The sequence below is a fragment of the Squalius cephalus genome (genome assembly GCF_949319135.1).
Source record: "Squalius cephalus genome assembly, chromosome: 1".
Lineage (NCBI taxonomy): Eukaryota > Metazoa > Chordata > Actinopteri > Cypriniformes > Leuciscidae > Squalius > Squalius cephalus.
In genome coordinates, this window is record NC_137122.1 from 14,950,651 (window position 1) to 15,014,506 (window position 63,856).

Below are 63,856 nucleotides of genomic sequence, written 5' to 3' on the forward strand. Positions count from 1 at the left end.
ATTTGGTGCCTTCGTGACCGAGGAAAGACAAAAAATAACTTCAGGACGCATTTGTATGAAAGACAACAACTCCCACAATGCACCACATTGCACAGCTCCGCAAGCCACTCCCACTAATCCAGAAAGCGCATATCTGCCTATAAGAGAAATCACTCTTCCGTCTACAAGGCTAGCTACCACCAGAGCTTGAAATTCATTTCACACAAAATGTCTAGTTAGTTGGCGAACTCATTAGTGCCTTACTCCTCGTTTGTATTTCTTTCGAAAAGGTGAATTATTGCATGGTACCTGGATGTTCAGTCAGAACATATGCGGTGCGAAACTAGGATAGTTCACAACACAAACGTCCGTGTCCTCGTCTGATTCAGAGATTTCGTCCAGGAGAAATTGTCATCGTTGAAATTCTTTGCCGCAGACGGACTCTATCTCTGTGTTCGTAACGGTTCGTAGTTGCATAGTGAGATCACCGGCGCCACCAGTCCGCCCTAACTCGAGCCAGTCCGGGCTCCTCGTCCGCGGCAGGCAGGTCTTCTGCCTCGGCTGCTCTTCGCTATAATGTGGCTTGTAAAGGTAGCCACAAACACCTGATTCAAGCATCAGACTTCCGAAATCCTCTTCTTCTATATCATATTGAGCACTCTCCTCCGCTATTGTCATTACTTTACATCTGTCTCCACAGCGCCTGTTAGCTTAGCTTCAAACAAGATGGAGGATATTGCTTTCAGTTTCAGAGAGTAAAGTCCCACCCACTGATCTGTATTAGGTCTGTAGCGTGAGCAGGTCCCGCCCCCTGGGAAAGATGAGGAACTAGTGTCTGTAGTCTCAACAGAACCCCCCCCCCTTACACTTCCTCCTACAATGACGCAAAATGACGATTTTTGCGTCATTGTAGGAGGAAGTGTAAGAGGTAAATAACGGATTTCTTCCTTCTCAGGGGAAAATGAGAGAGTGTTGCACGACCAGTGCCGTCGCTGGTGGGGTGCGAGGCCCTGTGCGAACCTGAAATGCGAGGCCCTGCTCTTTGATGTGTACATTGCGCATGAATTACAGTCACACGGACGTAGCTGTTCTAATTCTTTTGCACGCATAATCTTGCTGCAATACGTTTTTTATCAAGTAGAATAATACAGCATAATCATGCACATAGTCTCAGCTATGACTTTTTGCTATTTATTTCAGAGGGGAAAAAACAACAACTGTGCCACCACGAATGGCTTTACATCAAGTCAGCCCGAGAATCCGCCTACGTAAACAACATGTATTTTAATGGTCCAGTGGTAGAACTTTCTAGTAAAAACGTTAGTTTTTTTCTCATCAAAACCGATTATGTTAATCAGTGGTTGTATATCAAGCAGGGACACATTTGTGTGCATTATGTTAGAGTATCCACAACGGATTGAAGCGCGCGGCCGTCCAAATGAAGACAGTGCGGCGTGTGCGCCAGCCACACGAGAAAACACTGTATCCGCGCCACTGATCGCAGCGGCAACGAGCACTTTGATCACTTGATTTACAAAACACATTTCAGCGCTAGATCTTCTCTTATTTAAAAAAATGAACGAAATGAATGATCTGCCAGTTAACTGGATATGTTTTATTTATTTGTAGAATTGTTACATTCGTGCCGCGAGATGTTTTAAAAAGTGGTGAAAAAAAACAACAACAAAAAAAACAGCAGGATTGCGAGGCCCCCTATTGGCGCGAGGCCCTGTGCGGTTGCACAGTTCGCACAGTCTATGCGACGGCTCTGTGCACGACCATTCAATAGTATGACTGGGTTTCTAACAATGCAAAGCTTAATGCAAATGGGTGGAGTGTCCCTTTAACACTGGAGTTTTTGCTGTGTACAAAGAGCCGTAGTTAACTGACAAGCTGAGCTATATCGCATTAATTATCGCTGGCGATACGTCTACGATATTAATGCGATATGGCTCAGCTTGTCAGTTAACTACGGCTCTTTGTAGTAAATGCCGCTCCATCTGAAAGCAGGTGATGGCGATTTACTACTAATCAAGGAACCGGCTTTACTGACGAGATGCGCATAACAATATGATGCAATATATATCGCCCAGCCCTAATATATATATATATATATATATATATATATATATATATATATATATATATATATATATATATATATTTCATCATCATAAAGAAAAATGATTGACAAATGTCATGTATGGTATGTATGTATGTCCTAATCATATTTGTTTATTGTTTCCTTTGCAACAAATGTGTTTTGGCAAACACTGTTACAAAGACAACAACTAACTAAAATATAAAGAGGCAAACAAACCTACTAAAGGAAACACTGATCACCATAATGGTAACCAAATATTTTCAATAAAACATCAACATCTGAATCTCTGTTCATTCTCAAAAATAACTTCTGTAGATGAATGACAGAAATAAGGTCAAACTGGTTTGTAATAAGAGAGATTTCATGACTTTTCAGTTGATTTCACATAAATGTGATGTACATGCATGTAAATGTACATGCATACATCTGAAATATGTATCAAAATGTTCTGTATCACTGTGTTGTGTTGTGTTTGTTTCCTTTTTCTGTTTAGAAGATAACTGAGTCTTTAAATATCATTTAGAAATGCTTTACAAGGCATAAATAGTCCTCACTTTAGATGAGCTCACAAAAAATAGTTAACTGACCAATACTAAATGCTTCATAACTACCTGAATTAATCATGAATTACAGAAGAAATACGTTAATAAACCATTTTTGAATTTAACACACGTGTCATTTCTTAACACATCATTGTGTTTATATAATGACTACACATTTTGTGTTTCCTGCAACTCAACTAATGTGCTATTCCTCTTTACACAGAAGTGTGTTGAAATCTTTTACACACTAATGTGAGTTTTTTGAGTATATGGACGAGTTCACGCGCATAGGTTTAGTACGTACGATCATGCGCCCGAACTCGACAATCGACTACTGTGGACTTCAGCCGAAAACAGGATGTAAATACAGGTATGAGCGCTGGCTGAAATAACATCACTTTTATTAATATCTTTCACATCTACTGCAGTCAGATTGACCCGCGTTCACTCTAAAGGAATCACTCACATTGGCTGGTGCACTTGTAATGACACATCAAAGATGTTAAGAGGCTAAAAGCAGGTTTAAAACTTGCCCCATTGAAGTCAACAGGGTGCAAATTTTAAAAAGAGGATAACACGGTGTAGGCAACACCGATTTTTGTCGGTGTTCTCTGTACTGACAGCACTCCAAATTTACAAAAAAATGAGCTCAATGTTAAAATTGACCGGAGTTCTCCTTTAATTCTCAATAAGAGCTTGTCTATGTAGATTCATGATGTCTAAACCATCCGAATGTTCAAACAAACTCTTTATTAAACGTCACTGGACTACATAAACACAAGTTAACAATACGTTTCAGTTTTCATCCAAACACTCAGTTGTAAAAACACAGGAAGTAACTCTGGCAAATACACACCGACTACAGTCACATGTGACACATATCTGACACAAGTTGTGTAACTATAACACATTAGTGTGTAAAAGGTTTCAACACACTTCTGTGTAAGAGGAATAACACATTAGTTGTGTTAAAGGAGAACTCCGGTCAATTTTAACATTGAGCTCATTATTTTGTACATTTGGAGTGCTGTCAATACAGAGAACAACGACAAAAATCGGTGTTGCCTACACCGAGTTATTCTATTTTTAAAATTTGCACCCTGTTGACTTCAATGGGGCAAGTACTAAACCTGCTTTTAGCCTCTTAACATCCTTGATGTGTCATTACAAGTGCACAGAAAATGTGAGTGATTCCTTCTGAGTGAACACGAGTGAGTCTGACTGCAGTAGATGTGAAAGATATGTATAAAAATGATGTTATTTAAGCCAGCGCAAATACCTTTGTTTACATCCTGTTTTTCGGTTGAAGTCCAAAGTAGTCGATTGCCGAGTTCACGCGCGTGATCATAGGTATTAAACCTATGCGTGTGAACTCTGCAATCGACTACTTTGGACTTCAACCGAAAAACAGGATGTAAACAAAGGTATTTGCGCTGGCTTAAATAACATCATTTTTATACATATCTTTCACATCTACTGCAGTCAGACTCACTCGTGTTCACTCAGAAGGAATCACTCACATTTTCTGTGCACTTGTAATGACACATCAAGGATGTTAAGAGGCTAAAAGCAGGTTTAGAATAACTCGGTGTAGGCAACACCGATTTTTGTCGTTGTTCTCTGTATTGACAGCACTCCAAATGTACAAAAAAATGAGCTCAATGTTAAAATTGACCGGAGTTCTCCTTTAAAGGTAATACAAAATGTGTAGTCCTTATAAACACAGAGATGTGTTAAGAATCGACACAGGTTGTGTGTTAAATTTGACACAACATGTGTTGTCCCTGAGCACACACACTACATGTGTTAAAATCTACACAACGTGTTAAAATCTACACAACATGTGTTGTCCCTTAGCACACACACTACATGTGTTAAAATCTACACAACATGTGTTGTCCCTGAGCACACTCACTATATGTGTTAAAACTGACACAACATGTGTAATTTTTAACATCTCTTTTTAGAGGTTGTGTTGTTTTCAACTCATCATTTTATAAGAGCGCACCGACACTCACCATCACTGTGAATGGTATGCAGTGTTTGCTATGTCCTCAAACAAACAGGCCAGTGTAAATACAAGTTATTAATATACAATATTTTGTCAGTTGTTACATTTTAATTAAATTCAAAGTGTAAACTCTGTTAACTGTTATCTCTTCATGAACTTTTGTCAAAAGCAGCATTATCAGTTAGGGGTTGAAGCGTGAATAACTGAATAATGTCCAGTACAGTGAGTCTGTCCAGTCATTGAGCTTGAAACATTGTGTTGTACTTTGTGTGCACATGCATTCTGTACTCGACTATTGATTAAACGGTTAATATTTTTGCATCTGGCCCTTTCGCTTTATTTTTTAAAATGACACAATTTGTGTGTTAAAATGACTTACACATTTATTGTGTTAAATTTGACACAACATGTGTAGTCCCTGAACACACTCACCACATGTGTTAAAATTCTACACATGATGTGTCATTTTTAACACATCTCTTTTTGCAGTGTATTGACAGTCACCAAATAGACATTCCAGATCTAACTATAGAGTGTGTTGGGGTTACAATTAAACTATCGCCCCAAATGTCATTTATTGTACTTTGTGTATATAGACCACCAAATGCAACAAGCGATTTTTATACTGGTTTAACAAAAATTCTTAAAACATATGAACGAAAGGAAATATTGCTCATGGGCGACCTCAACCTAAATTGGCTTGATAAAGGCAAGAGGAAACACCTAAAAGACATTGCAAACTCAATACAAATGACACAACTGGTCAAAAAGCCTACTAGAATAACAAAAACGTCTCAAACTTTGATAGATTTAATATTCACAAATAAACCAGACAGGGTAATTCAAACATACAATCTAATAACTGGACTGTCTGATCATAATCTTGTTTTAATAGCCAGGAAACTAAATAAATCAAGATACATAAATAAAGAAAAATCAAACAAACAATGCAAAATTGCTCATATTCCTAAAAGAAATCAAGAGCTCCTTAAAAATGATTTAAATGAAATTGACTGGGCCTCCAAAATTGATAGAGACAGCTGTGTACATATATGCAACAATATTATAACTGCTATAAAGAATAAAATTGATCAATATACACAGCTCAAACATAGAAAATCAAATAAAAAGAGGCTCCCGTGGTTTAATGAATCCCTTTGGGACACAATGAAACAGAGAGATAAAGCTCTCAAGGTTTCTCTTAAAACTAAATTAACCACTGATCATTACATTTATAAATCTCTGAGAAATAAAGTTACCATGCTGCTTCGAAAAGCAAAAGCAATTTTTTTTTTGAACTTAATTAAAGAGGCAAAAGGTAATTGTAAAAATCTGTGGAGGAGCATGGATAAATTATTGGGAAGGGAAAAAATATATCAGGAGCATTTACAGCTCAAAATTAATGGAATAGTTCAAAATGAGGGCTCTATTCTGGCTAAACATTACAATGATTATTTCTTGGATTCTGTGTTAGATCTGGCGGAGACTTTCTCCTAGTGAACTGCTGCCGAGATGATCATGGGGATGGGAATGCGTCTTATTGTAGGTTGCAGAGTATAGATGAAGATAATTTTTTTTAAATAATAGCAAATTTAAAAAATAGTAAAGCAAAGGATATATTTGGACTTGATACATCCTTTTTAAAAGAACACACACTGTAAACCCGGATAAGTTCTACTAACTCAAAAAAATTGAGGCAACTGATTGCCGCTATTTTTGTAAGTTTGCAAACTTAAATATCACCAGTAAGCATATAGCTACTTACTTTGAGTACCTGTAAATTATAAATAAACATTAATTTAAATCACAATATATATTTAGTGTATTGCTCATCTTTACTTTAATGCAACTCAAAGTTTTGAGTACTGACAACTTTAATTATTTCACACTGTAAACCCAAATAAGTTACCGATTGTCTCAAATTTTTTAAGTTGATTAACTTAAAAGTCACAATTTTCCCAGAACGTAAAAGGTTGGATTACTGCTACTTGTACCTTTTGATGACGGTTAAATTAAAGTGCTCATTTAGCTCAACTCAAACCATTTGAGGAAACCGATTGCCTTAAATCATTTAAGTTTATTAACTCAAACAATTTAAGCATAAAAAAAAAAAATATTTGATTTGTGTCCAAGTAACTCAATAACTTATTGTTAAGATAACTTGGTAAATAAAGTTAATAGTACTAAGTCCATTCAATTAATATAACTCAAATCTATGAAGTACACTGTAAACCCAAATAAGTTGGCAGAACTCAAAACATTTAAGACAATCAATTGCCTCAAATTTTTTAAGTTCTGAAATTCAAAGTACATTAATTCATACAATTAACTTAAAACTTTCATGTAATCTCAATGTGAACACTTTTATTAGTATAAACTTAGCTTTTAAAAGCTAATCTGCTAACATTCTAATTTGCTAACATATTAGCAAAAGTATGTTATACAAAAGCACTTGCTGTATGAGCGCATTAATATAAAGGGATTATTTGCTCTCAAATCAAGCTGCATGCACCACTTGTCACCATGATGGTAACTATCCTACACCGTAAAAAAATCCTAATTTTACAGAAAATAACTGTGATTTTTTGACGATCATTTTCTTTCATTTTAAATTGTTCTCAAAACACTGTAAAATTACAAATAATATCTGTAAAATAAAAATTCAGCTGTTATTTTAGGTATTGTGACATTAATGACAAATTCCAGTAATTCACATTTTTTATACAGAAAATTGATTGTATTTTTCATATAGTATTTTTTTTCTGTTTTCTTAAATTACATAAAAATGTATGTAAAATTACAAATATAATCTGTAATTAAACAGTAACAGAACAGTTAAATGATAAAATGGTCAACTGACTGTCAGCTCCCCAAAAAAACTGTAAAACATCCTAAATTAAATAAACTGCACTGTTATTTTACAGATATTTCCTGAATAATCACGATCATATACCTTCATTGTAAAAAAATATCTTTAAAAAATGGTCAAATGACTGGCAGCTACGGCTGCCAAACAAAAACCATAAAATTAATGTAAAATATGCTAATTTAAATAAAGTGTAAAAAACTTTAAAAGAAATTTGATGTCACCATGATTGAGATCAGTGTCTGCTTTAGTTGGGCTCATGACCCTTGAGTTTTTAACTTTAGTTTTCTCTGGCTGCTTTAACTGTGTATATGATACACATTTGTTATAGCAATAAATGCAGGAGAAAATATCAGATTTTGGTCAGTTAATGGTGATGTTATAGTCATCATATGATGGTTAAATCTCCTAATATATTAGCTTAGATTACATAGTATGTAGATGGATTTTAGCCTTATACAAAGTCTATAATTAATGCCATAATTTTTCACATGACCCTTGAAATATTATGGTATCATTATTATTAACAATCTGAAAAAAAAAAAAAAAAAATTATTCAGAAAAGGTTTTGAGCTGAATAATTTTTATTGTAGTATAGAGACATCAAGAATCAACATATGAATCTCAACAATGGTGACAACCAACAAAGCTTTTTTGTGACTTTATAGTAGGGCTGGGCGATTTAATTCGCGAAATTGTTATGCGCATCTCGTCAGTAAAGCCGGTTCCTTGATTAGTAGTAAATCGCCTTCACCTGCTTTCAGATGAAGCGGCATTTACTACAAAGAACCGTAGTTAACTGACAAGCTGAGCTATATCGCATTAATATCGCGGACGTATCGCCAGCGATAATTAATGCGATATGGCTCAGCTTGTCAGTTAAATACGGCTCTTTGTACACAGCAAAAACTCCAGTGTTAAATTAACACTCCTGCGAGTGTATGAGTCCACACTCAAGAGTGTTGAAGTTAATGAGATAATTAAGTGATTAATTTAGTGATGATTGAACATTATTGAAGACACCTGATGTTAACAAGCAGAATCACTGAAGGAGAAAATCACAAATTGTAAGTTACCGTTATGACGATCAATGGTTGCTTTAGTTGGACTCTTGACCCATATATTATTAACTTTAGATTTTGTTTGTCTGTTGTTTCTGAATTATAATCACCAGTTGAACAAAGAAAAAAGTGATCTGATGGTGTTGGTTATGTTATGACAATCATCATTTGAAGTTGATCACTGAACTCTACGCTAAACGATTAAAATCCTTCTTTCTGACTTCGATTTATGTTGTTGGTTAGTGAATCTGCATAAATGCCCAGAATTTTTGATATAATATAAAGGATTTCTTAAAAGTTGTTAAAAAAAAATCATTCTTTTAGGCACACACAGATGTCAAGATTCAGTCTATGCATCTCAACAATGGTGAGGAGCAGAATATTCAATTAGGAAAAGTAAATTACATAGACAATTCAGATCATAATTTATTCATACCGCAATGCATGATGGGAGCCATTAATGAGTTGTGATTGGTGGCAGCCACTGCAACATGCCTTATTATTGTCACCATTGTTGAGATTCACAGGCTGATTATTGATGTCTGTGTTTGAAATGAATTTATCTGAATGTCTTTTGATCAGAACAATGTTTATTAAATATTTTGAATTATAAGTAAAGTACTGATAATCATAGGCTGAAGAATCACTAAACTGCTGCTAACAAGTTAAACCAAACTATCTCAATAAGTTTCCTTTTTCAGATCACAGCATGATTATGTCAAAATATAACCAACACTATAAGATAACATTTTACTTTGTTCATTTAACTGTTATAAATCAATAACAGCAGACAAACAACAGTAAATATTAAAGTAAACATATAATGGTCTAGAGCCCAACTAAAGCAAACACCCATCACCTTAATGGTAACTTACAATTTGTGATTTTCTCCTTCAGTGATTCTGCTTGTTGACATCAGGTGTCTTCAATAATGCTCAATCATCACTAAATTAATCACTTAATTATCTCCTCAGCCCTAAATGCCGCTTCATCTGAAAGCAGGTGATGGTGATTTACTACTAATCAAGGAACCGGCTTTACTGACGAGATGCGCATAACAATTTCGCGATTTAAATCGCCCAGCCCTACTATAAAGTCACAAAAAAGCTTTGTTGGTTGTCACCATTGTTGAGATTCATATGTTGATTCTTGATGTCTCTAAAAATTATTCAGCTCAAAACCTTTTCTGAATAATTTTTTTTTTTCAGATTGTTATAATAATGATATCATAATAATTCAAGGGTCATGTGAAAAATTATGGCATTAATTATAGACTTTGTATAAAGCTAAAATCCATCTACATACTATGTAATCTAAGCTAATATATTAAGAGATTTAACCATCATATGATGACTATAACATCACCATTAACTGACCAAAATCTGATATTTTCTCCTGCATTTATTGCTATAACAAATGTGTATCATATACACAGTTAAAGCAGCCAGAAAAAACTAAAGTTAAAAACTCAAGGGTCATGAGCCCAACTAAAGCAGACACTGATCTCAATCATGGTGACATCAAATTTCTTTTAAAGTTTTTTACACTTTATTTAAATTAGCATATTTTACATTAATTTTATGGTTTTTGTTTGGCAGCCGTAGCTGCCAGTCATTTGACCATTTTTTAAAGATTTTTTTTTACAGTGAAGGTATATGATCGTGATTATTCAGGAAATATCTGTAAAATAACAGTGCAGTTTATTTAATTTAGGATGTTTTACAGTTTTTTGGGGAGCTGACAGTCAGTTGACCATTTTATCATTTAACTGTTCTGTTACTGTTTAATTACAGATTATATTTGTAATTTTACATACATTTTTATGTAATTTAAGAAAACAGAAAAAAATACTATATGAAAAATACAATCAATTTTCTGTATAAAAAATGTGAATTACTGGAATTTGTCATTAATGTCACAATACCTAAAATAACAGCTGAATTTTTATTTTACAGATATTATTTGTAATTTTACAGTGTTTTGAGAACAATTTAAAATGAAAGAAAATGATCGTCAAAAAATCACAGTTATTTTCTGTAAAATTAGGATTTTTTTACGGTGTAGGATAGTTACCATCATGGTGACAAGTGGTGCATGCAGCTTGATTTGAGAGCAAATAATCCCTTTATATTGATGCGCTCATACAGCAAGTGCTTCTGTATAACATACTTTTGCTAATATGTTAGCAAATTAGAATGTTAGCAGATTAGCTTTTAAAAGCTAAGTTTATACTAATAAAAGTGTTCACATTGAGATTACATGAAAGTTTTAAGTTAATTGTATGAATTAATGTACTTTGAATTTCAGAACTTAAAAAATTTGAGGCAATTGATTGTCTTGAATGTTTTGAGTTCTGCCAACTTATTCGGGTTTACAGTGTACTTCATAGATTTGAGTTATATTAATTGAATGGACTTAGTACTATTAACTTTATTTACCAAGTTATCTTAACAATAAGTTATTGAGTTACTTGGACACAAATCAAATATTTTTTTTTATGCTTAAATTGTTTGAGTTAATAAACTTAAATGATTTAAGGCAATCGGTTTCCTCAAATGGTTTGAGTTGAGCTAAATGAGCACTTTAATTTAACCGTCATCAAAAGGTACAAGTAGCAGTAATCCAGCCTTTTAAGTTCTGGGAAAATTGTGACTTTTAAGTTAATCAACTTAAAAAAAATTGAGGCAATCGATTGCCTCAATTTTTTTGAGTTTTGGTAACTTATTTGGGTTTACAGTGTGAAATAATTAAAGTTGTCAGTACTCAAAACTTTGAGTTGCATTAAAGTAAAGATGAGCAATACACTAAATATATATTTTGATTTAAATTAATGTTTATTTATAATTTACAGGTACTCAAAGTAAGTAGCTATATGCTTACTGGTGATATTTAAGTTTGCAAACTTACAAAAATAGCGGCAATCAGTTGCCTCAATTTTTTTGAGTTAGTAGAACTTATCCGGGTTTACAGTGTGGTCATTATTGGCCAGATCAGAAACTATGTTTTACTTGACTTGGCTTGCACTGCCTTATACCACTACTGCGGCTGTTATCATTTTTATTATTATTAGTGTAATTGCCAAAGTTAATTGCCATTAATATGCAACGTTTTAGAAAAGTATAAATTAGTAGAATATCCAGTGTTATGAAAACAGTAGGTCAACATAACTACAATGCATTCTATAATTCCCGGTCTTATTCTGCCCTCTAGTGGCATATCGAAATGAATACAAACCTTAACATATTTACTAACAGACCAAACACAGTAAATAATCATACTAATAAAGTATATGTACAACAAAATCTGATGAGCTCAGAATATACGCGTTTAATTCCACGTTAAGCAAATTGCCGAATACACTCAAATGAGATCGACTCAGACGTCAATAAATGGACGCGCAAATTATAATCACTAATACAAAATAAAACAAAAATGTCTTTTATACACAAAAATGTCTCTATTTGTACAAATTGCTGCACATTCGTTGAATTCTGAATTTTGCACATTTGAAAGCAATTTGTTTATGGGTAGCCTAAAATAGTCAAGTCAAGTCATCTTCATTTATATAGCGCTTTTAACAATGTAGATTGTTTCAAAGCAGCTTTACAGAGATAAGCGTATAATTTAAGGTAACAGAGATTGTTTCGGCTTTACAGCAGAGTTAAGTTATTTCCATCTAAAGTTAGTTTTGATTTATTTGCTTCCGTCGCAATGATCATTTGTTATTAAATTAGGGGCCGCTAAGACGACACCATTCCCTCTACACAGACTTTAAACGCGAACCTGTGAGAAACACTGATGGCGTTCACATGCGCATTTAGAATGGGTTCTATAGTTATGTGCGTTTGAATATATGCAGGTTTGGAATTCCCTACAAGCCAAGCCTAAACAAAGTACTTGTCTTTCCCCATAAATTTTGATAAAGAATTTTATTTTATTTTGTTGCTTTGGGGTAGGAACGCGAAACGGATTTTCCCGACAACGCCTTATCTGTAGAGTGGTAGTGGGATCCTCCATAGGGAGAGACTAGTTGGCACTTCAGCACTGCGTTGTCATCGGTCCAGGCGAAGGTCCTTCGTCAGATCTGGATACGGCCTGGATCCGGCAGGCTGCAGGAAAACCTCGGGATAAACACAGACACTAAAATTAGCGTAGATGCCATTCTTCTCATGATGTAACGAGTACATCAGGATTTTTGGGAAGTGTTCCCGGTTCCGGCTGACCTAATCTATGCAGCCTAACATTAAATTATAGAAGTCTATAATGTATTATGTGAAAGCTAGGTCAAAGAGATGTGTCTTTAATCTGGCTTTGAACTGACAGAGTGTGTCTGCTTCCCGGACAATGGTAGGAAGACTGTTCCAGAGTTTTGGTGCTAAATAGGAAAAGGATCTACCGCCAGCAGTCGATTTTGATATTCTAGGTATTATCAACTGGCCGGAATTTTGAGATCGCAATAGACGTGACGGACTATAATGCGTTAAGAGCTCGCTCAAGTACTGCGGAGCTAAACCATTTAGTGCTTTGTAAGTGATCAGCAATATTTTAAAATTGATGCGATGTTTAATAGGGAGCCAATGCAGTTTTGACAGAACCGGGCTAATATGGTCATACTTCCTGGTTCTGGTAAGAACTCGAGCTGCTGCGTTTTGAACCAGCTGTAGTTTGTTTATTAAGCGTGCAGGGCAACCACCCAGTAGAGCATTACAATAATCTAGCCTTGAGGTCATGAACGCATGAACTAATTGTTCCGCATTTGTCAATGAGAGCATATGGCGTAATTTAGATATATTTTTAAGATGGAAAAATGCAGTTTTACAGATACTAGACACGTGACTTTCAAATGAAAGATTGGTATCAAAGAGCACACCCAGGTTCCTAACCGACGACGAAGACTTAACAGAGCAGCCATCAAGTGTTAGACAGTATTCTAGATTATTATGTGAGGAAGTTTTTTGTCCAATAATTAGAAACTCTGTTTTTTCAGAATTTAGAAGTAGGAAATTACAAGTCATCCAATTTTTTATATCCGCTATGCATTCCGTTAATTTTGTGAAATGATAAGTTTCGTTAGGTTTTGAAGAAATATAGAGCTGAGTATCATCGGCATAACAGTGAAAGCTAATGCCATGTTTCCTAATGAAATCTCCTAAGGGTAGCATGTACAGAGTGAACAGCAACGGTCCTAGTACTGAGCCTTGTGGTACGCCATACTGAACTTGTGATCGATGAGACATCTCATCATTTACTGCTACAAACTGATAACGGTCAGATAAGTATGATTTAAACCATGCTAGTGCAATTCCACTAATGCCAACATAATGTTCTAATCTATTTAAAAGAACGTTGTGGTCAATGGTGTCAAATGCAGCACTAAGATCGAGTAACACTAATAGTGTAGTAAATAAAAATATCTGCAACATTTATCAAGTTCAAGGATAATTGTGCGTGCATTTCTTAATCAATATGATACTAAAATCATAATAAAGTATACTACAAAAAAATCAGATAAGTCCAGACTATGAACGCAAAGAAACTCTGTTTTACTTGACTTGGCTTGCACTGCCTTAGCCTAGCACTACTGCGACTATTATTATTATTATTATTAATAATAATACTAATATTAATTTAACTATTATTGTTGTTGTTGCACTGCATTCGTTGAATTCTGAATTTTGCACACATAATTGAAAGCAATTTGTTTGTGGATAGTAGCCTAAAACATATCTGCAACATTTATCAAGTTCACGGATAATTGTGCGTGCATTTATTAATCAATATGATACTAAAATCATAATAAAGTATAGGCTACTACAAAAATCAGATAAGTCCAGAATATGAACGCAAAGCGTTTAATTTGACGTTAAGCATTTTCCTCCCATAGAAACTCATTATAAGAACGCTAAATGTAGCTTAATGCATATTAGAATGTCCCCTTATTATGTCGAAATAACGAGATATTTATGTCGAAATAACGAGATATTTATGTCGAAATAACGAGATATTATGTCGAAATAACGAGATATTATGTCGAAATAACGACTTATTATGTCGTAATAACGAGATATTTATGTCGAAATAACGACTTATTATGTAGAAATAACGACTTAAGTCGAAATAACGAGATATTATGTCGAAATAACGAGATATTATGTCGAAATAACGACTTATTAAGTCGAAATAACGAGATAAGTTTTCTTTATTTTTTTTTCTCACCTTGCGGTTCAGGGCTTCCGTAGATTTGAAATATTAAAGCCACAGATTGAGAATCTTGCGCTGGCCAGTGTTACACTCACTTATACTGACACCTACTGGCGTGCGTCTGTGCAGCATCACGCAAAAATAAAGGTTTACAGTAACGGACGCGACTGTTAATGCGTTATTCGTAGTGACCCATGATAGATTTGTTTCGTGTCTTTCCTAGAATTGGCAGTTTGTGACTTTGCGAGATAACAACATAAAGTAGCTCTGGTATTACAAAACATTCAGTGGCACATGCCAATCAAATACAGACGTGACACAAATAACACGTTTGAAAAAATATGAATGCACTTTAATTCGTTTAATTGATATTTTAAATATCACAAAATTAGGCTATTTATTTAGGATTTTGTGCCACAATTACGTCAGTAGGCTATAGGTGTTCTATTAATCTGTCAGTCACTACTGGAGGTGTCGCAACACAGTGACATGTTCCGCGACTCGATGTCAGTCAGGTGTCATGTCAGTGTGTGTCGCGATGTCAGTGACACATGCCACTATCCACCACTGGCACATGCCAATAATGTCAGTGACACATGCCACTATCCACTGGCACATGCCAATGAAGACCGGATGTGCCACCGGATGTGCCAATGCGCATAGTGACATGTGCCATTGGCTCTTGTGCGTCAGATGCCATGTCACTTAATGTTAAAACTGCTACTGCAATCATGGCGTGTCTGCCTCGTAAACTACTGCGCTCTCTTCTTCTTCCCAGACGTCCTTTCATCTCCCGCGAGCACGCCGGAGAAAGAAAAACCCGTCAAAATAAAAGTCCTCATAGAGAAAAATACCTCCGTTACATATGGTTTGGGCGTAACGTGAAATAAACCAATCAGAGCAACATCTCACATTCCCTTTAAGAGCAGGCGCGCTTGTTCCATGCAGGGGGGCAGGGATTTGTATTATTTTGAAGGTACCCCCGGGCGCCGCCATTGGCTAGCGGAACCCCACCTGCAGTTAGCATCCCATTGACTCCCATTCATTTTGGCGTCACTTTGACAGCGAATAACTTCACATCTGAGGCGTTTAAAGACTCCATTTGTCCATTATTTATTTCTAAAAAACACGAAAATGTATAAAAGGCTCCATTACCTTGTAGCTTACGTTATGGCCCTGTAGAAGCAGTTTTTGTAAAAGTAGGCTAACGATTGCGTCACAGCCACGCGACTCTCTGTCGCACAGTAGGAAATTACCGTATGGACAGGAGGAGAAGCTCGCGGGCAATCGGCAGGACGTCGAGGCAAAATGACAAAGTAATTAATCAGAACACCTACAAAAAGTTTCTCCTGCTCCAAGATCATGGACAGCTCCTACTCACGCTCTCCGTCTCTGCGAGTTTCGGAAGGTAATGATTCAGATTGATCTTGGCACAGCCACTAGAAGACAGACGGTTTGCTCACGTCACATCTACGTCGTCGAGCTCAGTTTGAGTCTGCGCAGTACGCTGGACCCCCAGGAAGTAAGAGTTTCTAATTGGCTTCACTTTGTCTCCGTTGAATCCAATGGGGTCGCTGTGTCCATTTCTTTTACTGTCTATGGTTCCATGGCGGATTGCTATTATAACGGCGGATTTGCCAGGTGCACACCAGGAGCGGTTCACAGCCGAGGAGACCGACGTTCTCGTCAGGGCCGTAAAACACAGAGAAGTGACATTGGGGATGGAGAAACACACCCAAATTAGCTTCGGTTAAACAGGCGTATAATAATTTGGGTAAATGTGTAAGCTAGATTTATGCCTATTTTTTCACATCTTCAGGACACAACAATGATTTCCCTCGTGTTTTAATATTTTTCCTTGTAATAATGTATGATTTGCAAAATTGAAAACTGCTGCTTCTATGTGTAGATGACATAAGCAACATGTATGAGCGTTGTGCAAATAATAATTTTACTTGTTTAATTATTTATTTATTTGTGGGATTTATTCTAGCAATCTCCATGTGTTTTTTTTTTTTGTTTTTTTTTTACTGTTGGCAGCCATTTTACACAGTAAATTTCCCAGTGCTAAATTTAACTGATGCAGTGTTAGAGTTAATGAGATAATTATCAATCATTTAATCACGTAACTATCTCATTAACTACATCAGTGTTATTTTTAACACCCTGCTGGGGGTTCCCATATAAACACTGAGCGGTGTTAATTTAACACCTGGGAATTTTCTGTGTAGGATGCCAAATTTATTTTATTTTAACGTGTTAGTGTGAAAAGAGAGAGAGGGTGATACCCAAATTATAAAATGGTGTTTAACAGGTGTCACTGAGTCATTAACTTATTCACAAAATACAATCAAACAAACACAATTAACCGTCTTTAAAACACATTTATTACCTCCATTGAACATTTCTAAAGGGAAGTAAATGAGTCAAAGTTGCTTGTTTCTTCTACACTGATCTTTCACATCCTGGTTCTCTTCACACACACAAACGGCTTCTTCTTAGAACATGTGTCATCATTCCAGTTGCCATCTGTTGCAAGATAGAATAAAATATTTGTTTTTATCATTTGTGCATTATGAAAAAAAAAAAAAAAAAAAAAAAAAAGTTTATTTAGATAGTTTATGAGCATTAACATCAGTTACTTACTGTCATAATTAATCTCAAGGCAGTGCTCATTTCCATTATAGTTACTGGGATTTCCAGGTGACCATATTTGATAGTTTATTTGGGATCCATCACTCCAGAGCCAATCTCCCTCCTGTGAACAGAGTTGTGTTTATGTCCACAGCTTACAAAGCTTAATTTAATCTTTATTCATCTAAAAGATGATTCCTCATGAACCCTAACCGCATCTACACTTTACAAATGTCAGAAATCTAAACAGAAATGAATAGAAATTGTGTGGAAAAAAACATGTGAAAAATATTTAAGGCAGGGCTAAATTACTCAATTATCATATCAGCCATCTATTTCACATCAAGTTTCACAATACAAACACTTGAGTATGTCACGATCATGGTGAGCGGTGCCCATCTCATGGTTGTCAATGCCCTAAACTACACAGCAAAATCCCCAGTGTTAAATTAACACTCTCAGTGTTTATATGAGTCCACACTCAGAGTGTTATTAGTTACACTGAAGCAGTGTTAACCCTCTGGGGTCTGAGGTGTTTTCTGGGCCCTGGAGGTGTTCTGACATGCTCTGACATTTGTGCTTATTTCTGTTACTTGTGACATTTTCATGGCTAAAGTCTGATGGCTAAAGTCATGGCTAAAGTCTTTCATGGCCTTATTTCAGTGAATTTTTTTTTTTTTTTTTTTTTTTTTTGCATTTTCACAAACCATGCATAAATGTCATTATCTCAAAACTACAAACTTTTACATACATGCTGCTGATATATTATTGTAGCAGAGTTTGTGCTGAATACAGTGTAGTATTGTCAGAAATTCTGCCAAATTCTGACTATATCATACCATTTTCCATTAAAACAGTAATATACCGTAGAAAATAAAACTAGCCTACAGGAATATACTGTAAATTAACAGTGCTTTACTACAGTTTTTACTACAGTTAGTAAATTTACTAACTGTAAATTAAGTCGACACTCAGAGGCTGTTTTCCCAATCACACCCTATATCCTCATTCACTATTCCCTACATTAGTTCACTAATATAGTCCCCTTGACAGAGTGAATGAAAAGAAGTGAGTGAATTGAGACACTGATGAACACATGATAAGCAGAATCACAGAAGGACAGAGAAACAAGAACAGAAACAAGAGAAACACAAGATCTACAATTAACTTCCAGCTACACTTAGTATGAAAACAGTTTACAAACCAGTTTAACATTATTTCTTGCGTACAAAAGTTATTGTTGCGAATTAACAGATATTTAGTTGTTGATGCTTTATTGAAAATAATAAAGTTATTATCACCATGATGGAGATCAGTATTTGTTTTAGTTGGGCTCTAGAACCATTGACTTTATTATATCAGTTTTTTATCTGACTGCTTTACCTATGAGTTTATAAAACACATTTGTTATGGCAAGAAAAAGTCAAGAGAAAGATGATCAGGTGTTTATGATTGTTGTGATTGCAATTGTGATTATCTGATTGCATAGTCATCCTGGACATGTCTGATTCTCTGATCTTAACCAGTGTATAAGCTTTGTATTTATGGGTATTTCATATTAATCATATCTGTTAATCTATAACGTGAAATACAGCAATGCTTCTGTAGCTATTCTGAAGAATATTGAAATAATGTTGTGCTTTAAAACATTTTGAGCTCCTGATTAACTCAGACACACACAGACATCAACAATCAGCATATGAATCTCAACAATGGTGACAATAAAAAGTTTAATGTCGCAATGCATGCTGGGATCCAGGAGAGTATAAAACTCCCAGCATGCACTGCTGCATGAATAAATAAATAAAAATAAATTATTGCCACCATTGATGAGAGACATATGCAGATGTTTGATATCTCTGTGTTTCTACAAGATGTTGTAGCTCTGTTTCTTTTTTAGGCTATGCATTATGTGTTAAAATATATATATATCATTATAACTTATTACTGTAGTTTCACACTGGTGGTAATATAACACTTTTGATACAGAATTAAATACTGAAAGAGATTTAGTGAATGAATAGGCTATACGACGATTTTTTTTATTATAATCAACATAACCACAATCACTCACAAACCATGTGTATGCACAAGTGCAAACACACAGTTCAATCAGCCAGTGAAAAATTAATGTTATAAAGTCAAGGGTCAGCATCCCAACTAAAGCAAACACTGATCTCTAAAATGGTAACTTTAAACCAAACATTTTCAATTAAACATCTCAATAACAACTTCTGTAGATGTATGACAGACATAAAGTCATACTGGTTAATAATAAGTGTAATAATGTGTAATGGCTGGAAGGTAGTTGTAGTTATAGTGTTTCTCTATTTTCTGTTTTTATGTTCCTCTTTTCTTCAGTGAATCTGCTTGTTAACAGCAGGTGTTAATCACTAATGCTCAATCACTTATTTCACTTATTAACTTATTATTCAACATATTCACTTAATTAGCTCACTGCAACACTGCGTCAATGTTACTTTTTACTCTTTGTAGTGTCGATTTTCCTGTGGGGTTGAAAGGGTTAACAGTGTAAGATAAAAGACACGCCCACGAAATGTATTTTAACAGTGATAAACTGTAAGTTATAAAACAGGTATATACTGGCAACACTGTTGCCAGTAGTTTACTGTAAAAAATATTTTTTGGGTCACCATTGTGCAGAAGAGTAGAGCCTGTGCTTCAGTCCAGGAGAAGATCTACAAACACTGATGATATGCTGCATGTTGCTTTATTTAACAGGTGGTGACTGTGTAGTTGCTGGTCCAGTGGAAATCTCTTTATGAACAATAGTTTTTTAGTGGTCTCAAATGAAATAAGTTCACAGTAATTCTTTTCTCACGTTTTTTCTGCATTATAAATTTTAGTTAATACATTTAAATGACAGTTGATCAATTTAAGGCAGTCGGTTTCTGCAAGTGTAATTTGTTAACTTGAGTTTTAATTTAGTGCATTTTTACAGTAACATACTGTAGATTACAGTAAAGAACTGTACAATTAACAGTAAATTACTGGCAACAGTGTTGCCAGTATTTTACTGTAAAAAAACCTGGTAAGGTCTAACAGTGTGGTAAATATATGGTAAGTTATAGTTGGTTATTGGTAATTACCACAGGTAACAAGTATGTAAATGCAGAGAAATTACAAACTAATTACTAGGTATTTACCTGGTAAATATATGGTAAGTTATAGTTGGTTAGTGGTAATTACCACAGGTAACAAGTATGTAAATGCAGAGAAACTACAAACTAATTACTAAGTATTTACCTGGTAAGCATATGGTAAATTATATTATTTTAGTGTGTAATTACTTAAGGTGATTAGTATGCAATTACAGAGAAAATACCAGGGAAAAAACACCACTGTTAAATATCAACTCAACAAAGTACTGTGTACTTGTTACCTGTTTAGGTTGGTAATAACTCAGATTTAATTGTGTACTTCCTCAGAATGTAGGCAGACAATTTTTAGAAACACCTCCAGTATTACCCATCAATTCAAGTTAGGTTTGTAGCAACACCGATTTTTGTCGGTGTTCTCTGTACTGACAGCACTCCAAATTTACAAAAAAATGAGCTCAATGTTAAAATTGACCGGAGTTCTACTTTAATTCTCAATAAGAGCTTGTCTATGTAGACCCAGCCAACACAGCCATGTGGGGCCCAAATGGTTTTGACCTGGGCTATCTAACTGGGACCCAGCCAGTTTTGTCCTCGGTTTCCATGTAGGCCCCACATGGGTTTGCCCAGATAAAATGAACACTGCTTAGTGTGCACAGTACAGGCTGTTTAATGTAACACTGAATCAGTGTTGGAGGTAATGAGATAATTAAGTGATTGAATAATGATTAACCTGCTGTTAACAAGCGGAATCACTGAAGGAAAGAGAAACACAAGAACTAGGCCTACTTCCAGCCACTGCCTTGGATGAAATCAACTGAAGATAAAATACATTACATCTCTCAAGATCTGATTAAACAACTCCACAAACAGCATTACCAGCTTCACGTATTACTAACCAGACTGACTTTATTTCTGCCAGACGTCTACAGAAGTTCTTATTGAGAATTAACAGAGGTTTAGATGTTGATTACTTATTTGAAAGTAATAGTTTGATTTGATGTTACCATTGTGGCGATCAGTGTGTGCTTTAGTCAGGCTCTTGACTTTTTAAACATTAGTTTTTCTCAGGCAGCTGTGTCTGCTTGTTATGGTGAGAGAAAATATAATCAGATGCTGTAAGCTGATTGATGATAAGAATATAGTCATCGTCATGTAGTGGCTTAACTCACTGATATTATGTGTGAGGTTTATACAGGTAGTATGTCATTCATTTTGTTTTATTGTTGTGATTCTACAGCAAGAGATCCAGCACAGTTTAATCAGAACATCAAATGATTTTTAAAACCCCATTTACACATGTTAGACTACTGAAAGTTCTACTTGCACACAGACATCAAGAATCAGCATATGAATCTCAACAATGGTGACATGCTTCATGCTGCAATGCATTCTGAGTAGGGCTGGGCGATTTAAATCGCGATATTGTTATGCACATCTCGTCAGTAAAGCCGGTTCCTTGATTAGTAGTAAATCGCCATCACCTGCTTTCAGATGGAGCGGCATTTACTACAAAGAACCGTAGTTAACTGACAAGCTGAGCCATATCGCATTAATATCGCGGACGTATCGCCAGCGATAATTAATGCGATATGGCTCAGCTTGTCAGTTAACTACGGCTCTTTGTACACAGCAAAAACTCCAGTGTTAAATTAACACTCCTGGGAGTGTATGAGTCCACACTCAAGAGTGTTTAAGTTAATGAGATAATTAAGTAATTAATTTAGTGATGATTGAACATTATTGAAGACACCTGATGTTAACAAGCAGAATCACTGAAGGAGAAAATCACAAATTGTAAGTTACCGTTATGACGATCAATGGTTGCTTTAGTTGGACTCTTGACCCATATATTATTAACTTTAGATTTTGTTTGTCTGTTGTTTCTGAATTATAATCACCAGTTGAACAAAGAAAAAAGTGATCTGATGGTGTTGGTTATGTTATGACAATCATCATTTGAACTTGATCACTGAACTCATTAAAATCCTTCTTTCTGACTTTGATTTATGTTGTTGGTTAGTGAATCTGCATAAATGCCCAGAATTTTTGATATAATATAAAGGATTTCTTAAAAGTTGTTAAAAAAAAAAAATCATTCTTTTAGGCACACACAGATGTCAAGATTCAGTCTATGCATCTCAACAATGGTGAGGAGCAGAATATTCAATTAGGAAAAGTAAATTACATAGACAATTCAGATCATAATTTATTCATACCGCAATGCATGATGGGAGCCATTAATGAGTTGTGATTGGTGGCAGCCACTGCAACATGCTTTATTATTGTCACCATTGTTGAGATTCACAGGCTGATTATTGATGTCTGTGTTTTAAATGAATTTATCTGAATGTCTTTTGATCAGAACAATGTTCATTAAATATTTTGAATTATAAGTAAAGTACTGATAGTCATAGGCTGAAGAATCACTAAACTGCTGCTAACAAGTTAAGCTAAACTATCTCAATAAGTTTCCTTTTTCAGATCACAGCATGATTATGTCAAAACATAACCAACACTATAAGATAACATTTTACTTTGTTTATTTAACTGTTATAAATCAATAACAGCAGACAAGCAACAGTAAATATTAAAGTAAATATATAATGGTCTAGAGCCCAACTAAAGCAAACACCCATCACCTTAATGGTAACTTACAATTTGTGATTTTCTCCTTCAGTGATTCTGCTTGTTAACATCAGGTGTCTTCAATAATGCTCAATCATCACTAAATTAATCACTTAATTATCTCCTCAGCCCTAAATGCCGCTTCATCTGAAAGCAGGTGATGGTGATTTACTACTAATCAAGGAACCGGCTTTACTGACGAGATGCGCATAACAATATCGCGATTTAAATCGCCCAGCCCTAATTCTGAGTGCATCATATGAAACTTAGGGGAGCGCGGGGCACAACCTAACGCGGGGTTAGTTGTAACACGCTTGTTTTAAATACTTCCGCACATGCTTGGATGACGGAACTTTGTGTATTTACTAGTTGCCATATCAACACTACATAGAAAAAAAAATCCGCCAAAATTATTTCTATTTCGGAAGATATTCATAGACATTTATTAAACCATAGCAAAAGTAAATTTCTTACTTAAGTTAATTTTTCATCTCTATTTTTTGTGTTTATTTAAAATAAGACAAATCTGATATTATTTTAATCTCCAAGATGTTATTTAACAGTTGAGATAGTTATTTAATGTTTCGCTAACTAGCAGAAGACACTAGCAGGGTTTAAATCCCAGTTGTGCAGGCGGGGGCATGTTGTAACACTGCGTTACAATGTGCCCCTATTAGAAATATGCTATTATATTCTATACTTTTATTAATTTTATTGAGAAAACGTGAGAAAAATGTGAATAAAGACTGAGAGTCAATGTTCAGAAATTACTAATTATTTATTTGTTTTGAACTATGTTGTATAGCTGTGTTTTCATGTGTTCGTAGTCAAAACTCAAAAATGAGTTTATATTTAATTATTAAAAATTGCCATTATTTTATATGAAAAAGTTTTTTAATTGTATTTTATTTAGAAAATATTTTAGATTGTTTTGTATATTTTTTTTATTAGATCAGATAACATTTTAAGCTGTCATATGGTCATGTTACAATGTGCCCCTGCACATGTTACAATGTACCCCACCTATGGGGCATGTTGTCACATTTCACTTCCATTCTTTCGGGGTATATCAAGAAAAAAGTATACACTGTATTGATAAAACAAAAACACATAATTGTAGTAGACATGTGGGAAATGAATGTGGGAAAAAATAAATACTCTGAACCATAAGTAGATTTACACAAACTGAGAAAGTCAAAAAGCGTTACTTTGTGCCCCGCTCTCCCCTATCCATAGCTCCCAGAATGCATTGCACCATGAAGCATGTCACCATTGTTGAGATTCATATGCTGATTCTTGATATCTGTGTGCGAGTAAATCTTACAGGAGCCCAAAATATGTAAATGGTGTGTTAAAAATCATTTGACGTTCTGATTAAATTATATTATTCTCTTGCTGTAGAACCACAGCAATAAAACAAAATGAATGACATACTACCCGTATAAACCTCACACATAATCAATGAGCTAAGCCACTACATGATGATTATACTCTTATCATCAATCAGCTTACAGCATCTGATTATATTTTCTCTTGCTGTTCTTGCCATAACAAACAGACACAGCTGCCTGAGAAAACTAATGTTAAAAAGTCAAGAGCCTGACTAAAGCACACACTGATCGCCACAATGGTAACATCAAATCAAACTATTACTTTCAAATAAGTAATCAACATCTAAACCTCTGTTAATTCTCAATAAGAACTTCTGTAGACGTCTGACAGAAATAAAGTCAGTCTAGTTACTAATAAGTGAAGCTGGTAATGCTGTTTGTGGAGTTGTTTAATCAGATCTTGAGAGATGTAATGTATTTTATCTTCAGTTGATTTCATCCAAGGCAGTGGCTGGAAGTAGGCCTAGTTCTTGTGTTTCTCTTTCCTTCAGTGATTCTGCTTGTTAACAGCAGGTGTTCATCAATAATGCACTATCATTATTCAATCACTTAATTATCTCATTACCTCCAACACTGATTCAGTGTTACATTAAACAGCCTGTACTGTGCACACTAAGCAGTGTTCATTTCATCTGGGCAAACCCATGTGGGGCCTACATGGAAACCGAGGACAAAACTGGCTGGGTCCCAGTTAGATAGCCCAGGTCAAACCCATTTGGGCCCCACATGGCTGTGCTGGCTGGGGATTCATGATGTCTAAACCATCCGAATGTTCAAACAAACTCTTTATTAAACGTCACTGGACTACATAAACACAAGTTAACAATACGTTTCAGTTTTCATCCAAACACTCAGTTGTAAAAACACAGGAAGTAACTCTGGCAAATACACACCGACTACAGTCACATGTGACACATATCTGACACAAGTTGTGTAACTATAACACAGTGTGTAAAAGGTTTCAACACACTTCTGTGTAAGAGGAATAACACATTAGTTGTGTTAAAGGTAATACAAAATGTGTAGTCCTTATAAACACAGAGATGTGTTAAGAATCGACACAGGTTGTGTGTTAAATTTGACACAACATGTGTTGTCCCTGAGCACACACACTACATGTGTTAAAATCTACACAACATGTGTTAAAATCTACACAACATGTGTTGTCCCTGAGCACACACACTACATGTGTTAAAATCTACACAACATGTGTTAAAATCTACACAACATGTGTTGTCCCTTAGCACACACACTACATGTGTTAAAATCTACACAACATGTGTTGTCCCTGAGCACACTCAATACATGTGTTAAAACTGACACAACATGTGTCATTTTTAACACATCTCTTTTTAGAGGTTGTGTTGTTTTCAACTCATCATTTTATAAGAGCGCACCGACACTCACCATCACTGTGAATGGTATGCAGTGTTTGCTATGTCCTCAAACAAACAGGCCAGTGGAAATACAAGTTATTAATATACAATATTGTGTCAGTTGCTTGATTTTAATTAAATTCAAAGTGCAAACTCGGTTAACCTTTATCTCTTCATGAACTTTTGTCAAAAGCAGCATTATCAATTAGGGGTTGAAGCGTGAATAACTGAATAATGTCCAGTACAGTGAGTCTGTCCAGTCATTGAGCTTGAAATATTGTGTTGTACTTTGTGTTCACATGCATTCTGTACTCGACTATTGATTAAACGGTTACAGTAATATTGTTGCATCTGGCCCTTTCGCTTTATTTTTTAAAATCACACAATTTGTGTGTTAAAATGACTTACACATTTATTGTGTTAAATTTGACACAACGTGTAGTCCCTGAACACACTCACCACGTGTTAAAATTCTACACATGATGTGTCATTTTTAACACATCTCTTTTTGCAGTGCAACATTTACCATTCCAATACAATTCCATATTAGAATAAGGTTTGTGTGTGCTCTTTTACTGTCATATGATGGTCACACACATCTTACTGTAAGTACTGTAAATAAATATGCACAAGCAACATAACTTACCAGTTTTGGAAATGAAATTTTGAATTTATTGCACCAGTGTGTTCGACTATGTTGTAGTGTGTGTAATTGATTTTGAGGGCTTGTGTGTCCTGTCTGAGGGCAAAGTATGGTTTTTCAGCAAGAGTGAATGGTTTTGAGTGTAGAGCTTCATTTTGACCTGAAAATAGGATGTTTGGGAAATTGGGTGAGACGTTATGGAATTGTGTTTACTGTTTTGAGAATACGAGGCATAGTTTCAAGAAATGTGTTTAAGCAATCGAGAAAAACTGTAAAATCGTGGCATTAATGTTTTGACTCTATTGCATTCAAATGTCTTATCAATTACGTTTTCAGTCGCATTTATGCAGTTTACTCAAGAAATAGACTAATAACATTTTGCTTTGTTCGTGCCTTCTGCTGCAAACTCGTTTCGGAGGATTAGCCTACATGCAGTTAAACAAGGTTTTGCAGTTAAACAAGGTACTGGTTTTGACATTTTCGCAATAAATAAATTATTGTGATGATTACACGTATGTTGTTTTTCTTCATAATTGTAGCCTATGTAGTTTTATGAAATTTTTATGGGTAGGTTTAGGGGTAGGAGTAGGATTAGCTGCTAAAAAAAAATCTTTTAATGCTATATTGTTAAAAAAATTGCCATTTCCCTACACTCAGTACGTTTTATCATTTTTATATTCAGTATAAAATGGGTAATGTTATGTTTAGGTTGGGAGTAGGGTTAAGGGATCTTCCATTTATCTATAAAAGGGTAAAAGGTAAATTATACACACTGTTAGACCTTACCGGGTTTTTTAACAGTAAAATACTGGCAACACTGTTGCCAGTAAAATACTGTTAATTGTACAGTTCTTTACTGTAATCTAGTTTGTTTCTGTAAAAATGCACTAAATTCTAATTCAAATTAACTAATTACACTTGCAGAAACCGACTGCCTTAAATTGACCAGCTGTCATTTAAATGTATTAACTAAAATGTATAATGCATTAATAATGTGAGCAAAGTATTACTGTGAACTTCTTTAATTTGAGACCACTAAAAAACTATTGTACATAAAAAGATTTCCACTGGACCAGCAACTACACAGTCACCGCCTGTTAAATAAAGCAACATGCAGCGTATCATCAATGTTTGTAGATCTTCTCCTGGACAGAAGCAAAGGCTCTACTCTTCAGCACAATGGTGACCCAAAAAATAAATTTTACAGTAAACTACTGGCAACAGTAGAATCACTGAAGAAAAGAGAAACACAAGAACAGAAAATAGAGAAACACAATAACTACGACTGACTTCCAGCCATGACACATTATTACACTTATTATTAACCAGTATGACTTTATTTCTGTCATACAGAAGTTGTTATTAAAAATGTTTGTTTGAAGTTACCATTATAGAGATCAGTGCTTGCTTTTGGGATGCTGATGCTAAAACATTAGTTATTCCGTTGCTGCTTGAGCTGTGTTTTTGCAAGTCACACTTATGCACACAGTTTATGAATGATTGCAGTTGTAATGCTTATGATGACAAAATCATCATATTGCCTGTTCATTCACTTAGGAATTAATTCTTATTCATTCAGAGTTTTATCCTCGATCAAAAGTGTTACATTAGCACTACTGTGAAACTACAGCAATAAATTACTATGACTCATTTTTTTTAACACATCATGCATAAACCAAAAAAAACAGAGCTACACTATGTTTTTGAAACACAGAGATATCACAATTTAGCACATTAATCTCAACAATGGTGGCAATATTTTTTTTTTTTTATTATTCATGCAGCAGTGCATGCTGGGAGTTTTATTTTATCCTGGAACCCAGCATGCATTGCGACATGAAACTTTTCACCATTGTTGAGATTCATATGCTGATTGTTGATATCTGTGTGTCTGAGCCAAGCAGGAGTGAAATAAAATTGAATGCACTATCTGATTGTTATTTTTCAGATGACCTGATTACAGAAATATTGATTTAATTTCATAGATACACAGATTTATGCTAACATACCCATAATTTCAATGAATATTTACAGTAAAAATCTGAAAATCAGACAGGTCCAAGATGATTGTGACATCATCACAAAAGAATAAAAACACCTGATCAACTACTTCTTGACTTTTCCTTGCCATAACAGATGTGTTTTATAAACTCACTGTTACAGCAGTCAGAGAGAGATGAAAGATAAGAAGTCAAGGGACAAGAGACCAACTAAAGCAAATACTGATCTCCATCATGGTGACAACAAACTTTATTATTAACTAAATCTCTGTTAATTCTCAACAAGAACTTTTGTACATGTATGAAAGAAATAATTAGTTTCACACTCAGTGTGGCTGGAAGTCAGTTTAGTTTTTGTGTTTCTCTTTTTTCTGTTCTTGATTCTCTGTCCTTCAGTGATTCTGCTTATCAGTGTTCATCAGTTTCTCAATTCACTCACTTCTTTTCATTCAAGTGGACTATATTAGTGAACTAATTTAGGGAATAGTGAATGACGGTATAGGGTGTGATTGGGAAAACAGCCTCTGAGTGTCGACTTTGAGCACTGTTAATTCACAGTATATTCCTGTAGGCTACTTTTGTTTTATACGGTATTTTACTGTTTTAATGGAAAATGGTATGATATTGTCAGAATTTGGCCTTTTTTTACAGCAAGGGTTAACAGTGCAGCTATCTTAATGATATGAAAGATTCGTAAATATTTAACGTTTTGAAGCAGTAAAAACGTATGTTACGTTTAATTGTTGCAGATACGTCCATATCATACGTTTCAGCATCTATCCAAACGTACAAAACGTACGTTATCTGTCTTTGAAAATTACGTATTAATACTATGTATTAACAATGAGACCAGGCTGGAATGTTTTAGTTAAGTTGCAGAACACACATGGTAAAAGTTTGTGATTTCAAAAATGTTTAAATGATGTGGTAACCCAGTCAACACTATGATCTCACAGTGATGTCACCATGTGGTCACAACGCCAGCAATCTGAGTTCACAGTGTTCTAAAAGTGTAACCTCACAGCGCTCTCACTGTGTGCTCAAACTATGACCACAATATGAGCTCATCCCAGCTAGAAATGTTATTGTTCTATGAATGTTTTGAGAGCATTATGTTATGTTTTTCTATTTTTAATTTTTAATATTTTCTGTAGCTAATTTTATTTTTGTAACCAGAATGTTCTGCTAAAAGGTAGGATAACACTCTCTATAAACATTTCAAACATGTTTAGTTATGACATTGATAGAACATTATCCCCCCTAACATTCTTAGACAGTTATAGCGGGAAGTTTCGATGTTTAGAAACTATGTTTAAGAGGTTTACATGTTGAAGTTTGTTTGAAGAGTTTGGTTTGGTCACCATTGTAGAGGTCAGTGTTTGCTGTAGTTGGGCTCTTTGGTCTTGACTAGGACTGGGCGATTTAAATCGCGATATTGTTATGCGCATCTCGTCAGTAAAGCCGGTTCCTTGATTAGTAGTAAATCGCCATCACCTGCTTTCAGATGGAGCAGCATTTACTACAAAGAACCGTAGTTAACTGACAAGCTGAGCCATATCGCATTAATATTGCGGATGTATCGCCAGCGATAATTAATGCGATATGGCTCAGCTTGTCAGTTAACTACGGCTCTTTGTACACAGCAAAAACTCCAGTGTTAAATTAACACTCCTGGGAGTGTATGAGTCCACACTCAAGAGTGTTTAAGTTAATGAGATAATTAAGTGATTAATTTAGTGATGATTGAACATTATTGAAGACACCTGATGTTAACAAGCAGAATCACTGAAGGAGAAAATCACAAATTGTAAGTTACCGTTATGACGATCAATGGTTGCTTTAGTTGGGCTCTAGACCCATATATTATTAGCTTTAGATTTTGTTTGTCTGTTGTTTCTGAATTATAATCACCAGTTGAACAAAGAAAAAAGTGATCTGATGGTGTTGGTTATATTATGACAATCATCATTTGAACTTGATCACTGAACTCATTAAAATCCTTCTTTCTGACTTCGATTTATGTTGTTGGTTAGTGAATCTGCATAAATGCCCAGAATTTTTGATATAATATAAAGGATTTCTTAAAAGTTGTTAAAAAAAAAAAATTCATTCTTTTAGGCACACACAAATGTCAAGATTCAGTCTATGCATCTCAACAATGGTGAGGAGCAGAATATTCAATTAGGAAAAGTAAATTGACAATTCAGATCATAATTTATTCATACCGCAATGCATGATGGGAGCCATTAATGAGTTGTGATTGGTGGCAGCCACTGCAACATGCTTTATTATTGTCACCATTGTTGAGATTCACAGGCTGATTATTGATGTCTGTGTTTTAAATTAATTTATCTGAATGTCTTTTGATCAGAACAATGTTTATTAAATATTTTGAATTATAAGTAAAGTAATGATAATCATAGGCTGAAGAATCACTAAACTGCAGCTAACAGTTTAATCCAAACTATCTCAATAAGTTTCCTTTATCAGATCACAGCATGATTGTCAAAACATAACCAACACTATAAGAAAACATTCTACTTTGTTCATTTAACTGTTATAAATCAATAACAGCAGACAAACAACAGTAAATATTAAAGTACACATATAATGGTCTAGAGCCCAACTAAAGCAAACACCCATCACCTTAATGGTAACTTACAATTTGTGATTTTCTCCTTCCGTGATTCTGCTTGTTAACATCAGGTGTCTTCAATAATGCTCAATCATCACTAAATTAATCACTTAATTATCTCCTCAGCCCTAAATGCCGCTTCATCTGAAAGCAGGTGATGGTGATTTACTACTAATTGTGTCCATAATATTAGCACACAGTGAGTGCACAGTGCGGTTACACTTTTAGCTCACTGTGAATTCACATTGTGGTCATATGGAGAGATCACTGTGAGATCAACGTGTTGACTGGGAAGAGTCTGGTAATACAATGGACATAAACAAGGCTTCCTTTTACAGTACAGTTGCACTCTACTTACTGAGTAAATTGTCATGTTTTCCTTGGTAACGTTGCAGGACATACGAGGTAAAAAAAAAAAATGTGACTATGGAAAAGGGAATGATCAGATTATATGGTACAATTCCGGTAATACCATACAAATAAACAAGGCTTCATTTTACAGTACAGTTGCACTTTACTTACTAAGTAAATTGTCATGTTTTCCTTGGTAACATTGCAGGACATACGAGGTAAAAAATTGTGACTATATGGAAAACCCAACCAACACGTTTATCTCACAGTGATCTCTCCATATGACCACAATGTGAGTTCACAGTGAGCTAAAAGTGTAACCGCACTGTGCACTCACTGTGTGCTCATATTATGGACACTAGGGCTGGGCGATTTAAATCGCGATATTGTTATGCGCATCTCGTCAGTAAAGCCGGTTCCTTGATTAGTAGTAAATCACCATCACCTGCTTTCAGATGAAGCGGCATTTAGGGCTGAGGAGATAATTAAGTGATTAATTTAGTGATGATTGAGCATTATTGAAGACACCTGATGTTAACAAGCAGAATCACTGAAGAAGAAAATCACAAATTGTAAGTTACCATTAAGGTGATGGGTGTTTGCTTTAGTTGGGCTCTAGACCATTATATGTTTACTTTAATATTTACTGTTGTTTGTCTGCTGTTATTGATTTATAACAGTTACATGAACAAAGTAAAATGTTATGTTATAGTGGTGGTTATGTTTTGACATAATCATGCTGTGATCTGAAAAAGGAAACTTATTGAGATAGTTTGGTTTAACTTAGCAGCAGTTTAGTGATTCTTCAGCCTATGATTACCAGTACTTTACTTATAATTCAAAATATTTAATAAACATTTTTCTGATCAATAGACATTCAGATAAATTCATTTAAAACACAGACATCAATAATCAGCCTGTGAATCTCAACAATGGTGACAATAATAAAGCATGTTGCAGTGGCTGCCACCAATCACAACTCATTAATGGCTCCCATCATGCATTGCGGTATGAATAAATTATGATCTGAATTGTCTATGTAATTTACTTTTCCTAATTGAATATTCTGCTCCTCACCATTGTTGAGATGCATAGACTGAATCTTGACATCTGTGTGTGCCTAAAAGAATGATTTTTTTTTTTTTTTTTTTTTTTAACAACTTTTAAGAAATCCTTTATATTATATAAAAAAATTCTGGGCATTTATGCAGATTCACTAACTAACAACATAAATCGAAGTCAGAAAGAAGGATTTTAATGAGTTCAGTGATCAAGTTCAAATGATGATTGTCATAACATAATCAACATCATCAGATCACTTTATTCTTTGTTCAACTGGTGATTATAATTCAGAAACAACAGCCAAACAAAATCTAAAGTTAATAATATATGGGCCTAGAGCCCAACTAAAGCAACCATTGATCGTCATAACGGTAACTTACAATTTGAGATTTTCTCCTTCAGTGATTCTGCTTGTTAAAGTCCCCGTGAACCGGAAGTTGCAAACGACTTTTCTCCAGTGCTGTGACGTATTTCCCAGTGAAACGGAATATTGAACAGAGGGCAGGGTTTTACTCTAGCGCTCCTCCTCTCTATCTCTCGCTCATAACAGACTAACGGTTTGAGGGGAGTGGTTAAGCGTTTCCCAACCCAATTCCTCAAACCTACGTCATCAGAGAAGGTCCTCCAATGCAGAGGGGAGGGGCATTTTCAGATTTTGATTAAAGATTACCATGGTAAAAAAAATTTTTTTTAAATATTTTCTTGCACGGATTAATTGTTCACCACAAGACTAGTAATATGCGCTATCAAAGTAAATAGGGTCAATTTTGATTTCATGGGGACTTTAACATCAGGTGACTTCAATAATGTTCAATCATCACAAAATTAATCACTTAATTATCTCATACACTCCCAGGGGTGTTAATTTAACACTGGAGTTTTTGCTGTGTACAAAGAGCCGTAGTTAACTGACAAGCTGAGCCATATCGCATTAATTATCGCTGGCGATACGTCCGTGATATTAATGCGATATGGCTCAGCTTGTCAGTTAACTACGGTTCTTTGTAGTCAATGCCACTCCATCTGAAAGCAGGTGATGGTGATTTACTACTAATCAAGGAACCGGCTTTACTGATGAGATGCGCATGACAATATCGCGATTTAAAGCGCCCAGCCCTAAGACCAAAGAGCCCAACTACAGCAAACACTGACCTCTACAATGGTGACCAAACTCTTCAAACAAACTTCAACATGTAAGCCTCTTAAACATAATTTCTAAACATCGAAACTTCCCGCTATAACTGTCTAAGAATGTTAGGGGGGATAATGTTCTATCAATGTCATCACTAAACATGTTTGAAATGTTTATAGAGAGTGTTATCCTACCTTTTAGGAGAACATTCTGGTTACAAAAATAAAATTAACTACAGAAAATATTACAAGAACATAACATAATGCTCTCAAAACATTCATAGAACAATAACATTTCTAGCTGGGATGAGCTCATATTGTGGTCATAGTTTGAGCACACAGTGAGAGCGCTGTGCGGTTACACTTTTAGAACACTGTGAACTCAGATTGCAGACGTTGTGACCACATGGTGACATCACTGTGAGATCATAGTGTTGACTGGGAAGGGAATGATCAAGTTATATGGTACAATTCCGGTAATACCATGGAAATAAACAGGGCTTCATTTTACAGTACAGTTGCACTTTACTTACTGAGTAAATTGTAAAAACATCTGCAAGAACATACCCAGTATTTAAGATGTGCCATGACATTAGGGAAAACTGTTCCTGCGGGGTAGTTACCAGGTAAGTGTAAGGTAAATTCTTTGATAAACCCTCTATAAATGGGTGTAGCAATGAACAACAACTATGTAAGACAAGGTAATTTATTGGAAACTACCGTCTTAATTTCAAGATAGTAATAAATAAACATGGACTGTTACCAAAATAACCCTAGGATAACTACAAACCTAATTTGAATTGATGGGTAATACTGGAGGTGTTTCTAAAAATTGTCTGCCTACATTCTGAGGAAGTACTCAATCTGAGTTATTACCAACCTAAACAGGTAACAAGTACACAGTACTTTGTTGAGTTGATATTTAACAGTGGTGTTTTTTCCCTGGTATTTTCTCTGTAATTGCATACTAATCACCTTAAGTAATTACACACTAAAATACTATAATTTACCATATGCTTACCAGGTAAATACTTAGTAATTAGTTTGTAGTTTCTCTGCATTTACATACTTGTTACCTGTGGTAATTACCACTAACCAACTATAACTTACCATATATTTACCAGGTAAATACCTAGTAATTAGTTTGTAGTTTCTCTGCATTTACATACTTGTTACCTGTGGTAATTACCAATAACCAACTATAACTTACCATATATTTACCCGGGTAAATACCTAGTAATTAGGGGACTGTAAAAGGAAGGGTTACCACCACCTTTGGAATAAAATAGCAAAAATATTAAAAATGATAGATGTAAACAAAATCTTAAAAGGTCAATATAAACCTTCTCTTTAAATAATTTCATTGTGTTTTATTAGTGACACATTTGGGTAGAGAATATATTCCAAAACTTTCTGAAAATACAGTATGAGAACAATTACCTGCACAATTTGTGAAAAAAACAACAACAACTGTGTTTCCAACTGTGAACCAATTATATATATATACACTCACCTAAAGGATTATTAGGAACACCTGTTCAATTTCTCATTAATGCAATTATCTAATCAACCAATCACATGGCAGTTGCTTCAATGCATTTAGGGGTGTGGTCCTGGTCAAGACAATCTCCTGAACTCCAAACTGAATGTCAGAATGGGAAAGAAAGGTGATTTAAGCAATTTTGAGCGTGGCATGGTTGTTGGTGACGGGCCGGTCTGAGTATTTCACAATCTGCTCAGTTACTGGGATTTTCACGCACAACCATTTCTAGGGTTTACAAAGAATGGTGTGAAAAGGGAAAAACATCCAGTATGCGGCAGTCCTGTTGGCGAAAATGCCTTGTTGATGCTAGAGGTCAGAGGAGAATGGGCCGACTGATTCAAGCTGATAGAAGAGCAACTTTGACTGAAATAACCAATTGTTACAACCGAGGTATGCAGCAAAGCATTTGTGAAGCCACAACACGCATAACCTTGAGGCGGATGGGCTACAACAGCAGGAGACCCCACCGGGTACCACTCATCTCCACTACAAATAGGAAAAAGAGGCTACAATTTGCACGAGCTCAACAAAATTGGACAGTTGAAGACTGGAAAAATGTTGCCTGGTCTGATGAGTCTCGATTTCTGTTGAGACATTGGTAGAGATGGTAGAGTCAGAATTTGGCGTAAACAGAATGAGAACATGGATCCATCATGCCTTGTTACCACTGTGCAGGCTGGTGGTGGTGGTGTAATGGTGTGGGGGATGTTTTCTTGGCACACTTTAGGCCCCTTAGTGCCAATTGGGCATCGTTTAAATGCCACGGCCTACCTGAGCATTGTTTCTGACCATGTCCATCCCTTTATGACCACCATGTACCCATCCTCTGATGGCTACTTCCAGCAGAATAATGCACAATGTCACAAAGCTCGAATCATTTCAAATTGGTTTCTTGAACATGACAACGAGTTCACTGTACTAAAATGGCCCCCACAGTCACCAGATCTCAACCCAATAGAGCATCTTTGGGATGTGGTGGAACAGGGGGCTTCGTGCCCTGGATGTGCATCCCACAAATCTCCATCAACTGCAAGATGCTATCCTATCAATATGGGCCAACATTTCTAAAGAATGCTTTCAGCACCTTGTTGAATCAATGCCACGTAGAATTAAGGCAGTGCTGAAGGCGAAAGGGGGTCAAACACAGTATTAGTATGGTGTTCCTAATAATCCTTTAGGTGAGTGTATATTAACTTTTTAATTAAAATAAATAAACATCATCATCTCAAAACAATGACAATTTTGTCAAATAGGGTGTCAAATTTTGTTCGACCTCCCCTCTCACAGCAAAATCCCCAGTGTTAAATTAACACTGCTCAGAGTTTATATGAGTCCACACTCAGAGTGTTATAATTAACACTGAAGCAGTGTTGAAGTTAATGAGATAATTATGTGGTTAATTGATTAATTGAGTGATGATTGAGCATTATTGAAGACATATGATGTTAATAAGCAGAATCACTGAAGGAGAAAATTAATTTTTAAAATGGTGACCATTATGGTGATGGGTGTTTAGTTTAGTTGGACTCTTTAACCTTACTTTATTAACTTTATTTGGCTGCTGTAATTCGGTTATAACAGTCAGATGAACAAAGAGAAAAGGTGATCTGATGGTGTTGGTTGTGTTTTAACATAATCATTAGCTGGCCTGAATCACAGAACTCATTGAGAGTATAAATTCTGAGTTAAGTTTCCCTAATGGATTATAGCAGCACTGTCCTTGTCGAGCATGCCATTTTTAGCCTTTTCAATGACAACCAAATTATCAAATCAATTACAAAAAAAAAAACAAAAAAAACTTAAAAAGTGTTCTGTTCAGGCACACACAGACATCAAGAATTAGCGTATGAATCTCAACAATGGTGACAAACAGATCACCTCTGAACATAAGCTCATCATTTATTCATGCAGCAATGCAAAATGAATGAGTTTTGATTGGTGGTACCCAGAATGCACTGCAACATGCTTTATTATTGTCACCATTGTTGAGATTCACAGGCTGATTCTTGATGTCTGTCTAAAAAAAAAAAATTTCCATGTGAATAACTTTTAGGAAATTAATTGAATTTCATTGTAAAAGTTAAAAATATTATGCTTTTCAAGGAAAGTGCTGCTATAATTAAAAAAGTATATCTTATTCAGAAATTAGGCTCTATATGAGTTCAGTGATTCAGGTTAAAAGATTGTGAAATAATGATTATATTAAAACACAACCAACACCATCATAACACCTTTTCTCTTTGCTCATCTGGCTGTTACAAACAAATTACAGCAGCCAAACAACTTCTAAAGTTAATAAAGTGAGGGTCAAGAGTCCAACTAAACTAAACACCCATCACCATAATGGTGACCATTTAAAAAAATAATTTTCTCCTTCAGTGATTCTGCTTATTAACATCATATGTCTTCAATAATGCTCAATCGTCACTCAATTAATCAATTAATCACTTAATTATCTCATTAACTTCAACACTGCTTCAGTGTTAATTATAACACTCTGAGTGTGGACTCATATAAACTCTGAGCAGTGTTAATTTAACACTGGGGTTTTTGCTGTGTAGATTGCAGACATGTCATGCTTCATCCCAGACTAAAAAAAAAGTCATGCTTCTATACAAAATCTTCGTGCTAGAGCGCATTGAATCAGTGCGAACAAAAGCGGAGCTAGTGTGCGAGTGTGCCATTTTATCAGAGCAATATTGTCAACGTCAGCGAGTATTTGCATTAGATTATTATTATTATTATTATTATTATTATTATTATTATCTAATGGCATCAATAAAGCTTTCCCGCAATGAAGTGTTGGGTCTTCTATTCGCGGACTCTCATGATAACGGTGATTTTGAAAGTGAAAGTAGACCTACACCAAGCAAAACGGTGAAACTTTTGCCCAATGTCAGTGGTGGGAACAATGTTTCCCGGGGTCGGAGTGTTCATCGCGAAGTTACCAGGCGTGTTAGTATTGTGGGGAACGAGGCGGGAGATTTGTACCGATTTTTACCGCGCTATAGCCAGCTTTGTCTACTGACCATGTGCCTCACCGCGATCGCGGCGACAGTATTGTGGTGGAGACTTTGTCTAATGCTACTGGGTATGTTAGACAAGGTCGAAGTATTCATAGGACAGTTAGGGGGTAACGTGGAGGCAGGGTGGGGAGTCGCAATGACAATGACAGTAGTCCTAGCTGTGCACACTCGGCGCGCGCGCAAGGCAGATCTGGCCGCACCCGCACTGCTCGTGTGTGACACAGGGCGGTGTGACACGGGGCAGAGGGGCTATTATGCATAGTCTATCGCAAGCTAATGGGAATGCCGGCTTTGTGTGTCATATGAATAATATATATGTGCCCCATACATGGAATGAGAGTGCCTACTATATTGTAGCAAATGGAAAATCTCTACAGCAAAAGGCCAACCGTTACATGTCAAGTCAAGTCAAGTTGATTTATATAGCGCTTTTCACAACATAGGTTGTATCAAAGCAGCTTCACAGTAATAAATTAAAACAATACATCAATGTTTGTTTCTAGTGGAACGTCCACGTTTGGTAATGCTGATCAATAGTATCGTTGATTGATTAATTAAATTAAATATCCCCAAATATCCCCAACTGAGCAAGCCAAAGGCAACATGCATTCGGTTTGTTTCTACCATTTATTAGTAATGATTTACACAGTTTGTTTACTACGTACTATTTACCTGAGCATTCAGTATTGTGCAATATAGCATACAGAAGGTGAGGGACATTTTGGGGGGAAATAAGTGCTGCATTTTATCATTTAAACATGTGACTTTTCATGAAAATTCTATAATCCAAGATGGCCGCCACCATATGACGTCATAATATGCAAATTAGATGGGAAAATGTAATCTCTACATAAACTTTGGGTCATCCTTAATATTTCTCTAATTTACAGAAAGTCTCTATCTTTTATCACTTTTAAGATATAGGCTTTTGAAATTAAGATGTCAAAATCGAACGGTTTAGTAAAAAAACTCTGGCGCCTAAAGGGTTAAGGCAGTTCTGAAGGCGAAAGGGGGTCAAACACAGTATTAGTATGGTGTTCCTAATAATCCTTTAGGTGAGTGTATATATATATATATATATATATATATATATATATATATATATATATATATATATATATGGGTGATTCTTAGACTATGGGCACTTTTATGTACTTTGGTCATATTTTTAAAAATACATACAATTTTGGACAAAATCCTCTTTCTTTTTCAAACTAACAATAAAACCTCCTTAAAAACTTTTTACTACCTTTCTATTATGATTTCTTCATACTTTTCAACCTCCTTATAGGTGTCAAAATCACTGTTTTCTCCTTGTCGCACACCCAGACTTTTTAACTTCAACAATGAAAATACAGTTTAAAAGTATGACTTATCTGGTAACTATTAATATACTTAAATTAAGCACTAGTAAAATAATTAAAATACATTATAGTATTTAATGTGAGACCACCATCAATATTACTTTTTATACAAAATATAGCTGTCGCACAGTATTGGTGTCATTTCCACCACAACACTGTAATGTCCCTTTAAAAAGTTTGTGTGAAAGATTGTTTAGGTGGTTTCTATGGAAATGTTCAGAGACATCAGAGCACATGTTGGACATGGAGGCAATTTTAAATTTTCATCAAGAACAAATAAGAAAAATCAAGGTAAATATTGCTTGATCAGTTAATATATTTATTCTACGTCATTTCCAAACATGCTGTACCTTCAAGGGTGTTTTTAAAAAGTTAAAAATTTTAAGTTAAATAAGAGTATTTTACATACATGAAATGCTAAGTATTAATTCAAAGCTAATCAGTGCAGCTATCTTCCATTTTTTCACAAAAAACTACAGAAATGTCATTTCCACCACAGTCATTTCCAGCACACTGCCCTCTGTGTTGGAAATGACAGCATGTGGTGGAAACATGCTGTACCTTCAAGGGTGTTTTTAAAAAGTAAATTTTTTTAAGTTAAATAAGAGTATTTTGCATGCATGAAATGCTGAGTATTAATTCAAAGCTGATCAGTGAAGCTATCTTCCCTTTTTTCACAAAAAACTACAGAAATGTAATTTCCACCACACTGCCCTCTGTGGTGGAAATGACAGCATGTGGTGGAAACATGCTGTACCTTCAAGGGTGTTTTTAAAAAGTAAAAAAAAGTAAGTTAAATAGGAGTATTTTGCATGCATGAAATGCTGAGTATTAATTCAAAGCTATCAGTGAAGCTATCTTCCCTTTTTTCACAAAAAACTACAGAAATGTCATTTCCACCACACTGCCCTCTGTGGTGGAAATGACAGCATGTGGTGGAAATGACATTTATGATTACAAAGTACAATTGATATGGATTGCAAGAGTAGATTGACGTTGTGAATTGAGTTTACTGAGTGTGATGAGTTTAAGAGTTTTCAAAATATATTTTTCAAATAAATATTTCTCTAAATATTACTGTTTCTCTACATTCACGTTAATTCATTGTCATTTCCACCACCACCCTGTCATTTCCATCACCACACACATTTTTTAAAAACATTTAAAAAGTTCTCATCACACATTAAAAATGTATCCACAATTTACGAGATCATGCTCTACTTAATATAAAAATTCAAGTTATTTATTTTCTAATAAGCTCTTGCCCTAACCAAAATTGCCCTAACCAAAATTAAATTTCAGAGTGTGACAGGTGTACAGTTCACCATTTGGTCCTTAGGGCAGTTAATTTATCTCATTGACAAATGTATAATTTTTGTACATTGTGGAAAAACTGATAAAACTAGTTACAAAAATGATCTTAGACAATTCTTGAGTGGCATAAGTTATTCTGTTTTTAAATAACAGCTGTATATAGAGATGTGGTGGAAATGACATTTGTTCATTGCAGGTCGGAAAAAATGTAAAATATTAACAATTTCTCTTGTAATCTAAGTTTGTCCTCTTACAGACCTTAAAACTAGACAAATTATTTAAACTTATGAGACTGTGTTACGTGACTTTTGAACAAGTTTTTTTTATTCAACTTCACAAGCCTAAAAGTGCCCGTAGTTGAAGAAACGCCCATATATATATATATATATATATATATATATATATATATATATATATATATATATATATATATATATATATATATTGTCGTTGCATTCTTTCTTGTGGCTCAGTGACACTGAATGAAAGGCTCATTATGTATGCAGCACCATTATGCAGGGGCATTATCTCCTCACGTGTGAATCACTTAATATTCATGATGGTGTTGGATCGTTAACGTCCCTGCGCATATTGCCTTTCCAAACAAAAAGTGTCTAACAAAATTTAAATCAATGTATTGTTTTATGTGAATGATTAGGCAGGATGATTTTCAGATCATTTTGAAGAAAAAACTCTAGGTGACAAAATGCATTATTCAGAAGTCTTGTGGACACATGTTTAGTATGTGTTTTGTGGCCTTATTTCAGAAACTTTCATTTTTAGTTTTTTCAATAACCATGCATAAACATTATTCTCTCAAAAATACAAACATGTACATACATGTTGCTCACATATTATGGTAGCCCTGTTTGTGCTAAATAGAGTGTAATTACACCTTTTCCATTAATATGTTTATAAGCAACTGAAAAAAGCACAAATGTCAGGGCATGTCAGAACATCTCAAGGACCCCAAAAACACCTCAAATCCCAGAGGGTTAAGTTTACCTTATGGATTATAGCAACACTGTCCTTGTAGACTCAGTCCTGGAGGGCCACTCTCCTGCAGAGGTTAGCTCTAGCCTGCCTCAACACACCTACCTGGAAGTTGCTAGAATCTAGAATACCTAGTAAGACCTTGATTATCTGGTTCAGGTGTGTTTAATTGGGGTTGGAGCTAAACTCTGCAGGACAGTGGCCCTCCAGGAACAGAATTGGACATCCCTGTTGTAGAGGATGCCATTTTTAGCCTTTTCAATGAAATCCAAATTATCAAATCAATTAAAAAAACAAACAAATAAAAAATCTTCAAACGTATTTCAGGTAGGCACACACAGACATCAATAATTTGCGTATGAATCTCAACAATGGTGATCACCTCTGAACATAAGCTCATTATTTATTCATGCAGCAATGCATGATGGGAGCCATGAATGAGTTTTGATTGGTGACACCCAGAATGCACTGCAACATGCTATATAATTGTCACCATTGTTGATATTCACAGGCTGATTCTTGATGTCTGTGTTTTAAAAAAAAAACTATTTGTATGCAAACAACTTTTAAGAAATTCTTTGGATTACATTGTAAAATGTACAAATATTATGCTTTTCAAGGACAGTTATACTTAATAAAGTAAACCCAACTCAGAAATTGGGCTCTATAGGGACATCCCGCATGACGTCACGCCATTTGGAGCAGCCATTTTTGACGGAATAGAAAATGCTAAACCGCCGGTGATACTCATAGACAGTATAAACAGAGACGGGCTCTGGTATAAACTACATTGATCCTGCAGCTCGTCGCAATATTCTATCATGCCCGAGCGATGCTGTGCAGTTGGATGCGATCAGATACGTGATCATACAAAAGGAATAGGCCTATCTTTATACCGTATCCCGAAAGAAACAAAACGGAGAAACAAGTGGTTGGCGGAAATATACAGGCAAAACGCTGATGTGGTGCTTGGCTTCCAACTGTTTGTGATATAAGGTACAAGAAGAAAAATGTAAACAAATAATAAAAGTGCATGTAAAATATACAATAAAGTTGAGATGAAATTATACAAGGTTACTTGACTTTTTACGTCTATTCAGTTTTTGTAACATGTCCATGACAACCGATAGCCTGCTTTTGTATGCTTTTAATGAAGCTCTGGTGTAGCGTGATGGGAAGTGAATAAGGTAACGTCAGCTGTAAATGTCACCGAACTCAATGTCAGGAAGTTTTTCTACACATTAAATGCCTGTAAAAAGAACTTGCGGTGCTTCATATGGATCTATGATTCCTATCTTCCTCTTGTATACTTGATATATATTTTTGTGATGCTAATAAGTGCGATGACATGACGTGAAGAGTTAGCTGAAGCTAATAATAGTGGTGGGGGAAAACTCGATTCTGTTCAGTATCGAGATATTTTGCGCACGCAATTATATCAATACTGTAGCGCAAAGTATTGCAATATTTAGGCTAATTATAAAACAATTATACTAATAATTATATTATTAGTATAATAATATACTCCCTAATATATTACCCACCCCTAATAATAGATCTATTGCCATTAGACACACTGAAAAAAGTGAAACATCAGTGCAATTCATTCAAAATATATATTTGCATTGGTCCAATGGAAAATTGTGATTTTCAGTTTATACCTTCAGTTTTCACTTTGCCTCAAAGTAAGTGTTACACCCTCTAAAATGATACTTTGGATTAACTTAAAAAAATTGATGTAATTTGTTACAGCTATTTTTTTTAGTTTTTCTCAAATTGTATTTATGATTTAGTTAAAACCATAAATTTTGATTAATGTCAAACCTAAATTTTATTTTTTTCCAACTCAACGTTTTACCTTAACTCAAAGTACACAGCAAAAACTCCAGTGTTAAATTAACACTCAAGAGTGATGAAGTTAATGAGATAATTAAGTGATTAATTTAGTGATGATTGAACATTATTGAAGACACCTGATGTTAACAAGCAGAATCACTGAAGGAGAAAATCACAAATTGTAAGTTACCGTTATGGAGATGGGTGTTTGCTTTAGTTGGGCTCTTCACCCTTATACGTTTACTTTAGATTTTGTTTGGCGGTTGTATCTGAGTTATAACTGCCAGATGAACAAAGCAAAAAAAAGTGATCTGATGGTGTTGGTTATATCATGACAATCATCATTTGGACTTGATCACTGAGCTCATTAAGATCGTTATTTCTGACATAGGTTTATGTTGTTGATTACAGCATAACTGTGATTCTGCATAAATATCCAGAATTTTAGATATAATACAAAGGATTTCTTAAAAGTTGTTTTGAAAAAAAAAATCTTTCTTTTAGGCACACACAGACATCAAGATTCAGTCTATGCATCTCAACAATGGTGACGAGCAGAATATTCAATTAGGAAAAGTAAATTACATAGATAGACAATTCAGATCATAATTTATTCATAACGCAATGCATGATGGGAGCCATTAATGAGTTGTGATTGGTGGCAGCCACTGCAACATGCTTTATTATTGTCACCATTGTTGAGATTCACAGGCTGATTATTGATGTCTGTGTTTTTAAATAAATTAATTCGAAAGTCTTTTGATTAGAACAATGTTTATTAAATATTTTGGATTATATGAAAAATTCTGAAAATCATATGCTGTAGAATCATAGAGCTGCTGAAATTAACAAGTTAACAAGTTTTGTTTTTCAGATCACAGAATGATTATGTCAAAACATAACCAACACCATCAGATCACACTTTTTTTTGCTCATCTGACTGTTATAGGCTAAATCAATAACAGCAGACAAACAAAATCTAAAGTAAACATATAAGGGTGAAGAGCCCAACTAAAGCAAACACCCATCACCTTAATGGTAACTTACAATTTGTGATTTTCTCCGTCAGTGATTCTGCTTGTTAACATCAGGTGTCTTCAATAATGCTCAATCATCACTCAATTAATCACTTAGTTATCTCATTAACTTCATCACTCTTGAGTGTTAATTTAACACTGGAGTTTTTGCTGTGTACTTTGGGTAAAGGTAAAACTTAAAATTTTGGTTTGACATTAATCAAAATTTATGGTTTTAACTAAATCATAAATACAATTTGAGAGAATATAAAAAAATTAGCTGTAACAAATTACATCAATTTTTTTAAGTTAATCCAAAGTATCATTTTTTTAGACAGTATAGCCAATGTGAGTAGCTGACGGATGTATACCGTCAAAATGGCTGACACACGGCTAGGGGTCACGTGACTGGGAGATCCCTATAGGAGTTAAATGATTATGTTAAAACACAACCAACACCATCAAATCACCTTTTCTCTTTATTCATCTGGCTGTTATAACTGAATTACAGCAGCCGAACAAAATCGAAAGTTAATGATCTAAGGCAGTGGTTTTCAAACTTTTTCAAGAGCGACCCTTTTTTTTTCTTTTTTAATTGACGCGACCCATAGGCCTATATAGGCCTATTCTTAAGCCTTTTGTTAACAACCGCTTTTGATGATGCACGTGCAGTGGCTTATCCATGATGCGATCGTAACGCAAAGTTGATTCTGCACTCTTTTGATCTAGCTAAAGCTACAGGGATGCTAATTAACCGATTAACCATTAACCATTGCAAGAATTTTAACCAATTAATAGCCTACTATCGTTTGCTGTATGCTTAAAAAAATCACAAAAAATATTCCACAACAAATCCTTTAAATTTAATGATATTCAGAACAGAACAAGAATGAAAAAATATATATATCTATAAACAAGCCAAAGCGAAATAATTTAAAGCGAAAGTGAAAGTAAGCGGCGTTGGGCTCACGTAACTCTCTCATTCGAATATTTTTTTTTCCATATTCGCGATTTATTTGGATGCTAAACTATTATTTATTATAGGCTTCTAAGAAAAAATTAAAATGATCATCCCCCCAAATTTTAAATATTGATTAGGCTTCAAAAAATATAAAAACTTTTAATTTAAGTGAACTTCAAACAAACCTTAGGCCTACATAAACCCATTATAAATGTCATATTTAGCCTACCTGTGCCTTTCCTGTCTAACAGGTATGAAATATACAGAAATTGAATAAGGTTATCAAAACATTCTGCACTGCATAAATTATAAACTAAATATAGATAAATCCTTATTAAAGCTACAAGCATTCTTTAGTCAAGAGCAGTTAGTAATTTTCTCCGAGAATTAGCTGCTGCCACTTTAGGACCAGCCACAGCTGACGATCTCACGCATCCCATTCTCTCACTACTCTTTACTTTCATTTAAGATTTTATTTAACTCATTTAAGACTGTTCTTGTGAGGATACTCGACAAAACGGACATTTTGGCATACATGTGTGTTGTTCGTTCTAGCGCGAAAGAGAACTTGATACTGGCGCGCGTCTATCTGTGGGTCGTGTGTGTGTGTGTGTGTGTGTCAGGAGGACATTCACTGACAGCGCGTTCTCTTTTGTCTTGTCGCGCATGAAAAAGCATTTGCATGAATAAGAGCGGGATCATATAACGATAGCTAGTCACCTGTTGTTGTTTCTGGCGTTTCATCGCCTGTGCCGCAAACGCGATACCACGGAGGAGCAGGACCGAGCCTATGTCAATGCGCGCGCGTCCGGGAACATCCCGTGCACACTATATAAACAAATAGCAAACGGGATTTTGGATTTTGAAAAGTGGGGAGGACATGTCCCCCCTGTCCCCATAGGAAATTACGCTCGTGGGCTTCTTTGTACTTCACTCACGTTCCAATATCGATCCCTCTTCAGAAAATCACCCTCTTCACATGCGCAAAAATGTGCTTGGAAACATCACAGTGGAGCGGTGCTTACGCTGAATGGCACGAATTGTAGGCTATTGACTATTTAAACAGAGCAGTGTAATTTTTATGTGAGGTTGACTATTTTATTTTGATAATGAACCGGCTGCGATGTCAAGATTGCAATGCTGGAATATGTTGTGTGCGTGTGAGGCGCCACCGGCACGATAGAATCATATAAATATACTCCGTTATTTTGTTCAGGACATCATTCGAAACTGCAAAGTATTTATTTATTTGTGTACACTCGCAATAAAACACAACATTGTGCTTTTGTAAAATAAAGAAAACAAACAAACTGCCGTCTCGGTTTCCTTTCCGTCAACTGGTTTGTGAGGCGCCGCGCCTCACAGAAATGAACCAAACTCAGCAGCATGCTGTCAGTTTTTTCTTTCGTTTTATTAATCTATTAATTGTTTAAATAGCCATATTGCGCATGTTTCTTTTATATATGCCTATAGACTATGATTTCATGAAAACAAATTTAGTTTTTTCATTTAATTATATTTTCCTTAAATCATCCTGGCGACCCATTTTTTAAGTCTCGCGACCCACCCGAGGGTCGCGACCCAGGGTTTGAAAACCACTGATCTAAGGGTCAACAGCCCAACTAAAGCAAATACTGATCACCATAATGGTAACATACCAATTACGGTTTTCTCCTTCAGTGATTCTGCTTGTTAACATCAGGTGTCTTCAATAATGCTCAATCATCACTCAATTAATCACTTAATTATCTCATTAACTTTAACACTGCTTCAGTGTTACTTATAACACCCTGAGTGTGGACTCATATAAACACTGAGAGTGTTCATTTAACACTGGGGATTTTGCTGTGTAACTATTCTGAGGACCAAAAAAATGTTTTTATAAAAACACATCTAGCTTCATGCCTTTTGAAAAATGTTTTAATGTAAATGTAACTGTTAATGCCCAATAGCATAAAAAGCATGATCAAAAAAATAATTGCATACCTGAACAGCATCACTCCCTCCGATCCAGGCACGAGTTGAGGTGTAAGTTACGGATCTAACCAGGCTCTGTATAAAAGTGTACTCCTCAAGGCTGTGCACAGAAGCAAGGTGCCCATCATGGCCCAAACAGTTTTTCTGTAGAGGCGGAGACATGAACAAACACCACTATTTATAAAAAATAAATTTAAAAAATTGTTATTTTAAATTAATTTTCCAAAATCTGTGATATGCTTTCAGATGTATTATTTTACCCGTGAATTCTAAATTCTGCCTTTTGAGGCGGACTGCTTTTGTAGAAAAGGTTCTACTTATGCTGTACACAGCAAAATCCCCAGTGTTGAATTAACACTCTCAGAGTTTATATGAGTCCACACTCAGGGTGTTATAAGTAACACTGAAGCAGTGTTAAAGTTAATGAGATAATTAAGTGATTCATTGAGTGATGATTGAGCATTATTGAAGACACCTGATGTTAACAAGCAGAATCATTGAAGGAGAAAACCGTAATTGGTATGTTACCATTATGGTGATCGGTGTTTGCTTTAGTTGGGCTCTTGACCCTTAAATCATCAACTTTAGATTTTGTTTGGCTGCTGTAATTCAATTATAACAGCCATATGAACAAAGAGAAAAAGTTGATGGTTTAGGTTGTAATTTAATAATTATCTGTTGGCCTGAATCACTGAACTCATTGAGAACATAATTTCTGAGTTAAGTCTACCTTATGGATTCTAACAGATTTTTTGCCTTTTCAATGAAATCCAAATGATCAAATCAATAATAAAAAAAAAAAAACTTAATAAAAAGTATTTCAGGTAGGCACACACAGAAATCAAGAATTAGCGTATGAATCTCAACAATGGTGACAAACAGATCACCTCTGAACATAAGCTCATTATTTATTCATGCAGCAATGCATGATGGGAGCCATGAATGAGTTTTGATTGGTGGCACCCAGAATGCATTGCAATATGCTTTTTAATTGTCACCGTTGTTTAGATTCACAGGCTGATTCTTGATGTCTGAGTTTAAACAAAAAAATGTTTTATTTGTTAACTTTTAAGAAATTATTTGGATTACTTTGTAAAATATATTATGCTGTTCAAAGACAGTGCTGCTATAAAGTAAATCTAACTCAGTAATTGGGCTCCATAATAATGAAATAATGATTATATTAAAACACAACCAACACCATCAGATCACCTTTTCTCTTTGTTCATCTGACAGTTATAACTCAGATACAACAGCCAAACAAAACGTAAAGTTAATAACTTAAGGGTCAAGAGCCCAACTAAAGCAAACACTGATCACAAAAATGGTAACAAACCAATTACGTTTTTCTCCTTCAATGATTCTGCTTGTTAACATCAGGTGTCTTCAATAATGCTCAATCATCACTCAATGAATCACTTAATTATCTCATTAACTTTAACACTGCTTCAGTGTTACTTATAACACCCTGAGTGTGGACTCATCTAGTTTTTAAGTGATCCTAACACATGATAACATGAAATGTGTTGTGTCTGTATTTTCCTAGAGCTCCATTGTAATTTATTTATTGTTAACATATTTTTGTTTTTAAACTGAGGAACAATTTGAAATGATTATCCTGGGATAATCGACAGTTGTCACAGATGTTTACAGAGCTTAAGTTGTATTTAACCAAGAATATTTGTTTATGATTGTTATGTCAAATTAGAAGATGAATGTATCATACCTCGGCATCAATCCACGTGTGAGCGTTATTGAAAAACTTGAAGCATCTGCATCCATAGCCAGACCATCCTGACGAACAGCCTGTTAAAGGGACTGTTAAAGGGAATTTTTGTGTTATTATTTTATATTTCTTTTTTACCATTAATGACCTTTCATGTAATTAAATTAAGAATTTTAAGGTACAGTATGTAGCTTTTGTCCCTTTACCGGTTAAAACACACAAAGGCATGCGACATTGTTGTGGTCGTACTTCGGCTTTGCATGACAGTGCAGATGAAGACGACGCTTCACAATAGATGCTTTACAGTGAACTCTGTTAGACAGTCTATCTGTTCAATAAAACACCTTTGAGTAATAAAAACACCATCATCTCCACTTCGCTTTTACAACATTTCAAACCCCTAAGTTCTTCTCCATCTCCTAAAGCTGATGTTGATTCTTGTTTTATTACGAGTTCTGTCGCGTTCTCTTTTCTCCTCTGTTCGGTGTTTGTTTAAAACGGGTTTTTGCTGCTCCATCTCATAATTTATTGCTCATGTGAAAGCTAACCCCTGCCACTATAGTGAATAAGTGAATCATGTTTTGTAAGAAGGATTGATTATGTATTGACACTCACACACCAGACACATGGCAAAGTAGCCGCAGAGGTGGGTAATCCAGGGGCCAAAGAGGAAAAGTCCTGCCATATGTTTATTCCACCCATAAACTCAGTCATCTGATTTCACTAATTAGTTCTCTCTCCTGTCTGAATTAGCAAATCCAGGAGATTGGAACAAAATACTGAGGAGGACTTTTACTTTCTGAACCTGGACTTTACACCTCTGACTAGATGTCAGCCAAGAGGACCTTATCTGAGCCACAAAATCTGTGTATATTAAATATGGAGTCATCTCAGCCTTAAAGGAGAACTCCGGTCAATTTTAACATTGAGCTCATTTTTTTGTACATTTGGAGTGCTGTCAATACAGAGAACAACGACAAAAAACGGTGTTGCCTACACCGAGTTATTCTATTTTTAAAATTTGCACCCTGTTGACTTCAATAGGGCAAGTAGTAAGCCTGCTTTTTAGCCTCTTAACATCCTTTAAGTGTCATTACAAGTGCACAGAAAATGTGAGTGATTCCTTCCGAGTGAACACGGGTGGATCTGACTGCAGTAGATGTTAGAGATATTAATAAAAATGAAGTTAATTCAGCCAGCGCTCATACCTTTGTTTACATCCTGTTTTCGGTGGAACGCCATAGTAATCGATTGTCGAGTTCACGCGCGTGATCATTGGTAACTAAACCTATGCGCGTGAACTCGACAATCGATTACTATGGCCTTCCACCGAAAACAGGATGTAAACAAAGATATGAGCGCTGGCTGAATTAACTTCGTTTCTATTAATATCTCTAACATCTTCTGCAGTCAGATCCACCCGTGTTCACTCGGAAGGAATCACTCACATTTTCTGTGCACTTGTAATGACACTTAAAGGATGTTAAGAGGCTAAAAAGCAGGCGTACTACTTGCCCTATTGAAGTCAACAGGGTGCAAATTTTAAAAATAGAATAACTCGGTGTAGGCAACACCGATTTTTGTCGTTGTTCTCTGTATTGACAGCACTCCAAATTTACAAAAAAATGAGCTCAATGTTAAAATTGACCGGAGTTCTCCTTTAATAAGTTAACAAGCAGAATCACTGAAGGAAAGAAGAGAACAGAAAAAGAGACGAGCAGAAACACAAGAACTACAATTGACTTCAGACACAGCCTCAGATGAAATCAACTGAAGAGAAAAGAAGACATTAAATCTGTGAAGATCTCAGCAGAGGAGGATTAAACAACTCCACAAACAGCATTACCAGCTTCACTTATTACTAACCAGACTGACTTTATTTCTGTCAGACTTCTACAAAAGTTTTATTGAGAATTAACAGAGGTTTAACTCTAATGTGTTTCATTTGAAGTCACCATAACAGTGATTATCGTTTCCATTAGTTGGGTTCTTAACTCTGATTATATCTTTTGTCTTTTTTGGCTGTTGTGACAGTGTGTTTGTTAAACACATTTGCAGCAGCAAAGAAAGCTAAAGTGAAACGAGATCAGGTGATGATGATTACCTGTTGATGGATTTATAATCATCATGAAACAGACTGATTCACTGAGGTTTTTTATAATCTTGAACCTTGAGTTAAGAGCCCAACTAATGGAAACACTAGTCACTGTTATGGTGACTTCACATGAAACACAGAGTTAAACCTCTGTTAATTCTCAATAAAACTTTTGTAGACGTCTGACAGAAATAAAGTCAGTCTGGTTAGTAATAAGTGAAGCTGGTAATGCTGATTGTGGAGTTGTTTAATCCTCCTCTGCTGAGATCTTCACAGATTTAATGTCTTCTTTTCTCTTCAGTTGATTTCACCTGAGGCTGTGGCTGAAATTACTCCATATTTAATATACACAGATTATTTTGGCTACGATAAGGTCCAGTTCTGGTTTATTTCTTTGCTCTTGGCTGACATGTGGCATTGCTATGCAGAGGTGTAAAGTCCAGGTTCAGAAAGTAAAAGTCCTCCTCAGTATTTTGTTCCAATCACCTGGATTTGCTAATTCAGACAGGAGAGAGAACTAATTAGTGAAATCAGCTGACTGAGTTCATGGGTGGAATACACATATGGCAGGACTTCTACTCATTGGGCCCTGGATTTCCCACCTCTGAAAATAACTAATGATGTGAAACGTTGAATAATGCTCTTACCTGAAGCACTCAAAGCTATGAGAAGACAGAGAGACAGGAAGACAGTCCAGACTGCCATTGTTTCTCAAAGAATACTGAAACAGAAATATTCAGAATTAATTATTACAAAGTTTTGTATTTTTGTGACACAAACCAGTTCAGTAGATCAATATCAACGTCTGGATATTGCGTTGTGGAGTGGAACCCTGGTTTATCTTTTTATATACTGGAGGGGAGTGTGAACCCACTGTATATTCAATAAACATGTTTGCAGGACCAACAAATGCTGTTCTCAAATATTTGAAGGGACAGTTGGCCAAATTGAGAAAAGGGGCACCAGATCAATGTGATGTAAATAATCTCCAAAAGAGAGGTAAAAATCAAAGGAGTGGAGGACATTTGAACAGAGGTGGGTAATCCAGGGGCCAACGAGTAAAAGTCCTGCCATATGTTTATTCCACCCATGAACTCAGTCATCTGATTTCACTAATTAGTTATCTCTCCTGCTGAATTAGCAAATCCAGGTGATTGGAACAAAATACTGAGGAGGACTTTTACTTTCTGAACCTGGACTTTACACCTCTGCATAGCAATGCCACATGGAGTGTTAATTTAACACTGGAGTTTTTGCTGTATGTCACCAACCCCAAGACAGATGTTGTGGAGGATGGCACAGGTTGTGATGACCTGAAATGAAAAAACAAAACAAAAAATGATATGGTCTGGAAGAAAGAAGTTAATTATGTTTTTTGCAAATGTATTTTTCAATTAACTTACATGAGGTACAAAGGTGTGGTGCGCCTCCAGCGCTTGCAGGAAGATGGCCCTGAACCTGGTCTTCATCATTCCAAAAGCACACTCTATAATGGAGCGTCTATAATAGATTAATTGTTTTGCTCTATGAGAAAGACAGGTTATAAAAATATTCAGGGTGCCCCCGCCCTAGCGCCGCCCCTGCTCTAACCCTAACTTGCTGCGCAGCATCAACTCTAGAAAATGCCTTCGAATATGCGTTAATCACGGCCGGAGGGAAAACTACTAGTCATGTTTAAAACCTTAGTTATGTATAAGTGTTATGTACTTCAGTTATCAAGAATAAATGTAAAGGTATTCTGCAGAGAAACCCTCCTTGTCAGGGTTTTTATATATGATGGTTTTGCATTAATATTGCCACTGCACTACTGTTTATGTTGCATTTTACTTCTGAATGTGTTCAAGGTTAAACTACTTTATATACTGTTGGGTAGTTTAATGTACAATAATGCATCATATTGTAAAATACCATGAAAGACTGTTCTTGTTGCAACTGTGACAGTTGGTGAAAAAAATAGTTTATTTTACTGTATTTATTTATTTATTTATTATTTAAAATTGTTATGCTTCAACTGCCTAAAAACAAAACAGGGTTGAAAACGTGTTTAAATATGTTCACCATGGTCAAGAGAATAAACTATATAAAAATCGCATCTTGGTAAGGTATAAGCCAACATTTGAACCGCTTTATGTTTATTTTGTATTTTCATGTATCATTATATTATTCAAGTATGTTGAAACCCAATAGTTATCTACATTGTATATTAATGCAATGCTAATTGACATAGCCTTTATCACTGTATAGAATACTATCAAGTAATTTCTGCCTCAGTCTGTGATAAGAGCCACATCAGTTCACAGAAGGAAGTTTTCAATCACAACTGAGGCTATAACACGGTTTTAGGAGTAAAATATGCTGTTATTCTCATCAATTGTATTTTGGCATTGAGCTAAGCTAAAACGGTTAGCATTTTAGCTGAAAAAAAGAAAGCAAAACACAAAATAAAAAACAGTAAAGATGAATTTGTCCGATAGCATATATTCAGATATCAGATATATTTGTCTGATATTGCAATATACCGTTACCGTGAATTCTTTTGGTCACGTTGTTTAAACAATCTGATATCATGACAGCCCTAATGACATCAAACAACAATCTCATGTTTACCAGGCATTACTGGACCTTTCAGTGGGACTGGGTTTGATGGTCAGATGAGACCAAAATAAAGCTTTACACCCGGTGAATAAACCCTTTAAGTAAACTGTAAAAGCTTCCTTTTATTTTCACTTCCCTCTGACAGAGTTTGTTTTGCTGTTAATACTCAGCTCATTTTCTGCTTATCATTAAACTTGTTATCAGTGTCAATATGCAGGGCTGCATTTCCCGAAAGCATCGTGAACCCAGGTTGATCGGGAAGTCCATTGACACCAATGCTTACGGTGCTTTTGGGAAACGCCATGGCATGAGACCAAACCAAGAGAAAGGGCACGAGATCACTGTGATTTGTTAAAAAGAAAAAGAAAAAATATATAAATTCGATTCAATTCAAATGTATTTGTATAGCTCTTTTCACAATACATTGTTTCAAAGCAGCATCTATATTACAATTTAGAGTGAGATGTTATCAGATGTGACTGTGTTATGATTTAGGCCCCGTTTACACGATGGGAAAACGCAGATATTTCTCTGCGTTTTGGCCTGTCATTTACACGAAAACGCCGTTTTTATTCCCGAAAACGATTATTTCTAAAAACTCCGGCCAAAGTGGAGATTTCTGAAAACGCCGGTTATGTGTTGCCGTGTCAACTGGGAGAAACGGGGTTTTAGGTTCTCAAACGTCATATTATGCGGCAGAAAATGCTTACGTCATGTGAGCGCCCTATGTTTAGAGTTTGTTTGGGTAACGTTACTGTTTGATCATGGATGCTGTTAAGGTGGTACTCATTTTTACGTTAGTGCAATCGCTTTTGACCTGTTTGCATTTGCAAACACAACTGCTGTATTATATCGAGGAGCAGAGGTGAAGGAGTACACGAAGGTCAGCATTTTTACAGCAGCTTTCCCTTCCAAGACGCCGGTATATTGCCTGCCAACGACGCCGTCGCCGGTTTTGGATCCGACCTGGGCGAACCGCGGTCTGGTGGGAAAACTTTGAGAAAGAAGTCGTGCTACCGGAGGAATGGCATGAGAACTTCCGAATGTCACGGTCATCTCTACTGACGCTTTCGGAGTTACTACGTCCCTCCATAGAAGGTCAGACTACTGTCATGCGGTCGCCGGTCAGTGTAGAGAAAAAAGTCGCCCTCACCCTATACTATTTAGCTGATGAGGGTAGACTACGTAAGACGGCCAACGCATTCGGCCTGTCTAGATCGGCAGTTTCAATAATAATCCGAAAAGTGTGTAGAGCAATAACTGTCCACTTGGGTCCTAAGTATATAACACTGCCGAAATCCGAAGATGCTGTCCAGCAACTTGTGCAGGGTTTTGAAGAAGCTCATGGCCTCCCTCAGTGCCTAGGTGCTGTGGATGGGACGCATGTAGAGATAAAGCAACCACCAGCCAATTCCAGTGACTACATCAATAGGAAAGGGAGGTTTACCTTAAACATTCAAGCCACCTGTGATTATAAATATGCCTTCATGGACGTGGTAGTGAAATGGCCTGGGAGCGTGCACGACGCACGTATTTTTGCTAACTCCACTCTTAACACGTCCTTGAAAGATATAAGCATCCCTCCCTGTCCGAGGCAAATCATCGAAGATGAAGTGGCCATACCGGTTTACATACTAGGCGACCCTGCATATCCACTGCTCCCATATCTTATGAAGGAATATGTCAATGGGGGAAGCACAGCCCAGGAGCAGTACTTTGGACTATCTTTGTGCCGAGCAAGGATGGTGATAGAATGTGCGTTTGGGAGACTAAAAGCCCGGTTCGGAGCCCTGAGAAGGGCCATGGACATTAATCTGGCTGATCTTCCCTTTGTAATTTATGCATGTTTAGTGCTGCACAATTACTGTGAGGCTTCCAAGGACACGGTAGATGACAACACTGTTGCTGAGGCAATTCAATACGACAGGGAAAACCAGCCAGACACACAACCACATACCAGAGCAGATTGCATGACATCAGAAGGGAAGAGGGTCAGGAGAATCCTCACTCAATTCCTGGATCCATAAAAGGGACAATCTTCTCTCCATTGTGTGTGGGGTATCAGACAGTATGACATTGTGTGACATCTCAAAGTTTAAAGTTCTTATTGTCATAGTTCACAATATTTTGCTTTTGCTCATCACAGACCTAAACACTGTGTGCTCCTTACATGCCAGTATTTAGGCAGTATGTTTTGGCTACATTTCAATGTTAAGCATTTAAATTTACAACATGTTAAAGCAAATATGTTTAGTTTTCCATTCTTTACATTGTACATGTTTACAAGTCACTTGGATGTAATGTATTCCCAGTCAACACTATGATCTCACAGTGATGTCACCATGTGGTCACAACGTCTGCAATCTGAGTTCACAGTGTTCTAAAAGTGTAACCGCACAGCGCTCTCACTGTGTGCTCAAACTATGACCACAATATGAGCTCATCCCAGCTAGAAATGTTATTGTTCTATGAATGTTTTGAGAGCATTATGTTATGTTCTTGTAATATTTTCTGTAGTTAATTTTATTTTTGTAACCAGAATGTTCTCCTAAAAGGTAGGATAACACTCTCTATAAACATTTCAAACATGTTTAGTGATGACATTGATAGAACATTATCCCCCCTAACATTCTTAGACAGTTATAGCGGGAAGTTTCGATGTTTAGAAATTATGTTTAAGAGGTTTACATGTTGAAGTTTGTTTGAAGAGTTTGGTCACCATTGTAGAGGTCAGTGTTTGCTGTAGTTGGGCTCTTTGGTCTTAGGGCTGGGCGCTTTAAATCGCAATATTGTTATGCGCATCTCGTCAGTAAAGCCGGTTCCTTGATTAGTAGTAAATCACCATCACCTGCTTTCAGATGGAGCGGCATTGACTACAAAGAGCCGTAGTTAACTGACAAGCTGAGCCATATCGCACTAATATCGCGGACGTATCGCCAGCGATAATTAATGCGATATGGCTCAGCTTGTCAGTTAACTACGGCTCTTTGTACACAGCAAAAACTCCAGTGTTAAATTAACACTCCTGGGAGTGTATATGAGTCCACACTCAAGAGTGTTGAAGTTAATGAGATATAATTAAGTGATTAATTTAGTGATGATTGAACATTATTGAAGTCACCTGATGTTAACAAGCAGAATCACTGAAGGAGAAAATCTCAAATTGTAAGTTACCGTTATGACGATCAATGGTTGCTTTAGTTGGGCTCTAGGCCCATATATTATTAACTTTAGGTTTTGTTTAGCTGTTGTTTCTGAATTATAATCACCAGTTGAACAAAGAATAAAGTGATCTGATGATGTTGATTATGTTATGACAATCATCATTTGAACTTGATCACTGAACTCATTAAAATTCTTCTTTCTGACTTCGATTTATGTTGTTGGTTAGTGAATCTGCATAAATGCCCAGAATTTTTTTATATAATATAAAGGATTTCTTAAAAGTTGTAAAAAAAAAAAAAAAAAAATCATTCTTTTAGGCACACACAGATGTCAAGATTCAGTCTATGCATCTCAACAATGGTGAGGAGCAGAATATTCAATTAGGAAAAGTAAATTACATAGACAATTCAGATCATAATTTATTCATACCGCAATGCATGATGGGAGCCATTAATGAGTTGTGATTGGTGGCAGCCACTGCAACATGCTTTATTATTGTCACCATTGTTGAGATTCACAGGCTGATTATTGATGTCTGTGTTTTAAATGAATTTATCTGAATGTCTATTGATCAGAAAAATGTTTATTAAATATTTTGAATTATAAGTAAAGTATTGATAATCATAGGCTGAAGAATCACTAAACTGCTGCTAAGTTAAACCAAACTATCTCAATAAGTTTCCTTTTTCAGATCACAGCATGATTATGTCAAAACATAACCAACACTATAACATAACATTTTACTTTGTTCATGTAACTGTTATAAATCAATAACAGCAGACAAACAACAGTAAATATTAAAGTAAACATATAATGGTCTAGAGCCCAACTAAAGCAAACACCCATCACCTTAATGGTAACTTACAATTTGTGATTTTCTTCTTCAGTGATTCTGCTTGTTAACATCAGGTGTCTTCAATAATGCTCAATCATCACTAAATTAATCACTTAATTATCTCCTCAGCCCTAAATGCCGCTTCATCTGAAAGCAGGTGATGGTGATTTACTACTAATTGTGTCCATAATATGAGCACACAGTGAGTGCACAGTGCGGTTACACTTTTAGCTCACTGTGAACTCACATTGTGGTCATATGGAGAGATCACTGTGAGATAAACGTGTTGGGTGGGTTGACATTGCCAAGTGTAAATGTTATTTGTTTGTTAGAATGCCATTATCCACATAAAGAATGAGAAATTCTAAATGGTCCTGTGTGAACGCTTTCTATAATAGGTTGATCTGGTTTGAACCATATTGTATAAACACAAACACACGTCTTAATTTTTCAGACATTTTATTTCTGAAGAGATGTTTGTCATTAATCCAGAAAATCAGACAAGCATAGAAGTGCAACAAAGTGGCATTTGTAGCGCAAATGGTCAAATAATAAATAAAGGCATATTTCAAGTAAACTTAAGACTTCAAGAGGAATTCACAAATTGACTAAAGTAGTGCATATAAGCTGCCTCTTCAGTACTGCTTTTTAAGCAATAGGCACTTTAAGTAAAAAAAAAAATCAAGAGGCCTTAACTCAAGGCTATCTATATAGTAACCATTTTTAAACTCTTGGTACAAAAATATTGGAACTGCTCAGGGTAACATTTCACACTATAAAAACATCCCCAAACATAACATAATAAGGTTATGAACAAAATACAGTACCAATATACAATACCAGTATTGGAATTTTTTTTCTACAAATTACAATTGCACATCAATTGAAACTTTCATCTCAATATCGCTAATCCTCCTTAAGGGCTTGGGTATATAAAAACTGACCCTGCATGACCTCAACAGGTGTGTGTGCCAAATCAGTTATGTTGATGGTGCTGAGTGGAACTGCGTTGGGTGGTCTGTTGTCAGCTGATGAGTTGGGTGGGAATGAGTGCTGAATTGGTGCTGAATTTTGGAAATAGGAGTGTGTGTGTAGTGGTGGCGTGTGTGCATAAACTGGTCCATAAGGACCTCTTCCATCAAATGGGATATTATAATGTGGTGGTGTCTGCATAACTTGCCGCATTAGAGCAAACCCATCTGCAATTGATGATGTTAGCCTATCCAGGGTATTTGTTATTTTAGAGAAATTTTCGGATGCCTGCTTTTCTGAGGTCTCAATAATTTCCACAAGTTTCTTCTTGACATTTTTGTCATCCTCAATGGCATTCAGCCACTGGTTTTCAGCTGGCAGCTTCCTCTTGAACCATTCATGCCGGTGTCCCTTCAGTTTAGCCTTTACAGAGTAGAACAAAGAAAATGTATTAAAACATGCTCATTTGCATAAGTAAACCTATACAAAAATAATCACATTTCATATTACCATGATGAATGATGGCTTATATTCCATAAGCATAATCGATCTATGAACAAGTACTTAACAGTAAACGTCACGATTCACAACAGACTATAGGAATACAGAAATTAAAACATACTTTCAATGGAAGGCTAATCTCCCCAAAATGTACATGACAGACACAGGAATTTATTTTTGCCAATAGACATTAAACTGTGCAACACTTCCCCGTTGCTGTAATGTTGTAGCACATGAGAACGACTGACGTGGCTTCTCTTCATTAGCCTACTTTTTTATTTTTGCCTTTTACCACTACTTTTTTACGTGTATGTTTACAGACTATGGACGGAACTATTGTGACAAAGAAATTTTCTTCAGGATGAATTATTTTGCTGAAGGATTTCTTATATTATCTTATATTTCACAGATACATACACTCATTTAAACAAAGCCAACAATACATACATGACAATAAATACATACCTGAAGCAGGTCTCTCCTCTGCTTCACTGTGGGGGTGATGGTTACACTTCCATCAACATCTTGAACCTCTGCTTCAGACTCGGCGTCCAATAATTCCACCAAGGACGAAGCAGATGTGGCGGGGGAAGGAGAAAAGGAATCCTCCAGTTCATTGGTCTCGATGCCGGAGGCAATGGTCGTAGTGGCTGGGGAACCACCCCAAACCTGCTCGCACAGTTCAAAGTAGAGGAGCACCACTCTTCCATGGCCGCTCCTGCGTCCAGTGTCCACTGAATTTCTGTATTTCCCTCTTATTGCCTTAAGTTTAGTTGTCAGATGGGCTCGCGTTATCTCCTCCTTTACATGAGGAAACTCATCGTTGGTCTCGGACGGGTATTGCTCCAAGAATTGCGCCAACATGTCGACATATTTGGACTGGCAAGATTCCCAGTCAACATTGTCTTGGGATTTACTTGCCTTGTAGTCTAACGCGACTTTAAGGAGTAACTCAACTTCGCTGTCTGTCCACACAAACGAACCTCGCGCCATGTCTGTTGTTTTGAAAGGAACAGGAAGTCGCTTCCCAGCCAGCACAGCCATGTGGGGCCCAAATGGGTTTGACCTGGGCTATCTAACTGGGACCCAGCCAGTTTTGTCCTCGGTTTCCATGTTGGCCCCACATGGGTTTGCCCAGATGAAATGAACACTGCTTAGTATGCACAGTACAGGCTGTTTAATGTAACACTGAATCAGTGTTGGAGGTAATGAGATAATTAAGTGATTGAATAATGATTGTGCATTATTGACGAACACCTGCTGTTAACAAGCAGATTCACTGAAGGAAAGAGAAACACAAGAACTACTTCCAGCCACTGCCTTGGATGAAATCAACTGAAGATAAAATACATTACATCTCTCAAGATATGATTAAACAACTCCACAAACAGCATTACCAGCTTCACTTATTACTAACCAGACTGACTTTATTTCTGTCAGACGTCTACAGAAAAGAATTAAGAAGAGGTTTAGATGTTGATTACTTATTTGAAAGTAATAGTTTGATTTGATGTTACCATTGTGGCGATCAGTGTGTGCTTTAGTCAGGCTCTTGACTTTTTAACGTTAGTTGTTCTCTGGCAGCTGTGTCTGTTTGTTATGGCGAGAACAGCAAGAAAAAATATGATCAGATGCTGTAAGCTGATTGATGATATGAATATGATCGTCATATAGTGGCTTAACTCATTGATTATTTGTGAGGTTCATACGGTAGTATGTTATTCATTTTGTTTTATTGTTGTGATTCTACAACAAGAGAATAATAGAATTTAATCAGAACGTCAAATTAATTTTTAAAACTCCATTTACATATTTTGGGCTCCTCCTAATCTTACTCACACACAGACATCAAGAATCAACATATGAATCTCAACAATGGTGACATGCTTCATGCTGCAATGCATTCTGGGAGCCATGGATAAGTTTTGTATGATGCACTCAGAATGCATTGCAGCATGAAGCATGTCACCATTGTTGAGATTCATATGCTGATTCTTGATGTCTCTGTGCAAGTGGAACGTTCTGTAGTCCAACATGTGTAAATGGTGTTTTAAAAATCATTTGATGTTCTGATTAAACTGTGCTGGATCTCTTGCTGTAAAATCACAACAATAAAACAAAATGAATAACATACTACCCGTATGAACCTCAAAAATAATCAATGAGTTAAGCCACTATATGATGATTATATTCATATCATCAATCAGCTTAAAGCATCTGATTATATTTCCTCTTGCTGTTCTCACCATAACAAACAGACACAGCTGCCAGAGAAAAACTAATGTTAAAAAGTCAAGAGCCTGACTAAAGCACACACTGATCGCCACAATGGTAACATCAAATCAAACTATTACTTTCAAAAAAGTAATCAACATCTAAACCTCTTCTTAATTCTTTTCGTTAGATGTCTGACATAAATAAAGTCAGTCTGGTTTGTAATAAGTGAAGCTGGTTAATGCTGTTTGTGGAGTTGTTTAATCAGATCTTGAGAGATGTAATGTATTTTATCTTCAGTTGATTTCATCCAAGGCAGTGGCTGGAAGTAGTTCTTGTGTTTCTCTTTCCTTCAGTGATTCTGCTTGTTAACAGCAGGTGTTCATCATTAATGCACAATCATTATTCAATCACTTAATTATCTCATTACCTCCAACACTGATTAAGTGTTACATTAAACAGCCTGTACTGTGCATACTAAGCAGTGTTCATTTCATCTGGGCAAACCCATGTGGGGCCAACATGGAAACCGAGGACAAAACTGGCTGGGTCCCAGTTAGATAGCCCAGGTCAAACCCATTTGGGCCCCACATGGCTGTGCTGGCTGGGTTGTGCTATTCGTTGTTGTCGATTTTGAGGATTCTGATTGGCTTGCATGGCTTTATCTTTCTCCCTACACTGCCGCCCATAGGTTTGGCATAGTTATGATGGCACTCGACGGCGTATTTATGCGGGTTGATGTAAACGACAACTTTTTTGAAAACGATGTTGTGTGCACAATGTTATTTTTGAAAACGGAGGGGGGGAAATATTCGTTTCTCTAAATACCCGGCTATGTGTAAATGTGGCCTAACTCTGCTCAGAGAACATTTGGTCCCTCTCTACAGAGAGTTAAAATAACTCTGAAACAGAGTTAAAGTTAATGAGATACTTAAGTGATTAATTAAGTGATGATTTGGCATTAATGATGAACACCTGCTGTCAACACGCAGAATCACTGAAGGAAAGAGAAACACAAGAACTACAACTGACTTTCAGACACAGTCTTCGATGAAATCAACTGAAGACAAAATAAGACATTAAATCTCTCAAGACCTCAGCAGAGGAGGATTAAACAACTCCACAAACAGCATTACCAGCTTTACTTATTACTAACCAGATTGACTTTATTTCTGTCATACGTTTACATAAGTTCTTATTGAGAATTAACAGAGGTTTAGATGTTGATGATTTATTGAAAATGTTTGGTCACCATTATCGTGATGAGTGTTTCCTGTAGTTGGGCAGTTTGACTCTAGCTTATTTTTTTGTGTGTTTTGTAACAGCTTTTACCAAAACATGTAATTTGTTGCAAAGAAAGCCAGACGCAAAGTTGTTCAGGTGATCTAGTTTTTAACAAAGAAAAGTCGAATGATGCACTTATATCTTTACTGTCTAAAAGTGGTAATTTGATGTTAATAGATTATATTCACTAACAATACTCTCTTGCCACAGATTGGACATTTTAAATTTTTTAAATACATAATGTTTTGTTTTGTTTTTTCCAAAGACACAGACATCAAGAATCAGCTTATGAATCTCAACAATGGTGACATGTTTCATGCCGCAATGCATCCTGGGAGCCATGAGTTTTATACTATTGTGGCTCCCAGCATGCATTGCAGCATGAAACATGTCACCATTGTTGAGATTCATATGCTGATTCTTGATGTCTGTCAAGTGCCCTCACTTTTGTGAGGTTCAACCCTGCAGTTTCCCCCACTTGAAAGGGTATGCTTGCCTCTGAAGGTTTGGACTGGATTTTACTCAATGACCAGGAATCAATTCTTTCTTTTCTTTCTTTTATTTGAAAGTTGTCGTGGTCAAAAGCAGGTAAAAAACCTTAAACACAAACACAAGTGGGTCAAGAAAAAATACAATAAACCCAAATAACCATAATAAAACATCATACCAAAGGATCAAATACTTAATTTTAAACACTAGAAATTA

The 63,856-nt window shown here is 35.8% G+C and overlaps 1 protein-coding gene across 1 annotated transcript; it reads right to left on the reverse strand.

Annotated features, from left to right (window-relative positions):
* Positions 1–16,793: 16,793 nt before the first annotated feature.
* On the reverse strand, positions 16,794–52,406 carry LOC307163903 (galactose-specific lectin nattectin-like). Its single transcript, XM_079880229.1, has 5 exons — positions 52,233–52,406; positions 49,491–49,582; positions 47,774–47,908; positions 17,411–17,522; positions 16,794–17,293 (listed from the first exon to the last, which is right to left on the reverse strand). The coding sequence occupies exons 1-5, from the start codon at positions 52,288–52,290 to the stop codon at positions 17,223–17,225; spliced, it is 468 nt and encodes a 155-aa protein (XP_079736355.1). The 5' UTR covers positions 52,291–52,406; the 3' UTR covers positions 16,794–17,222.
* Between the last annotated feature and the right edge of the window lie 11,450 nt (positions 52,407–63,856).

Excerpts from the sequence above, each read along its gene's own strand:
- LOC307163903 (XM_079880229.1), bottom strand. The coding sequence starts at position 52,290 with ATGGCAGTCTGGACTGTCTTCCTGTCTCTCTGTCTTCTCATAGCTTTG. Across the intron at positions 47,909-49,490 it reads ACACGTGGATTGATGCCGAG|AAAAACTGTTTGGGCCATGA; the intron begins GTATGATACATT and ends CCGCCTCTACAG. Across the intron at positions 17,523-47,773 it reads GAGGGAGTGATGCTGTTCAG|GAGGGAGATTGGCTCTGGAG; the intron begins GTATGCAATTAT and ends CTCTGTTCACAG.